The sequence below is a fragment of the Amphibalanus amphitrite genome, unplaced genomic scaffold, assembly GCF_019059575.1.
Source record: "Amphibalanus amphitrite isolate SeventyFive unplaced genomic scaffold, NRLGWU_Aamphi_draft 000886F_arrow, whole genome shotgun sequence".
Taxonomy (NCBI): domain Eukaryota; kingdom Metazoa; phylum Arthropoda; class Thecostraca; order Balanomorpha; family Balanidae; genus Amphibalanus; species Amphibalanus amphitrite.
The window spans coordinates 119,437-183,000 of record NW_024882380.1 but is presented as its reverse complement, the minus strand read 5'-3'; the positions used below and the strand labels follow the sequence as shown (position 1 = coordinate 183,000).

The following is a 63,564-nucleotide window of genomic DNA, read 5'->3' as shown; positions in this document are numbered from 1 at the left end:
TCACTGAAAAGCGTCGCAGGCAAGAAGATCAAAACGACGGTGTACATCGTGACGGGTCCAAAAGAATCGCTGCTTGGAAGACTGGACGCTGAAAGACTCGGCATACTCACCTTCAAGCCCGAGGGAGCACCGGAAGAAGACGTGGCCAGATTAACCCCTGTCAAGCTCTCTCCACCGTTCACAGAGGGAATTGCATCTGGCGGTGAAACTCAGCGAGAGGTCGACGTGAGAATGGACGCGTTAAAGGCCGACTTTCAGCCCATATTCCATGGCATAGGAAAGGCAGATCTTGACCCGATCCACATCCATGTCAAAGCGGGAGTGCAGCCAGTCGCGCAAAAACAACGCCCAGTAGCGCAGCACTTCATGGAACCTCTAAGGCGGCACTTGGACGAGTTGCTGGACGCAGATGTCATCGAAGGCCCACTGGGATCAGAGCATGCCACGGGCTGGGTGTCAAACATTGTTATCACTGCGAAGAAATATACCCCAGACAACAAGCTCAGTGACATACGAATGACCCTCGATACACGAAGCATGCAAGGTGCTGTAAAAATGGTGCATTTTCCGATACCTACTGTCGAGCAGCTACGTCACCAGCTGAAGGGAAGTGATCGGTTCTCGGTTGTCGATATGACGCACTCGTTCCACCAGCTGGAGATTGATGAGGAAAGCCGGAAGCTATTCGTTTTCACTACTCCGTTCGGCCTATACCGATTCAAAAGGCTGGTGATGGGAACACCTCCGGCATCCGGCGAGTGTCACGCAAAGTTCGCTGCGGCACTAGCAGGACTTGATGGTATTGTGCAGATCAAAGATGATATCATCATCCACGGAAGAGGCGAGGAGCACGACAAAAGATTGAGGGCATTCTTCGAGAGGGTCTCCAGTCTCAACATCACGCTAAGAGAAGAGAAATGCAAACTCGGACAGCCGCAGGTTCTCTGGTTCGGTAATGTCTTCAACAAGCATGGTATGAGCCCAGATCCTGAGAAGGTGAAGACCATCCAGAACTGGCGGCGACCTGAAGACAAGGCGGCTGTGAAGTCCTTCTTGCAGACGGTCCAGTTCTCCAGCGCCTTTATGAGACCAGACAATGGTGAGTCGTACGCGGATGTCACCGCGCCGCTCCGAGAGCTGACCAGACATAACGTACGGTTCGTCTGGAGCGCCCAATGCGAACAGAGCTTCAACAGGCTAAAGAACATGCTCACCAGTGACTCTGTGCTGATGCAGTACGACACAAAGCGTGCAACACGTCTGTATGTAGATCATGGTCCCGTCGGTGTTGGCGCGACAGTAGCTCAGAGGTACGACATTCCCGGAGACGCCAGACCACAGTGGAGACCCGTAACCTACAACAGCAGGACGCTTAAGTCAGCAGAGCTTGGTTACAGTAAGGTGGAAGGTGAAAGTCTGGCCGTCCTGTCTGGTATAATGGCCAACAAGCAATACCTTTACGGCACGAAGTTCGAAGTCGTAGTCGACCATAAGCCGTTAGTGCCGCTGTATAACAACGATCGGAAGAATGGCCCAGTTCGCGTTCAGCGGCACAAATCGAAGTTGTTGGGTTTCAACTTCACGGTTGTCTACGAGCCGGGTAGTCAGAATCCATCTGACTTTTCCAGTCGCCATCCAGCCCCAGATCGCGAGTACAGCCGGCAAGAGCGACAGGACCTTGGGGTGGAAGAGACTGAGGAAGATGAAGAGTTCTCAGTGAATCGAATCGTACAAAGAAGTCTGCCAGCGGCGGTAACAATCCCGATGATTCACCATGCGATTCAGGAAGACGAGGTGTTGAAACAGGTCCTGGAGGACGTCCTGGCTGGACATATGAGCAAGACATCACTAACATCGCCCTATAAGCCGGTGTTCGCGGAGCTGACCGCTGCCAGTGGCCTCTTGCTCAGAGGGGAGCAGCTGGTGGTGCCACCAAGTCTGCAACGTGATGTCATTTCTCTCGCCCATGAAGGACATCAGGGCGAGGCGAAAACCATCAGAACGCTGAGAGAACGAGTGTGGTTTCCCAGACTTGGGCGGCTCACAAAAGAATACGTTCGGTCATGTTTGGGGTGCACTGCAGCTGGCAAGGAAAATCGGCCGGCGCCTATGGTCGGAAGACCACTTCCTCCGAGACCATGGCACACCGTCGCCACCGACTTCAAGGGGCCCATCGGTGGCCCGAGAGGTTATTACTACTTGGTGGTAGTAGATGTCTACAGTCGCTTCCCTGAGGTCACGAGAGTCCGCTCCACAAGTGCTGACGTGGTGACACCTCAGCTGGATGGAATCTGGGCAAGACACGGCGTACCTGAAGTGGTCATTCACGATGGTGGCCCACCATTCAATTCATATGAATGGAAACGGTACGCAACGGAGACAGGATTCGCGTCCGAAACGATAACTCCCGGCCACCCTCAAGCGAATGGGTTGGCCGAGAAGATGATGTCCTCACTAACCAAGGTCATCCATGCAGCGCGCGCAGAAGGATCGGATGAAAAAAGGGAACTCAACGCATGGCTCATGGCCTATCGCAACACGCCTCATGCAAGTACAGACCGGTGCCCATCAGAACTCCTTATGGGAAGGAAGATACGGGTAAAGCTGCCATGCCTTATACCCGAATCCAGCGGCACGTTACATGCCGAGATAAAGCAACGGCAGGAAGCCGCCCAGACAAAGCAGAAAGCATACGCAGATAAACGACGAAGGGCGCGGGAGATGAATATCAGGATCGGAGACAAGGTACTTCTTCGGCAGCCATCATCCTCTGTCTCACCGCCATGGGATCCAAACCCATATACGGTCGTCGCCACAAGCAACACGAGGATAACCGCAAGACGGGGAGCGAAAACACTGTCGCGGAACTGTGAGAAGTTTAAGAAACTTAAACTCCGACAGGAGTCAGGGCCACCGGGAAATGTCTGTCAGGAGATCGACAGGGATGACGACTGGATCACAGACTTTCCTCTGAGCAGTTCAAAGGCGGACACAGCAGTCGAAGTGCGATCCGGACCTCAGCGGCACAACAGCGCCGACATAGCAGGGGATGCCGCGCCACCTGTGTCGCTGCAGCGGCCTAAAAGAAACAGACGGAAACCCGACAGATACAGTCCGTCATGAGAAACGGACACCAGAAGATCCCTAGATACATTGTGCCTCTGTCATTCTGCATGTCATCTTGTCCATGACAAGTTTGAAACTAATGAGGAGGATAGATGTAGTGATGCAGTCACATTTAAATTTATGCATAGGAGTACACATACTCTGACGTCACGTGAATCGTCAGGACAACTTAAAATCTCTGTGACCGAGTTGGGAACGTGCGGGTTTTGGGATGATGCTGGACCTTGAAATTGTAACTACAGCAGTGTCTCTGGCCTTAATAAACATGTGACTTGTTACAGGCGCCATGTGAGCAGTGATGTGGGGCAAAACGACAAGGAGGAGCGCCTTCGATACTTAAAGAAGAAACGCCAACATTACTCGGGGGGGGGGGGGGGGCGGGCAACATTACTTTTATTTTGAGGACGCCACCCACATTGTAAGGGGCGGCACTAACTTTAAAGGTAGACTGCCACCTTTTTTCCACAAAACGGTTTTCACTAGAGCTGAGCCACCTATGTCCCAGACTGAAGTCGGTTTTCCGAAATTCGAACCCGTTTGCGAGAAATCGGAGACCAAAGTTCAGTTTGATGCCATTTTTTTAGTCCAAGAAAACCGACATCTCTACTGTTTATCGATAACTTTGAAACATGAATTTTCTTATCTTTTGGTAAATATATGTCAAAACTTTGATTGTTTCGAGATCAGAGAAGAATTTTGTAGTGTCAAAATAAAAGTTAAACTTATATATTCAGTAGTTCATTTTTTCCAAAAAAGTGTGGGAAATGGGGTTTAACATGGGCCAGACCCATTCCAAATGAGCCATGATTTTTAAATGTTTTACGAACTTAAATGCAAAATAAATTAAACATGGCCAATTTCTTATGAAATCATATATAAGTGAATCATAAAATACCTTACTTTTTCAAATAAAATGTAATAATCTTATGACCTTGAAGTCTAGTGATGTGTAAACATTGTCGCTAGACATTAACCGATTGATAATTGTATGATAATCGACAATTTTTTTCGCGATTCACGTGATGATACTTTGTCAGGTGAATTCTAAAATTTTGTTTTGTCCAGGGAATAAATCATAGGCCGATCTGAGAAAACTTTTTGAAGGTGGCAGTCTTCCTTTAACACGCGCAGTGGAAGGGTTGCGAGTACTACGCCCAGTGGAAGGGGGGGGGGCGGATGTCGCCCCCCCCTAAGATCTCAGCTCCCACTGGAGCTAGAAAGACGAAATTTGGAGGGTAGGTGAAGGCCATGGGGAACTCTGTTGTATGTGAATTTCATGACCCTAGGTCAATATCTTCAAGGTCAAATGAGGTCAAATGTAGTCAAATCTGCCATATTTGCGACTTTTTTGCGTTTACACGCCGATAACTCAAAAAGTTAACGGCCGATGTTCTTTTTTCTTTCACTGTACGAAAGACCAAACATTTGTGAGTATGTATGGTGAATTTCAAGTTAATCCAACAATGAATATGGCAGTTTAGAGGGCTTCTAAGGGTAAGATGTCGCCGGCTGAAGCGGGATCGGCCGACGCGGGAAACGCGGCAATCACAATTTTGTGTTTACACACACATAACTCAAGTTGTTACCGGCCGATTTTCAAAATTCTTTGACCAAATGATTGCCTGTACATTTCCCAGTCTTCTTACCAAATTTGACGCGAATCTAATGTAATCAGCGGTAAGGAGCGCGATGGAAAGACGGAACCGTCCCGCCCCGGCACAGTCTACAATTCAGGCGGCGCGTAACGGCTAGCGCCGGCCGCCGCGCCGCCGCGCCGCCGCCGCGACAGGTTGTTTGACTTTACACCGCTATTACTAGAAACGTTGTGAACCGATTTTCTTATTTCTTGCACGGGAAGATCCGCAATTCAATTCTGGACAGGTAGTCAAAGTTTCACATTAATATTATGTTTGCGGCGCGAGTTATTGGCGAAAAACAGGAGGGGTGGGCGAAATCCGCCCCCCCCCCTTCCACTGCGCGTGTTAAGGAACGCCGCGGATACTTTTTAACCCTATTAGTGGCAGGCTCCTGGCTACGGGGCGGCTCCATCATATGGAGGGGCGCTACAGATCGTTAATGGGCGGCAATAGGTATGATATTCAGGGACTCCGATACTTCGAAGGGCGCCACCGTTTGTTTGAGGGTGACATCATCACTTTGAGGGGCACCACCGATACTGTTAGGGGCGCCACCGACACTATAAGGGGCGCCACCGGCACTGCCAGGAGCACTTTGACCGGCGTTACTATCACATTTAACCCTATTCCTGGCGGGGGGGGGGGCCTCAGGAGCCCCCCCCCTGAGGTTTTTTGGTTATTTCTCCCAAACGCGTTGAGCTAGGAAGCTCAAATTTTCTGACTTTTCCTATAAGGCTTCTACGCAACATGTCTGAAAATTTTGAGTTGATCTGACCTCAGGTCAGGTCACCAGAGGCGGTTTGGTGACCCTACCTCAGAAAAGTTTGCAATCACGCCAGAGCTAGAGTTTTTGACCGATCAATTTGTTCTCTTCAGGCTTTAGTTAGGGTACCAGTGTGTGCAATTTGTATATCTCGGAATTTTGATATCGGTGACCTAAGGTCAGGTCAGTTTCGCGACCTCCCCATTATAAGTCAATGGGGGAAAAATCAACTCCCTGTTTTTACCACTAAAACGGGTCGGAATGGCCCCATATACCATACATGACTTCATATACGATCAACCTTCACTACCTTGAGGTCTGTTTTGCTGTTGGGCAGCTGTGAGGTCATGTGACGTCATCAAAGGTCACCAAAGGTTTTTGGCCAATAACTCCGTACAGGAACAAGATACAGACGCGTGGATGGTCTCATTGTGTTCAGCTCGTCAAGACGCATCAAATGATATACATGATGACCTCGAGGTCACGTGACCTGAGGTCAACCTTTGACCTTGACCTTTCGAGGTCAACATATATATCATTCGATGCGGATTGACGAGAGGATCACGATGATGCCCTTAGTTTGTTCCTATCTTGACTAATTCGAAAGTTATTCGAGAAAAACTCTCTCCATATCTAGCGCCGCCATTTTGACTTTTTCGACCCCTGTGACGTCATCTTTGACCTGACCTGAAAATGACCTTTGTAAAAATTGTAGACCTTGTCCATGCGTATCCGATGCCGTTTACCGCTTGTCGCTATCTTGGTTCGTTCTCGAGATCTCAGGGGGGGGGGCCGAATCGGCCCCCCCGCCAGTTTCTTGTCCCGGCGGAGCCCGCCAGGAATAGGGTTAAGGGCGCCGTGAGCATTTGGGGGGCGGCACCATGACGTGGAGGGGCGTTACGGAAGGTTTGAGGGGCGGCATTCGGCAACATCATTGAGGAGCGCCTCCGACACTTCGAGGGACACCAACATTTCTTTGAGAGGCGGCACCTTGACTTTTGAGGAGACACCACCGACACTGTAAGGGGCGGCACCATCACTTTGAGGGGCGCCACGGATGGTTTGAGAAGCGGCACCATTATGTATATGGAGGGGCGCTACAGAAAGTTAGAGGGCGGCAACATTGTACCTATTGATGACTGATGAGTTTCTCCAAAACTTTGAAGGGCGCCACAGACACTTTGAGGGGCGGCACCAGCACTTTTAGGGGCGGCAGCATCATTTTGAGGGGCGCTACCGACTCGTTGACAGGAGACACCATCACATTTAGGGGCGCCACTGGCACTTTGAGGGAGGCACCATCACGTTGAGGGGCGCCACCGATACTGAAAGGGGCGGCATCATCTGCTTGAGGGGCAGCTCCATCACAATGAGGGGCTATGTGGATACCTAGAGGGGCGGCACCATTACATTGGTGGGTTCCTCTGACACTTCGAAGAGCGTCACTGACGCTATAAGGGGCGGCACTAACACTTAAGGGGCGGCAGCATCATTTTGAGGGGCGCCATCGACTCGTTAGCGGACAGCACCATCACATTCAGGGGCGGCATCATCTTCTTGAGGGGCGGCATCATCTGCTTGAGGGACGGCTCCATCACAATGAGGGGCTATGTGGATATCTAGAGGGGCGGCACCATTATATTGGTGGGCTCCTCCGACACTTCAAAGGGCGTCACTGACACTATTAGGGGCGGCGCCAACACTTTGAGGGGCGGCAGCATCATTTTGAGGGGCGCCACTGACTCGTTGGCGGGCAGCACCATCACATTCAGGGGCGCCACCCGGGCACTTTGAGGGCGGCACTATCACATTGAGGGGCGCCACCGATACTGAAAGGGGCGGCATCATCTTCTTGACGGGCGGTATCATCACATTGAGGGGCTCCACAGATGCTTAGAAGGGCGGCACCATTACATTGAGTGGGGCTACTAACAGATGTAGGGGCGGCACTGTCACATTGAGTTGCGGGATCATCACTTTCTATAGACGGTTGGTTCACTTTAAGAGGCGGCATTATCATTTTGGAGGGCAGTAGCCTCACTATGAATGACGGCACCTAGCCTGCATGTGCGTGCTGCATCCTAGAGGGGGCGGCAACTGGGTCGGCAAACGGCTGTCACTGGGTCGGCATTCTCCGTGACTGGGTCGGCAATTGCCGACCCAGTTAACATGTTAAAATACGCCCTGCGCCCCAGCCGGGCGCGGGTTAATACGTCACTGCACACCGTTTGCACCTCCCAGCACACGTCCGACCGCTCTTTAGTTTGCGACTCGGAATAACGGAATAGCGGAGTGAATATAAGGATCGAGAAATGGTTCTTTTGTCGACATTACTTTTTGTTACTTGTTGACGCTAACTCTCGCCCTTGCTTCCTATTTTTCGCTGTTCTCCTCCCCCTCCCTCTCTCTCTTCCACTCTCCCTTCTCTATCTAACGCTCTTCGCCCTCTATCTCTCGTCCCTCTTTGTATATCTCCGTCTCTACTCTCTCTAAATACATTTGTATCGCTATCTCTCTTCCCCTTCCCCTATTTCTTTCTTTCTTTCTTTCTTTCTTTCTTTCTTTCTTTCTTTCTTTCTTTCTTTCTTTCTTTCTTTCTTTCTTTCTTTCTTTCTTTCTTTCTTTCTTTCTTTCTTTCTTTCTTTCTTTCTTTCTTTCTTTCTTTCGTTCTTTCTTTCTTTCTTTCTTTCTTTCTTTCTTTCTTTCTTTCTTTCTTTCTTTCTTTCTTTCTTTCTTTCTTTCTTCCTCCTTTTCTCTCTTTCACTCTCTCTCTCTCTCTCTCTCTCTCTCTCTCTCTCTCTCTCTCTCTCTCTCTCTCTCTCTCTCTTTCGCCGACACCCGACCCCGTTGATGTATCGTTCGGCAGCGGACAGGCATGTGGATGACGCCAGGAGCGCTTCGACTCATCCCGAGCACCTCAGGACGGTGGTGAACGGGTAGCGCCGATCGCAGCAGCGTCAAGTGCCGAACGATTTGGCGCTCAGCCAGCTCGCGCAGGTATTGCTCTCGGCACGGTACATTGAGGAAGGCGCTGCGATGGGATAGCATTGTTGCCGTGTCGGGAACGGTTTAGTGAGCGGTTGCCGTGTCAGTCGAGGCCGGGACACAGCGGGGACAGCACCGGGAGGCGGAGACCCAGCCGGCCAGGAGAACCATCACGGACGTAAGGAGACCACCGGACCACACCGGACCACAACGCCAGACAACGGACCACCCGTTGGCTGGGCCTCCCCGAGTTGAAGTCCGGCAGAGGCACAACTGAGTGCTTCCCCTGTGTCTGTGACGGGGACTGACTAAACCGATCGGATGTTAGAAAAGGAAAAGTTTGGTTCAGTTAGTGCATATTACAGGTCATGTCATCTTAAACTCTGACAATTGGATTTCAATCAAATCATGGGCGTAGGAACCAGTGGCGGCGCCACGAATTTTCGCCAGTGGGGGCAAGCTTGAGGTGACCCGACTGTTGTCTGATACGCCAATCTGCAAAATCCATGAGCACCTTGCCCCTAGATGCTGTCATTCAAAATCATTATGGTTCTCATGTGACCCCGAATGACCTTTGGTTGACTTTGACACATGAAAAGTCCTTTGTGATGATTTCGTAGCCGCTGATCACGATTCTGGCATCCATTTTGCTCTAAGCATTCATTTAAGAGCCTCAGGATGGGAAAACATGTCTTAATTACTAGATGCCGGCAGCGCTCTTGCGTTGCCTTGGGCCAGAATTGGATGAACGGAACTGAGGGCACACTCCGGGCAAAACCACCGAAACCCAAACTGAGCTCGGACTGAACCTGAAACCAACCGAAACATCCCAAAAATGCTTGAAAGCACGTGAGATTGGTGTGGATATCTACAGGGTGTCCCATAAGTTCGTTTTCACCTAAATTTTACGTTTATAGGCTCTCTTGCTTAAAGGCACGCTGAAATTGGTTCGTAACTGAGCTTACGTGGTTGCCATGGCTGGTAGCAATATGCTCCACAGTAACTAATTTCTGTAGACAAAATAGCTTTTGCTAGAGAGCCCGCTTCCTACAGAGACGGCTAACGCCGCAACATAGAGGTCTGCGCTACGGGTAGGTCTTGGTATTTAGTCAGCACGTGACCATTCTCGACGATTAAGGGTGATTGAGGCCTACCAGTCTGTAGCCAATGTCCATCGCTAACTGGACGCACAGCCACCAAGTGACGCCGATGATTTGTCGGGAGTCAATCACGGTGAATGAAGATGAGTAGGAGAATGAGTGGGAGTAGGAGATATGCGACAGACGGTCCGAGAACGAACGTTTTGCTGATGCACTTGATACGGGGACCGTCAAAAACAGGGGTACTATTACACCTTTTTGCATTTGAATTCAACCATTCGCCATAACTGTTTGAGGAGCCATTTCGACAATCGGCATTGAGCACAACTATTCCGGCGTGGTGTGTTTCATTTCAGCCATTCAGCAAAACAGATTGAACACTGAAATGAGCGATCTGCAAAACAGTTTAACAGTTCGCCAGACTTCGGCATAGAGGGAGTCAGCTCGGCATATGACGACTAGTTTCGACCATTGACGATTTGTTTTGCACAATGTTGAACCATTCGTTCAATGTCGAGTTCTAGAGGAAGATCGCCGAATAGTTTTGCACAATGGTGATTCTTTGTGACCAACTGCCCATTTGTAGCGCCACGGCGAATGTGTACAAACGTTTTGCCCAATGGTCAAAAGCTAACGCAAAAAGGTGTACAACCGCGTATCATGAATGTTGCACTGCTCTTCTGTTCCTTTTTAACATCAGCCAAATTTTGTGGGGGCAAAAACATAGTCTTGCCCCCACGGCCTCCTGCCAGTGGGGGCAGTCTGCCCCCACTGCCCCCACGGTGGCGCCGCCCTTGGTAGGAACCTCGCGAAAAGTGTGTGAGTTGGGGGGGGGGGGGCAGCGAAACTTCAATTTCACTTTGTTGGAGCCCCAATACCCCTATGAAGAAATTCTTTGCAGTTTTGTGGTCATCTCACTTTGCTGAACCATGTCCTGCTCTTAGTTTTGTATTTGAATAAAAATAAAGATTTTACTTAAAAAATGGCTGAAAAGTGGGGTCCATGCCCCCCAGCCCCCCTGTTCCTACGCCTATGAAGCAAATAATTGACTTTTCTAGGACAGCGCATGTGAAAACACGACGGGCGCTAGCGACAAGCTATATAGTAACACTCCATGGCTCTGGTGAAGCAGACATCTTTTTTATGTTTTATTTTGCAATCTACCTTGATCGTCGGATACAAGTTATCGGTTGCTCTTGTGTAGGAGGCTGACGGAGTAAGCCATTATCAATGAATGAGACGTATTTTGTGTTTCAGTAAGGTTCCCGATCAGCCGCAGCCATGCCATCCACCAAGAAAGGGGTGAGTGTTCCGTTTGTGTCCTGATACTCTAGGCGTGTATTGGCGCAAAAATGCATGCATACATACATACATAGGCGAGCTGTAAAGACTCGCAGGAATCCGGGAAGATACTGCTCCGCTATACGTGGCTGATGTGCGGTACAGCCTAAGTAGAGCATTATAAGAGGGAGCCATGCACTGCTAACTAGTATGCCGCACACATTGCTCACAACAGGTAAAATCAACGCTCTGAAAATGCATCTATCAAACATCCTCCTTTCTCCGCCTCAAACGTTACGCGCGTTTGACATCCTGTTGTGATCAGTGGTCTGATATGACAGCCGATGACATGTACCGCATTGTTGGGATGACTCAGACATAGTAAAAATGGCAGCCCGTGCAGTCTATCGTCCCAGGGAGAAAACATGATGGACATAAAAGATGACCAGTACGCACAAATTTTAGTGGAGATGAAAGAAAGGGTAAAATGAGAGAAGAGCCCCCAAAGACGTTTGAATATTTTCTTATCATAAAAAACTGAAGATGACACTCCAATATTGGCATTACTTTGCTGGAAAGAAACAACACGCTGATGTCTACCTTTATATAAATATATGCTTATTGTTTATTAATATTCCAGTTGACTGATTTGACTCACCCCCGTCATTAACCCTCCCCAGGCGAGGGCCTTTTTCATAACACGAACGGCGAGGGGGGGGGGGGTTGGTACGACCCCCTATTGCCATTGGCTCCTACGGCACTTAGAATAGAAACGCCAAATTTACAGGATAGGCGGGCCCATAGGAGTTGTCGTCCTCGTAAAAATTTGGTGACTCTAAGCCAATATTAGGGGGGTTCAGGGGGGGGGGGGTATAAGTGCGCGAAATTCGCTAAGACATGCCAACAGTTTTTAGTTTATAACTTTTTAGCTAGTAAAGATAGAGCAAAAATAAAAGCACCAGTGAACTTCATCAAATCAAATATCATCAAATATCATCAAATATCAGTGAAATATTTTTTGTTGCGCACGTCTGTGCGCAACAAATGATATGCTTTGTTATCAATTTAAGCGAACTTAAAATTTTCTTAAAAATTAAGTGAACTTAAACTAATCAATTAAGTTTAAGTCAATCAAAATGCATCACATTGCATATAATTCGAATCACCTGATCACAAGGAACACAAGGGCAACACTTTTGAAGCTCTAGCCTCATTGTGTGCCAAATTATTAGCAAAAGCGCAGTTTGACCTTAGTTGACCTCAGTTGACCCGACCCAGGCGTTCTTGCAGCCTGCAAACACCAACTAGATGTAAATCGAGGTAGCACAATACCAAAACGTTAAAATAGAGCACAAATCTCTGATCTTTACACATTCGGGCAAATTTCATTAAAATTTGTGATGACCTCTAAATGACCTCAGGTCAACCGAATTTGAAAAAAAAAACTGGGATGCATATGATTGGCACTTGGTGAGCTTAGTATGTCCTGTACGTTTGAATCAATTCAATGAAGAACTCTAGTTTTATGAACGAAATTGTGCATTCTTAGTGCTATTCTGACAATGTACCGGTTTTTGTGACATTGTGACCTGACCTCAGGTCGCCTAAAACTTCTAGATCAAGTGACAAATAGATGCCCCAAGTCATGTCTGAAATTTGGTAGTGCTACGTGCCATAACACTCACGCTATGAACGAAAAACTCTGGCATTCAGTTGCCGCTAAGCTAGTCTAATTTTCCCCTGAACTTGTACCGGTTTTTGCGACCTGGTGACCTGACCTGAAAAGACTGAGACCTGAAGTTTTCAGGATAGGTACCAAAAGGCTGCCCCAGAGGGAACGCCAAATTTGACGGCGCCAGCGCCGCCGTTTTTACGTTATTTGTGAAAAACCTTAGAGGGGTTGCATCAACCCCTCAAGGAGGAGGGCCCCCCCTCCTCGCCGGGCGAGGGTTAATTACACCGGAAATGCACTGAAGTCGTGCCGCTGAGACGCAAGGTGATGTTCCCTCCAAAGAACGGAGGTCGTGACAGTCGAGGATATGCTCTACTTAAGGCAATGCTGTTTCGACTCTTCCTCGGACTAACGATGACAGCTGCCCAGTCAGACCTTAGTCAGCAAACGTCTATTGACAGTTTGCTTACACGTAAAATCTAAAACGGCGCACCGGCATAAAGTGACTTGGCTGCTGTATTTTACACACAAAAAAAATATCGTGATTCGTGTGCAATATTCTTTGGAGTAAAACTTATATGCTGGGTCAAGTATGAGACCTCACATACTCTGCCACCAGCGACAGGGATGATATTCCCGCAATTTTTCTATTTATGTCGATGGTCCTATGTGGATGATCCATAGAAGTGAGAACGCCGAAAAAGAGATTGCAAGATCTTTCAAGAATATAAGTGCAATGAAAGACTAGGATGGTTGGAAAGGAGCGTGGCCTCATACTCAAGACTAAGATAGAAGTTAACCAAAATACCTACTGAGGGCGTTCTAAGACAATGTAATTCTTGTACATAAGTCATCACATAAAATGTCCTTTTATTTTTAAGACTCCTTTTATTTTCAAACACCCTCTGTATCACACCAAAACGAAAAACTATTTACCTATTGAATCCCACATAGCAGTGAGCGATGGCAAGCGCTGATTATGGCACAATGCACAAAGCAGCATCGAGTGGCATCGACCGCCAGTGAGGCCCTGTGTAACATCATTCGAACATTGCCGTCCCCGATACCCTCCTTAGCCTTAGCTTTAACTTAGCCTTAGCCTTAGCCGAGCCGGCCTGACAGGGCCCCGGCCGCGCGGCGACCGTCCCGTTGCGTCAGCCGTCGTCTGAGCGGCCGAGGGAGCTGTTTGGTTTGGACCGGAGCGACGAAACGGTCTCAGCGGGACGCCAAAGAGAGCTGCTCCTTGGGGACCGCGCCTTGAAAACGACGCTGAATCACTGCGGCCGGGGTCAAATCTGGCCAGGTCGCCAGTCCGACTGCAGAGGCACGTATTTCGGTGTCAGCCAGGCGCCGTCACTGCCAGCTAGGTGTCACTTGGAAGGTGCCAGAACGAGTGTCATGAAGTGTTGGGTTTCTTCCAGGAATAACGATTTTATAAAGACTTATATACGATTTATATGTATAGACTGCTGGTCACCCGGCTGATCACATTTTCAATAAGCAACTAAACCGGATACTTTATTTTAAAACCCTCGCCGGACCTATTGGTTTTCTACATACGCGCCGGCCGAGGGGGGGGGGGGGGGGGTACGACCCCCCTCGCCGTTTCGCCCCTGGTGGAGCTAGCGCGTCGCAGAAAAAACGAGCGTGTGCGCCGTTACGAGACGCAGAGATTGGTACCCGATTTTAAGGTCCTAGGTCAACCGGTGACCTCTGAGGTCAGGTCAAGTGCCCCAAGGTACGGTTCAGTTTTTGGTGAATAACTTCGCCAAAAACGGCCGCAGAGCGCCGATTTTGGCAGCATCGTGTTCATCTCGCTCAGGCGCGTCGAATGATATACTTTTTGTCCGGGTCAGGTCAACTTGGGGTGTTGACCTCAGGTCAAGGTCAGGTCAGCACCCCCAGGTCACGAAGTTGGTCGAAAGAGGTCATGTCGCATATCATTCGATTCGTCAGGTCTTCCTGAGTCCATTGGTGGCTTTCCCGACTCGCTAGCTCAATTTGATCAAGAGTTATTGACGAAAAACTAATATGACCTTGATGACGTCATAAATGACGTCACGCAAGGTCAACATTGCAAAAGTGACGCATCTAACCTTGCAAGGAGTGCATCAAATCACGATTCTGTGTGCTTGAGATAGTTGGAGATCGTTCCCGGCGCCAGAATAGCAGTTTTCATTTTTCCCCATTGACTTATAATGGTGAGGTCACGAAAATGACCTGACCTCATATGACCTTTAGGAAAAATCTGAGATATACAAGTTGTGGGACTTATAATGGATACTAGATCCTGCAAGTTTCATTTCCCTGTGACATCTCCTCTGGCAGTGAGGGCGTTGCGAAGTTGCGACATCTGAAGACCGTGCAGAGGTTCACTTATGACGTCATAGGTCAGTGACCTGACCTGATCCAAAAATGCGGTTGGTGTCAAAAGATCCGGCTTGGATCAAAGGTCAGGTATGCCAAGTTTCAGCTCTCTATCGCCAGCGTGTTCGGAGCTATCGCGAAAAAACCCTATGGGGGGCGGCACCCGCCCCCCCCCCTCGGCCGGCGAGGGTTAAAACTAACTTAAAGCCATGAACCTATAGAGAGAGAATGCAGCTGCTTGCCCTTTAAATGAACAATATTTACAAATAAACGGTGGGGCGATAGAACAGCAAACCATCGAAGTACTTGTTTCTCTGGGCTAAAGGTGCTGGTGCATGCTTAAGAGAGCGTTTTTTGGAATTCATGTTTCTAAGTTCCTCGTCACCATTATGATGTTGCTTTTGACAAATGCACCAACCTTTAGTGCCCTGGCACCAACTAATCGTAAACGATCAATTTTCCTCTAATATACCTACCGCTTATCCTAGTCAAAGCAATGAGAAAATATAACTGATTAAGCGAACGGCTAGTAAGGCGCGTGTTAAATTTACCTCAGCAATGTGATAACTGATTACATCGAGAGTTACGTTGACCATCAGATTGTTAAACAGCATTTTATCGTATCTGAGTTTATTAATATCATTTCAGCAAATGTGCCCTTACTATCTCAGTGCCTTTACCTGCCTGCCAGAGAGCCCATCATCAACGCGATATTCCCACAATGCACGTACACTTGTCTGGAAACGACGTGACTATTTAGCCTTTGTGTAGTTACGTTACTACGCTTGTGTAATACACTAATATGCAAAGAAAATAATCCCGTTCCATTGCTAATTTACACGCACACATGGATGATGGAATATCCTTTACACGAACAATATCCACGAAGCTTGCACCGTGTTGACACGCTTTCCCATTCTCCACAGTCAAAGAAGTCCTCCAAGAAGCAGGGAAGCAGCGTCTTCTCCTCGTTCACGCAGCAGCAGGTAACCGAGTTCAAGGAGGGCTTCTCCATCATGGACGCCGACCGCGACGGCCTGCTGAACAAGTCGGACGTCCGAAACGCCTTCGACATCATCGGCAAGATCGTCTCCGAGAAGGACCTGGACGACATGTTGAACGACGCTCCGGGCCCCATCAGCTTCACCATGTTCGTCAACATGTTCGCCGAGCGTCAGTCGGGCCCCACCGACGACGACGAGACGATCTTGAAGGCCTTCAAGGCGTTCGACAACGGCGACGGCAAGGTCGACTCTGAGCAGTTCCGCGGCCAGCTGATGTCGTTTGGCGACAAGATGACTGGCAAGGAGGTGGACGAGGTGTTTGCCGAGATGGAGTTTGACGACGACAACAACATCGAGCTGGAGCCGCTGATCGAGATGATTGTCGGAAAGACGGAAGAGGAAGCGGCGGCCACGCAGGAGGCCGCGCCAGCCGAGTAGACCAGTGAGTTCCCGTCGGATGGGGGGCTCTTTTGTGGTTGGGAACGGGTTTATCAGGGAGACATTGATTTCATGAATGGAAATCTGTACTGTTCACGGCAAACTCTTTACAATTTGAATATAAAATGGAGATCAATAAGCTATGTGTAAAGGCATCATTCACTTCAACGTACATACTAACTAGTTCAAAGCGTTATTGCAGAAATTTGCATACACACGGCACCATTTCGGCAATCAAGTATACAATCGTTACACTCGGTCCTTTGAAGGAGCATCTCATTACAATCCCAACAAAGTCACGTAATTTATTCCAGAGTGGACCGTTCGGCTGTCACTTCAGCTCCAATCGCCGCTGGGCGGCTGTGGCGACTCTTCATGCCGGCCGGGACATCTTCAATTCTCCGCTCCTCGGGACGGTTCGGGTCGGAGCAGCGGCGGGCCCGAGGTGCTCCGGGTCCTGCTCTGTGACTCCGTACCCCCGAACCGTACCGCACCGTACCGCTGAGGTACCTCCGAGGAGCGGAGTGCTCGCGTTAGGAGAGGCAGCGTACCCCGCCGGCTCTCACCGGGTCGCCAGTTCCATTTCGCCGCCCTCTCCGCCCTGTCATGACCGACTCTCGCCAAATAAACTGTAATGACGATGTGATCTATTCCTGTGGGCCGACCGTTTACCGCTGGGAGTGAGACGCAGCCGCGGCGACCGGCTGCGCTGCCGGGGAGGAAGGCGAGCCAACAGAGATGGAGCCTCTAACCGGCCGAGCGGTGCAGCTCTGACAGTCGCTGGGAGGGAGGTCTGCAGTGGCAGACTCCCAGCGGGGGGGGGGGGGGAGAGATATTAGCGGTGAACCGGCCTGCCGCAGGGGGAGGGGCGGGGATGGTGGTCTGCAGACTGCAGTAGACATACCTGGCAGGGAGACGCTGTCAGAGCCGCCGGCCACAGAGGGAGCCATCAGTGGGGCCCGAGTGAGGCGGGATTATAGGGGCCCGGTGATGGTGTAATTGGGAGGGCAGAGAGCGAACGGGAGGTGAAGAGATGGTCGGAGAACGGGAGGAGATGGCGAACGGGATACAATGCTGAATTTATGTGACGTCCATGGAAAGCAAATGTAGGAAATCTTAGAATAATTGAGTAAAATTAAAATAGCGAAAGATGTACGCGTTTCATGATTGCGGAGACAGTAAAATTACACACATTTGCGGGAGACTTTCGTCTCAAACGCAGCGCTTTACACCCGCTGCGGAGCACCAATTCATGGCCGACTCATTCCAACGCTTCCACTTTATCATCTCAAGTCTCAACTAGCGACGCCGAAATAATTCCAATAGAAAGAAAGATTCTAAACCAACAAAACCAACAACAAAAAATCCTTGCTGTCCTTGGCTGAGTGTGATTCGAACCTACTTTTAGGTAATACCTACCAATGTGTTTATACTAATTTAGAAACTTGTGGTCGTAGAGTTTATCAAAAGATCAACTAAACGTGTCGATGAGTGCTTTACTCGATATGATTAACAATGAATGTTATCAGGTGACCAAAGTCGAAAACAAGCACTTACTCTATCTTGCCTCTATCACCTTTCATCACATTTCCTCTCCTTGGTCCGCACAATTGAACAGTGTTTCAGTTATCAGCGACACGCTCTTAATCGGACCATATGCGCCTGTTTTGCTATCCGGAGCCGCTCGAATATCCCGGCTGGGTCAGACCAGGCTCGAGTGGCCTCCTCTTGACATGACAGAACGCCGCCCACCCACTGCCGGGTCCCAGGGAGCGATACGGATATGTCAAGGGCACCGCAGAGCACGCAAAGTGGCCACGAACTACAGAAGTGATGCGGTGAAGACGTCTGATACGGGTGTCGGAAGGGACCAGACGTGTCTCTGGTGGGTGGCGCAGCTTTCGGAAGAGCTGCTTACTGCTATTGTGAATCGAGAGGAGCTAGTTGGTGCTAATGTGAGTCGTGATGCATGAACTGAGCGCCGACCACTGTGGAACGTCACAGAAAAACTAATTGGTGCTGCTGTCAATTCGAGTGAGTTGTCGTGGGTCGCCAGCTTGTATAACGGTCACTTCGAGACAGCGATAGCATCTGAGAAACGATGGAGGGGAGCAGCGGCGATGCTGCGACTTCCAGCAGTCTCAGAAACCAGGTTCTGGCCAGCATATGCGGTAAGTTATCACCTGGGAGGTGTCCTTCGATAAAGCGTAGCAACAGCATGCAAAAATGCATTTCCAAACGTAAAAATAGATTAAATAAAAAAAACTCAATGTGCCTCTTCGTTATCATGGACGTCACAAAGTCCCATTGCGTAGACTCCAATCACACTGCCACCTGTTTGGTCTGATGACTGATCTCGCGCCCTCTCTCGACCAGCCACGTACGGCGGTCTGGCCAACGGCCTGTCGGTGGGCTACTCGAGTCCGGCCGGCCCGGACCTGCAGCGCTCCCAGCTGCAGCTGGACGACCCTCAGGTGGCGCTGATCGGCTCCATGATGCCGCTGGGCGCCCTGTTCGGCGGCCTGGCGTGCGGCTGGTGCATGGAGCGACTCGGCCGGCGCACCACCATGCTGCTCGTCAGCGTGCCCAACGTGCTCGGCTGGCTGCTCATCACGTACGCGGCCAGCTTCGGGCCGATCGTGGCCGGCCGACTGCTGGCCGGCTTTGCCACCGGCTGCTGCACGGTGGTGGTGCCCGCCTATGTGGGAGAGGTTTGTGAGCCGCGCGTACGAGGCACCATGGGGGCTGGATTTCAGTTTCAGGCCACGCTCGGCGTGCTTATCGCCTACATAATCGGCAAGTATGTCCACTGGAACTCTCTGGCGATAGCGTGTGCAATCATGGTGGCCGTGTGGGCACCGCTCGCCTGCCTGATCTGCGAGACACCTGTGTGGCTGCTGGAGCACGGCCGTGACGCACAGGCGCTCGAGGCGCTCCAGTGGCTGCGAGGTCCGGACGCCGATGTCGGCGCAGAGCTGAAGTCACTTCGTGAACAGACGGAGCACGGCGCCAGCAACAAGGCGACGGTGATGGACCTCTTCAGCCGCGACAACCGGCGGCCGTTCGTCATGGGCATGATGCTGATGCTGCTGCAGCAGCTCAGTGGCGTCAACGCCGTCATTTTCTACACGGTGAACATTTTCGAGGACGCCGGCTCGTCGATCGACTCCGACCTGGCCACCATCATCGTGGGCCTGGTGCAGTCGGTGTCGACGTTCGCCGCCGTGGTGCTGGTGGACCGGCTGGGCAGGAAGGTGCTGCTGCTGCTCTCCGACGGCGTCATGGCCGTCTGCCTGCTGGCGCTCGGCGTCTACTTCTACATGGAGAGCGCCGGCACCGCCGACGATCTCGGCTGGCTGCCGCTCGTCTCGCTCATGCTCTACATCTTTGCATTCTCGATTGGACTCGGACCCATTCCGTGGCTGATGATGAGTAAGTACCAGCATCATACAATACTTGTTACTTAATTGTAATCATATTCATTCCTGTTTGAAGAGGAATATCTATTTCCTGTCATTTGGCGAAGCTGTTTCTTTTTTCTCGTATATCTATATCTTAATCTTTCTTAAGTAAATATTTAAAATGAGTTAAGGTGTGCTAAAAGTATTGGCACAACTTAGGTACAGGATATCCATTACAGCTCACTAGGCGTTGCTAGGAGTCACTATGTATAGGTGAAATCACTAGGTGTCGGTACGAGTCCCCATAAGCATTCACATATTCCGATCCTCACCAATTTTCCCTTAGTATAAATATACGCCAGTGTCCACACTGTTTGCCCCGTGCCACAGGTGAGCTGTTTGCGCCGGAGGTGAAGGGGGCCGCAGGAGGGATCGCCACCGCCTTCAACTGGACCTTGGCCTTCATCGTCACCCTCACGTTCGAGCCGCTCGTCGAGGGCATCACCGAGGCCGGCGTGTTCTGGCTCTTCGCCGCCATCTGCTTCGGAGGCGTCTGCTACGTCACCGTCTTCGCCTACGAGACCAAGGGCAAGACGTTGCAGGAGATTCAGGAACATTTTAGATCCTAGTGACAGACGCGCCTCGATCGTTTACTTTTTCTGATTAAGAATCTTGCGTATCCGATTACTATATTTCTGAATAAATGAATACCATATTGGTACCAAAAGAGCTATTTCAATGTTGTTGCTGCATTTGTCATTGAGATGCTGAGCGATAATACATATAATTATGCAAGCGCCCAGCAGTGAAAGGAAATAAACGTCTTTCGACTTTCATCACAGTGAAACGTTTCCTGCACAGCATTGCGAGGTCTACGTGTTTTTCTTCTAGTGTATCTAAAAGGTAGTCTTCGATTTATAAGCTGTAGGTACCTACTTATATAGTTTCACTGTCTCCTCTATCATCCAACCAGAGACTCACGCGGTTCGCTGTTCGAACACTCGTCCCTAGGCCGATTGGGCTTTTTCAGCGTCTAACGCAACGCCACCCGCAGTCCCAGTCAGTGAAACGGTCACCCCGGAGGGACTGGAAGATCCGTGAGTAGCACTATCACTGCTCCTTTGGGGGCTGCCCTGACCTCCGCCGATTATCTGGTGGGGCGATCGTTAGTCCGGGCAGGTTAGTCAGCTCAGCTCACTTCCTCTCTAGGTGGCAGCACAAACACGAACACCGGTGGAGTTGTACGAGTAGGTGACGCTAGCTAAGGCCTACTCTCCTATCAAGCCAAGAGTCCTCCCGATGCTGAGGCATTCGTATTCTCTAACCTGCTGCATGAAATAGCAATGGCAAAATAAGCCTAACCTCACTTCCAACATATCCTTATTATCAATTGAGAATAACTGAACACCCTTTAGCTTTATGCCACGCGGAAACAACACTTCAAAGTAAAGCCCAGTCTCTTTGGTTGAAGTTAGGTCGTACAAGGTACTGATGGAAAGTACTTATATTTTTGACGCTAGATGGCAGGATCATCAAACGCCTGAAAGTAGACTGTGCCGCAAGGTCTGGCCAGACCGAACGCCTGAAGGTTAGACTGTACCGCAAGGTTTGTCAATGCCAGCCCCCACGGCGCGTGGGCGACGCGAGCGTTTCTTCATCCCGGATACGGGCTTCAGCACATCGCATACATGATACACAAGACCGTGTCTGACCTTGTCTTGTGCACCAAGATCAACTCAGTGGCAGATCAAATTGAATCCTCCGGGGGTTGATAGGGAAACGGGCAGTCAACTTCACACGCTGCGATCAATGTTGGTGCCGGCCAGACTGGACCTATCGTAAGGTCCTATGTCGTATGGTAGCGTTAGACTCACTCTCACCATCAGCTTTTCGTCACTGCCAACGGTAGTTGGCTACACTACACATGGCGTGATGAAAGTCAATGAGCTAGAATTCACACGCGGCACACGGCGCGCGATTTTCTCAGAGGAAGCATTGCACGGAGTAACAGTTGATTGTAGACTGTAGTTGGTGCTAATTTCTTTCAAATATTGTAGATAGACGGCAGCACATTAATTGAACTTATGACCATTGCCTAACGATCTGTTTAATTCGATCGCTCAAGCCAAACAATTAATGGAAGCCTGACAAGTCGATTCAGAGCGGAGGTGCGTCCCACATTTTACAATTTGCAGTCCGTTCGACGGAAGATCGAACTAACTAGCTCACAGTCACGCTATCCTTGGCGGCTTGCGCCGTCGTGTAATACGGCTGAGTTGTTTCCGGCGGCTCTGTCGTGGTGACGAGCTGGTCCTCCGTCTGGCAGACGAAGCGCAGGTAGCTGACGATGCAGTCGCCGTCCCTCCAGCCGTCCGTCCCGCCGCGCTGCAGGTAGGCGCAGCGCTCTCCGTCCCCGCGCGGCTGGCCGGCCGCCCAGTCGTGCCAGTCGTACGGCGTCCCGTCTGACCACTGCCAGCCGGCGCTCTCATTGGGCCGGCGCAGTCCCAGCCAGCCGCCGGTGCCGTTCAGCACCTGCTCGGCCACAAAGGCCGCCACCTGCAGGTCGTGCACGGAGACGTGCCGCGAGCCGGGCGCCTGCAGCTCGCACACACTGGCCACGGAGCGCCACTCGAGAGGGAACGGCGAGGCCCAGTAGCACTGGCCGCGGTACAGCAGCCACTCCGGGGAGGGGCAGACAGCGCCGGCGGCGGCCAGCACGGCGCTCAGGGTCACCACACGCAGAGCCATGGAGAGAGGACAGAGTGGGAGACGGTCAGGGAGTCAGCCTTCTGGCCTGGTCTGACCGACAGTCGAGTGATCAGTGGGCGTTAGCCTTCGGTGATTCGAAGTGGTCAAGATAATTGTGACCGGCGTCTATCAGCCCCCCTCCGAGCAGCGGGTACGACACACGCCGGTCACAGCCCGTGCACCGGCGCCCGACCGGCACCGGTCTATCGGCCATTAGGATCGGATCAACAGGCGAGCTTTGTGGGCTGCTCAAGAGCAATTTACGAACCTGCAGTATCGGTAAATGCAACAGACAAGCCATTCTACGAAGCCATTACCTCTGAGCTCTCGAAAAGCTGGATAAATGCCAGCTGTCAAGTACATTGAATTGGAGACGAGAACTGCAATTGCATCCCGTCGCTTCGACAAAAACATCCAATTACCTACACAAACAACAGCGCAGACGCTAAGGCGTCTGTACCGCAGTACTCTGCAATAATAGGTATACCGATATACCCTAATTGTGATATGCCTATTAGAGACAAGAATACAGACCTCCCATATCGGCTATCACATATAAGCATCATTGGCCGATATTACCAAGAGCTATTTCAGCACTCCTTTATTAGTCACGACGCACTGTATCTCGAGTGTTGGCGAGGTTTGTCTCCGTAGTTGTCGTAGTTAAAAGTAGCATAAAACTACACAGATATCAATGCTGACCACATCGGTCCATTTACTCCGTCAGTGGTCTCGGTGGGCTCGCAGTTGATAATACTTAATTAAACCCTAGCGCTCTCCAGCCACGCTAGCGGTCCCAGCATCCCCCGACCCTCATTATCAGCGGCCCGGCAGTGGCTGACCTCACCACTAACATCAGCGACCCCAGCGGCGCCCCGACTGATGAATGTGGTTCCAGCGGGCCAGGCCGGACTGACCGGGCGGTCCAGCATCGATCGTCGACCGACGTGGCACCCGGCGCCGCCCATCGATTCCCAGCGCCGCCGCCGCCGCCGCCGCCGCCGCCGCCGCCGCCGCCGCCGCCGCCGCCGCCGCCGCCGCCGCCGCCGCCGCCGCCGCCGCCGCCACTCTCCCAGCTGAGACGCCGGCGGCGGCGGCGGGTCACGGATAGAGAGCTCGGCTCGCTGGCGATACAGGGGCGTGGCGCGGGCACGCTGCACGGAAACGAAAGCGGTCGGTCAGCCGTGGACAGCCGTGAGCCGACGGTGCCAGTGAGAAGGGACGGACGAGGGTGGAACGAGTGTCGGCGGGTGGTGAGAAGCGGCAGTGTGGTGTGGCGTGCTGACGGCGAGGGAGGAGACTCACGGTAAGAGGAGGGTTATAGAGATTGTCGTGCCTGGAGACAATCGTCTAGTGAGACGGAGGTTCTGCTGGTGAGGACGGTTCGAGGAAGACAGACTGAGGACCGGCCGGCGGCGATTTTCGATTGCAGTTTCGCACTGGGCGGGCGCGGGTTGGCCAAGCATTCAGCTCCTGATCTAGCTCTCAGCAGGTGTCTGGCCCTGTTTCGCGCAGCAGGGGCAGCCACTCGGCTCGACCATGAGCTCGGCCGAGGGCCCGCGGATCAGCGTGAGCGGCTCGGCGCCGGCCCGCTCGCCGAGCCGCGAGTCGCTGCGAACCGACACCAGCCTGGCCACCGTGCTCTCCGGCGAGATGGTGCGGCTCGGCCTGCGGATGCCGGGCGCCTCACGTGGCCCGTCTCCGGGCCCCGGCGCGCGGCTGCGGGTGCCCGGCGGCGGGCCGGGCCGCGCGCCGGGCGCCGACGCCTGGTGTGAGGACGAGGCCGACCTGCTGCGCTCCTGCGGCCTGCTCAGCCGCATGCTGGGCATGTCCAAGAGTTTCAGCACGGGCGACATCGCGCGCCTGGAGGAGCCGGAGCCGGTGAGGAGGGCGGTCAGCCAGGCGGCGCTGCTCGGACTGCGCACAGAGCTGGCCGCCGGCCGGCTCGACCAGGCCAGCCGCTCGTGCAGCACCTGGGTGGCCGTCGGGGACCTGGCCTCCACCTCCCAGCTGCCCTCGCCGCAGGGGCGCCAGCAGACGGCCGCCGGCGGGGCCGGACAGTCGCCCTTCTCCGCCGCCGACCTCATACGGGCCGTCAACAAAAAGGTGCGTGTTTACGTGAACGATAATAATTTACCAATAGAAAGAAAACACGGCCCACGTGCCGTCCATGTAACAATGATGCTCTCATGCAAACATATACGGAAAGTGCCAAAGACACGCAATCAACTGACTAGGCACAATTGAGTGTAGCAACGCGGGTCATTTGCGGGCTTTTCACGCACGACACTGGTAGCACGCAGTAAGACGGTTTATCGTCACCAAAAACTGAATTTCTTCCCACACTGCACTTTCGGTGGTACAAACAAAAGGCATGTTCTCATGCCTCCTATTCGATTAAACGTAACACCTGACATTATTTATGCTAACCATGACCATTTTAAACATTCACGGTCACTAAATCGTAAGAAACACACGGTCATTGCGATGAACGGCGCTATGCTGGTCGTTTTCTCCCCTCGGTAGCGCACAGGGCAGGTCCATTTCGCCAGCGTATTTGCTCAGCGGCTCCGCCAACAATCGGGTCCATCCGCTACTGGTGCGGGGCACGCACGTCAACAGTGGCCCTCCCGACTGTGATTCAGAGAGCGGTCACACGCGCAGTGGATATCACACGGGCGTCTGACGGTGATTGATCAGACAATCACTGTCAGTAGTCTGTACTGGCTGCCGGGGCGGGATCAGTCGAGCGAGGAGGAAAGCTCAGAGGTGAAATGTGGCGACCGTGCCATGTATAAATCCTAGACTACGGACAGTTATCACTCACCGCCCACGGTCCACCTATAGTCGTAACTACAGCTAACACTGGGATTCATCTATATAAAAGACATCAGACGGCATTGTAAGTCACTAACTAAGGTTGAGACTAGAAACGGTCAGGCGGACTCAGATTCAAATAAATAGAATTCAAAAGTTGGCTCAGACCGATTTCTCACCCACACTGCCGTCTCACTAAAGGCATAGTGCTCCAAAGGTAAAGATGGCTGCATCTCTGTCGGTACGCTTACTTACAGTTACGCTTAATAACAGGCAGAGACGGTATCTAGTATCTGTATCTACTACCTTATGCTTTTCATCGAGAATGAGACTTTCAACATTTTCATTCTTCCAGGCTGTAACGTTGTTCGTTTTAATTTGGTTTCGCTGGGGAGCCTGCTCGGTCTAAATATATGACCATTGTAAGACCATAAAACTGGATTAACAGTAAGCCGAGTTAGGCCCTGGAGACCCACACGACGCTGAAAGCGCCCGACCTCATGGGCAAGCTCCCGAGACCAGTCACCAGGGCGGCAACTCCATGGGTTCACCAAATAAAAGAAAGGGCGTTTCAGACAAAAAAGTGTTGTCGGAAGCAGATGCTAGTTCGGGTAGCGGATTGAATCTGAGGCGATTATATGCCACGGAACTGGAGCCCAAACTGTCAAACCCATGAGTTGCCACTTGCCACAGTAATAGATGGTGCAGTATTTTATCTGATACTCTCCGTAACCGATCCGCCATCCTCGACAGAGGCCAAACCAGCTGAAACATTCCGAATTGACTGCTCCTGACTGGACCAGTAACAACTATTACCTAATCGGTCTATTTACTGTCGTCGTTGACAGGTCCTACACGCCTACCGCGACCGGTCTGACTGAGAGTGACAATCCGTCATAGGTGACCGAACACTTGAACAGTCTCAAGTAGCCGCTCTGGCTGCCTTAGATCAGTGACCAGTTCGGCTGCCTCAGAGACCAATCTGGCTCAGCCTGTTTGCTGTCTGTGACCTGTCAGATTGCAGCTAATCCCTTTAACCAGCCCATCACCCCTAGCAACCGGTGTGGCCGCCCTCAATGCCAACGACAGGCCCCCCGGCCACAGATGGTCATTGACGTCATCGCTGTCCGAGCTGTCGACCGTTCGGGGTCTCATATCGGCGGCGCGGCGACGGCGGCCACGCCCGGGCCGGCTGCACCTATTCCTGGCGCTCGGGGAGGGCGCGCGCCGCGCGGGCGGGTCTGCAGCTGCTCTGTACGGCGAACTGTGGCCACCGCACCAAGTCACCGGCACTGGACAGTATTTCTGTCGGACCCGGGCCGGGCCGCGACCACCTACCAGGCGCTGCACTGGTGGCAGGGGCACGCCCGAACTTAAACTTGGACAACGATCGACATCAGTTAATCGAAATCTGTCCACCAGCGGAAGGATCCTGCTCAAAGGTGGTCGTTGTTTGTCTATGTTTGGCCTGGAGCGGAAACTGGGGCGATATTGTTGGGGTCAGACAATAATGCGATTATTTGCACGGCAATTGACTAATTGACTATTGCCAAATTCCATCAGTGTAACTAGCGGCTGACGGTGTCGCTGCGCCATGCATTTAGGGAATTATCAAGGTTCTGGCAATAATAGACAATGTCATTGATGTTGTTTTTGTTGGGTTATGCTCTTTCGGTCTAGCGAGACCATTTCAGTGCTGGAAGGATAATAGGAATGAGCGGGAGACCTGGGTCTGAGCGGGCACCCCAATGAGTCGTCAGAGCTAAGCCCATCCAGTCGACAGGCCGCCCAGCGGCCCTTAGACACCGCACCCGGCCACCGGCGTGCTCCTAGGGGAGCTTCCCGCATGCGATAAAACTGCCCGTCTAGCTCAGAACAATGGGTTAAAGCATGGAGAAGGATTTGACTGTCCTGAGGATGGAACTGAAGGAACCTTGAATGTCATTGCCCCAGTCGGTTTGGTTGATGACTGGATGCCGTGACCCTTCTATCCTGCCAGTGCTGTTCGAGGACTCAAACTGACGCTCCACTACTAATCTCGACTGACTATCCTGTCAGCGCCGTGTGCTCGACTGACTATGAACCAACTGACGTCTCATCACCACTGTGTGCTGTCTGCTGGCCCCACTCGTCACAACCCTGCGCCGCCCCATATGGCGTCCCACCCCGCAATGTTCCGACTCCGACTGACGTACTGTCACTGCCGTGTCGCCAGGTGCGTCAGAACTACATCCGGCGCCGGCTGCACATCACATTCAACGCGCTGAACCGGCTCTCCCAGAGCGAGTTCAACCTGGAGCAGCTGTTCAGTACTGGAGTCCTGCCTGCCTTCGGCGTCCCGACGGTGACGACGGGAGACAGCGGCGCCGGTCGGCCGGCCGAGCCGCCGCCGCCGCCCACCGCCGTCCCGGCCGCCAAGACGGCGCCGAGAGCCGCCCAGGCAGGGGCGGGGGCGGGCGCGGGGGCGGCTGCGCAGCCGGGAGTCACTTTCCGAGATGTGGACCGACAGCGAGGTCGGCCACTGACCCGCTACCAGCGCAACATGATGGTCTTCAACTGGTTGCACACGCTGGACGAGAGCAGCCTGGAGGTCACGTAGTAGTGACACGTCCCCAGTCTGGGCAGGCGCTGATTCCCCTGGTCGGCAGGAAGCCAGAAAAGTGCTACTCCGAGGGAGGATAGCCAGCGTGGCGTCACCGCTGCCTCGGCGCGGACGGGGTACTCCCCGCTGGTTCAGGGGAGGGCGGAGTGCCTCTAACAGAGGTGGGAGCCTAGGGTGAGACTGACGCGTCCACCGGCCGGTCGGAAGGGTGCGCCGTCACCAGTTGTCGCGCCCCTCGCCTAGCTACATCCGACTCCTCCAAGGAGCCGTCCTTCAGTTGTGCTTTCTGAGTTGGGAATGGCGTGGTCCGGTTCTGTTTTGCTACATAATGTGCTTGGAAGATGATAATATTGATGGATATTATGTCGTGAAGTAAAAGCATATTGTTAATGCTTATCAAATGTTCTTTAGTAGTCAATTGAAAGTCAAAAGTATGGGTGTTATATATTGAAAATAGAAAACCTATAAAGTTTCATGAAATGAGAGAGACGCTAAGTAGTACTAGTTGGAATGGCATAACATTTGTTTTATGGCTTGATGCTATATGTCCAAGTCAATATGCACTCGACAGACAGCAAATGCAAGACGCTTTATACTCTATAACCCAGATAACGCAACGCAGGCATCGATTCACTACAGCAGACCTCGAGTCCTTCCAATGAATCGCCATCCAGCATTGAACCGGTTATCACAGATTTTCAGGTCACACGACAACTTGCTTCCATTGAAGCAAACGGGTCTACTCACACGGAACAAACTGCATTGCCATAGGACGCAAACACCAAGGATCACAACGAAGTTCAAACGCACCTTTGCGACAGACACCGGTCGGCGGTCTTTGGCAGCCCCGTCCACCTTGGTTCTCATAACAGTGTGGTCAATGGTCAGTGACTTCTCAGCCTCCCAATTTCACCCCCGTCCACCGTCATTCGATGATGATGAATTGGGGGTTTAGGGCGCCCAGACTGCGGTGGTCATAGGCGCCTATCCACTGCCATTCCATTTCCACGTATGCCTCATACGCGGTCATTCGGCTCCCCGTCCCTCACCGTTCTGTTCCCACGCATACCTCCTCCACTACCTTTCCGCTCCCTCGTTTGTCTCCTATCACTCCGATACCTCGGCCCACTAGCTAACGCCTCCTCTGACAGCTACCTGGCTCCGCCGGTGCCGAAGCGCCGGTTCCAGTCGACGTACATCTGCAGGTCCTCCTGCGACACACTGGCTCGGATGTTGGCCAGAGCAGCCACAAAGTCGTCGTAGATCAGCGGCCGGACCTGCCGCACGCACCAAATGGTCAGATGAAATGTGCATTTGACGTTGGAAATTAAAATACAGAGAGCAACCACAAATTTTAACGGGCGACAGCACGACACTCACTCTAATGACAAAATAGACGGAAATTAGAGCGTAGATTAAGAAAATATAAGAGAGAATAAACTTAAAAGAAAATATAAAATTATTTTGAGGAAAGCGTATGGTCAATTCAATTGACATACGGGCAGCTCGGTTACAGATCAGACGCCACACCGACTCCCTCGGCCCCGTGTGGCCTCATTGGTATACCAGTAGCGGAGTGGCGCTCCGACCCGGGATATCTAATAACGCGCGCGATCGGCGCATTCTGGCCGCGTCTCGCGGTGGATATCCGACCCATCAGTGGTGCGGTCGGCTCTGAATGGTCTGTATAATCTGACCGGCGACCGAGCCGTCTCCAAGGAGGCTACAATCAATAACAGTCGCGGCCGACCGAGTATAGGGGAGGTGCAAACCACAGCGGGGTACATCAGACAGCTTTCACCGCACCATCAGGCCTTGAGTCGCCCCATCGGTCCCTAACTCTCTACCGCCTCGATCGCGGCCGGGGTGCACTTGACAGTCTAATCTTTCTTAATTAGCGCCGGGGCATGCTAATGATGGTTCCTAATGCCACCCTCGAGGCAGAGACTCCAGAATGTCCCCCAGCGCTCCTCAGAATTAAATGACTCAAAACTAGACGGACCCCACAGCCCCGATGGAGACCGAGGCATGAAGACAACTCAGTCTCATATACCCTGCCTCCTCCTCCTGCCCATCAGCCGAGTCAGGCAGACGCCTCTCGCCACTGATTATCTGCGTCACGCCAGACGGCTCGCTCCCGGCCTGATTTACAATGCATATCTGGTAATGATGCAATCTAACTCAGCGCATATCTGGTAATGATGCAATCTAACTCAGCCAGCGGCGACCCAGAATATTCGCTGTGGACTCGGCCGCCTCCAAGTTCGGACCCATCCGAGACGACGGTCAAACGCTTCGGCAACTATAAAATTTAGAAACGGTCTCATATAGACGTCGAGACGGGCCCAACTCGGAAGCATAACTTGGGCTGTTGACGTTGTTCGGTCATGTTCCGAAGTTCGGTGTCTATTTTCGTATAACACAGGCACCGTCCGTCTCCACGCGACTCTCTCAGCAGTTCCTCCATCCACCCGACTTGCAGATCCTCTCTCCTGTTCCCTGAATCCTGACCTGTTCGGGGGTGATGTCGTGGATCTGATCGGGCCCGATGCAGCGGATGGGGCCCAGCGCCGCCTCTCGGCACAGGTTGGCCACGTCCGCCCCCGAGTAGCCGTCGGTGTCGGCGGCCACGGCGTCCAGCTGCTCTCCGCTCAGCTGGTGTCTCTGCGAGCTCAGCAGACGCTCCACAATCTGTCGGCGGGCGGCGGCGTCCGGCAGCGGCACGTACAGCCGCTTCACCAGCCGGCGCCGGGCCGCCTCGTCCAGCTCCTGAGGCCGGTTTGTGGCGCCGACAACCAGCAGACGGTCCTCGCCGCTGGTCCCCGCTCCGTCCTGCGAAATACACAGGGGCGTGAGAGACCGAAACAAAACAGAGAAATCCGTCTTTTCTAGTGCATACTATATTGTAATTTCCATATTAATCGATAAAAGTGCAAATTGATGCCAGAAAATCATAGTCAAAATTGTTCAGTTCGTTCGCATTTATTCGTATGACATATGAGTAAACGAATGTTAAGCTGAAACAAAATTAACGAAAGCCACCCAAAAGGTACAGCTCCAAATGGCTTGGCTTTAGAGCGGCTCCATTTCAACTATGTTGAACAACCGTCATTAAATATCAACCGGTGGTTCTGACATCCAGTCGTCTGTTATCCGCCAGCTACCAGTGTCACGAGCACGACTGCAGTGTCCTCCCCAAACTCCAGCCCTCCCCGGCTCAGAATCCAACCGAGGACCGCCCGTACCTAACAGCCCCTCCCTCAGGGAGGGCACCCCTAGTCCACCCACATAGCTAGCTCACTACACAGCAACCCAGCCCTCCACACCCACCCCAGCACACCTGAGGCTTCCGTGTCGCCACCTCTCGGGGCCCGGAAGCCGCGGCCGAGTGAAGACAGCGCCCGCCGAGCACGCGATGACACCCCCCTTCCGCCCCACCCTCCTACCCGCCCGTCACGTACCAACTGCACGAGGAACTCTGTCTTGATGCGCCGCGAGCTCTCGTGTTCCGTCTCGGAGCGTTGAGAGAGGAGAGAGTCGATCTCGTCGATAAACACCACCGCCGGCTGGTGGCATCTGCAGGGACAAGAGCGATGAGATGAAGATAAATCGGGATACGCTCATGATATAGGTCGTTGACGACGAGACGAGGTTGTGCGAAAATGGATGCTTTACCATAGAAAACGATTTGCAATACACTGTTCGTACATGAACTAGGGATCAATTCATTGGTATTGTATAACAACAGCGAAGAGTTAGCCTAGCTAAGAGTCAAATGGCATGCAACCAGAGCTTACATAATATACGGCAATAATAGGATGTCGGCGAGCCTGCGAGGGACGAAGTTCTAAAACTTACAAAATACCGTTTTGATGTAGTCAGTAAGAACTCATTACCGAGAGTGAGTGTCATGATCAGCAGATAAATTAACCCTCGCCCGTAAACGGCGATCTGCCACCTTCGCCCATGCAGGGGGGGGGGGTTGGTGCGACCCCCCCCTTGGCGTTTGAAAACGGAGCGTCGTAGAGCTTAGCGGAAAAGACCAACGGATTGCTCTCGCCGAGATCTCGCGATTGGTGGTATATTTTTTGGTCCAAGGTCAACATTTCACCTACTTTTGACCGGTCAAAGGTCAAATTTTCGAAAAAATAGACTTTTTTCAACTTTCCGCGGCGATTGCGGCAAAACGGTGGGAGATATCGACTTGAAACCTTCACTATCGTGTTCCTTGATCAATTCTCTATCGTTTGGTATGGATTTCGTTTCCCTAGCTCTAAAAATGACGCGTTGGGAGCGCCGGAAGTCGGCAAGGTCACAGTCGGCGGCAGAAATTCGAAAAATCAAAATTTAAATTTTTGAAATCTGATTGTATTTTTGGATTTGGAAGGTCCATTTGCTCCCTATAGAAGCTAATATTGCTGCATATTCCCATTGAGGTGACAAGAATTAGCAAAATAGTGGTTCGGGCGCTTTTCAAAAATAGTACCGGACGCTGTTCCTCTTGTGACGTCATAGCTCCGTGACCTGACCTGACCCGGTCAAGTTTCTTATACCATATGATAGCCAATACTTGCCCCAACATGCATGGGAAGTTTCATCACGATCCATCAACCGATGTCCGTACCACCGGCAGGAAACCTCGGGCGTTGGCACTCAGTTTGTGAAAATCCGGCCGGAGGCTGTTCCCTTTGTGACGTCATAACTCCGTGACCGGACATGACCCGGTCAAATTTTTTTATCAAAAGATGCGCAAGGTTTGCCCCATAAGGTACCCAAAATTTGGCGGCGCTGCGCGCCGCCGTTTTTGCACTATTTCCGAAATACCTCAGGGGGGGGGGGGGGGGGGTTGCACCAACCCCCCCTACATGGGCGAGGGTTAATACCCTCAAATCCGGCTTACCGGTCACACTAAGGTCGTTACAATCACGCGAACAAAATCGATACAAGTGGCGGATCTACGCTCCCTCAGTCATAGTTCATACCGGTTACCCGTCGTATCTAGGTGACGAGTAACGACCGTATCGTACACGATCGACTTACAACTATAAGTTACGGTGTGGACCGTGTGACTCGAGCCGACCGCACTGAGCCGTACCAATCACACTGGCGGCGAGCCTGAGCGCAAACAGGGCTGACCGGTACAAACAGTCGACGGCGGCCGTCCAGCACACAGCTCGCTCGGCAACAGCCCTGTTCTGCCCAACAAAGTCCGTGCTGAGCTTTAGCCCACAACCCTTCTAACCGTTGACTACCGTTGGTAGACACAGCCCCCAAGTCCATATAGCCCTCCGACGAAGCCCATGCAACCTATATATAGCAGCCCTCACTGCAGCCCATCAGTCCGGACAGTCCATTCAATACACAGCCGGACAGCGCCCACAATACACAATCAGACAGCCCGCCCAATACACAGCCAGACAGCACCAATCCAGCACATACAGCCCAACAGTGACCGCACCCACTGACCGACAGCTCATTTTGACACGCCGAGCGGCATCCACGGCGTCCCCCCGGCTCACCTGGCGACAGCGAACAGCGCTCGGACCATCTTCTCCCCCTCGCCCACCCACTTTGAGGTGAGCGACGAGGCGCTGATGCTGAAGAATGTCGACCGAGACTGACTGGCGATACATTTACCTGGTGACATCGGTAAACAATGAGGTAGTTGGGAAATGGCATGAAGAACATTTACAGTGCGCGGTAAAAAAAAATGACATGAGAGTGAGACATAGTCTAATTGAGAGAGCACAATTTTAATGGCATGCATGTCAACATCCTATTCAGGAGAATCCCATAGGAGATTGGAGAGTCGCCCCCAAATAGCTTACACTCAGCGGAGACTCACCGATCAGCGTTTTCCCGGTACCGGGCGGGCCGAACAGCAGCAAGCCCTTGGGCAGGCCGCGCAGCCCGGTGAAAATGTCGGGCCGCAGTAGAGGCCAGATCACCATCTCCTGCGGAAGGGGAGAGGAAGGGAAGGGGAGAAGTGAGGGCCGTTCCAGAAGGGTATACCAACGACGGAAAAGACGAATAGCGTCAGGTCACAAACGGGACATCGGGAGTTAGCACTGAACGGTCATTGCTATACGGAATCGACGCGACAGCCTATTATGTTTCCGAACTAGAAATCGATTTTGTGTCTTGTCGCACACTTACCAAAATCTGCCACTAAGTTCCGTGTGTAAGCACTTTGGACATCATGCCACTGCATAAATCACCGCATCCCAAACAGACTACTCACTACAAACCCAGTGCGTACGGAAGCCAAACAAGCCCACACCCAACCTCCCTGTCATTCTGCACTCGCCCACGTAGCCTCATCCACCACCACGAACCTTGATGGTGTTTTTGGCAAACTCCAGTCCCGCAATGTCGTCCCAGGTGACGGGCGGACCGCGGTCCATGATTTCTGAGGTTATGAGTTCTACCATACGCGGCTCGATGTTCTTGAGCCGCTCGTCCAGGAGGACCTCAGCGCCCGCCGCGCCGCCCCCGCCTCCGTGATCAGCCGCTGATGACGCCATGCCGGCTGATGGACGACTGTAGGGAGAGAGGCGGGAGTTCGTCATTTGGGCTGACGATGGGTGGGACGGTGTCTGGCATTACGGGACTCACACGGAGGAAATACGGCGTCTGAGTTAGGCGCTGCTCGGCGATATTTTACCCATGAATTAATATCTACAACCGAAGTTCCCGACAAGCAGTGCTGAACTATATAAGCAGCTTAAAAAAATACGACCGTCAACCTCTCTTTCGCTTTTATTTCGCCATATCACGTGACAGACCATCCCAACATCACCCTCATGCCTCGTATCGCTCTCCTCGCTGACTAAACCACTGCCGTCAGCCCTCATCCCTCCCTCACGCCATCCCGATTCCCAAACTCACTTGTCCTCGTCAGCGTCCCTGACGGGCGGCACGAAGCGTCCGGCCGGGCCGCGGCGGGTGCCCAGACTGCCGCGCCGCTGTCCCCCGTACAGAGAGCTGGTGACGCGCTTCTCCGCCTGCTCAGCCGTGTAGCCGCGGCTCTTCAGCTGGTTCAGCAGCTGCCGGTGGCGGTAGTGGAGTGGAGGCGTTACGACAAACAGAAATGACCGCGGTACGACAATGATACTACGTCAACTAGCAACGGCAACTGTGCGACTTGCGACAGTCAAGAACTGCGGCGACACGGCAGCAGCCTTTAGGAATAACGCCACGCAGCCTGAGCCGTAGCATGCCACAAACTCATTATCAATTGAGGCACTGGATGCTTGGCCATAAATCTTACATCTCATGTTAAAAAGACATTTATATGACGTTAACATGATACCAACTGCACTGCAGCGAGTGAGCGATTCCCCAACTCTGCCAAAGTGCTTACATGCTCTTCCTTGGCTGTTCTGAAGGAGGACGCTGGCGGCGGCGCCGGATCCTGGTTCTCCTCTGCTTCATCATCGCCCCAGCCGCCGCGTGCTCTTTTACCGTAACCTGAACAAAACACCACAAACAACGTCGAAGGAAATACATCGGCTGATCTAATAAAACTGATTCAATAGCGTTGATACGATAGTGTCAGTTCTTTTTTGGTATGACAATAAAATATAAATAACGTAAAGAAACGGCACACACTATTAACCGACAAAAGGCAATTAAACCGACAATTAAACTACAATGTGACAAAAGAGATAAGAGTGAAACAGATGGTGACCGCTCACCTCTGCCCCTGGCGGCTCGCCCGCGCGGGTAGCGGTCAGCGTCGGTCGGCGGCTCCACTCTGCCCTGCCGCGAGCCGGGAGCCATCATGGACCTGACCTGGGCCGCCACATTGTACCCGGCTGACCCGCCGCCAGCCGCCGGGAACAGCGGAGCCGAGGGTCGCACTGGCTGGAACCGGTACCTACCGGCCCCCGGGGCGGGGGCTGGGGCCGGGACCGGGACAGCCGGCTCGGCAGGGGCAGCTGCGCGGAACAGAGGTGCGGGCCGCGGCAGACTGGCCGGTCCGGTAGCGGCGGCAGAGACTCCCGCTGACCGCAGAGGACCGAAGTCGGTACTCCGGGCCGCCGCTGGAGCAGCAGATGGTGTGGTGTTCAGCCTCTCGGCCACCGCCTCCCGGAGCTGGCCCAGATCAGATGGCTCCGGGGCTGAACTGGCTGGTAGCAGCTCACACAGAAAATCCTCAGTGATGCCTGCTGTCCAAGTGGAGCTTTCTGGTGGATACATAATGGTGGTGTTGTTAAGTAGCACACTCAGCCTTATTCATTGAAAGTATACCAGATTCTTCAAATGATGCTTGTAGCTGTTGTAAATGTGGAGATGCTATTACATGTTAATCGATCTACAGTTGGGCTAAAGCATTTCAATGGCTGACTTAATATGCAATTTAAGAAAAGTGACTAAGTGATTGGATCTTATGCAGTGTAAGAAAGCAATTCAGCCTACAATAAGTTGACAAGCCAATAGAAAAAAAATACAAAATGGCCCCCACCAGCTGTTTAACTAATATAAAATCCACAAATTTTCACAATGAGCTAGAACACTCACCATTCTTGGCTGACTTGCAAAGAGCAAGACAGTCATCTGCATAATTATTGATACCATCAATATCATCTACAATTGATGCATACTTTGACAGGTGTTCTGCCAGAATCAGGCCACTGATTTCATCCCTCCTGAAAAAAATGGATACATTAGTGTTCCCGCCGTTACGGGTTGTTCAGGTTTTGTTATGGAAGAGCCTGAGTGAGGGCTGCTTTGTCTAAACGACTGCATTTGCTATTTTCAGGTGACCGCCCCAGACGATTTGTCATGATATGTGACGCATGTTGAACGGCATCAGAGCTGTCCTGATCGGGGCGCAGTGAAATACGGTTTGCTGAACAGTGATTGCCACTTGGACCGATACTGAAGCCGAAATATTATTGCCGGTTATACTGACGGTGCAGTTGGCTGTATCACCATACTGAGTCACTGACATTTGTACTAAAGTCGCCTATCGTCCCGGACGAAGTGAGTAGCCATACACTGACACAAATCGTGTAATGCTTATTCGCTCTGTTATAAATGCATATTCGTTTGTCTCACAGTGCCAGCTGGCTACCTATCTGAAATTGTCTCTTGCGGACTGATTAAGAAATAATTTTCGTTGTTAAATTGTCAGTTTATTGGGTATTTGCAGCTCACGTGTTGTTGTGGCTGTTCCCCCCAGTGACCTTGGGCGAATCGTAAGCTACATTGAGTTAATTGTCTTTTGTATGTGTTTTCACAGTTTTCTACGGTCATCACGGTCCACACTGATCGCTGCAAGGTGTCACTACTGAATGATCCCAATACATACTGACCGACTAACACTTTGTAGTAAAAACCGGTGGCCAGATCAGTAGAAAATTCCATTAGGACGATTGGCCACAGTAGATAAGTTTCTCAGGTTTTTCATGGGACAGTATAGACCCTACTGATACACTTTTTCTTCAAGGAGACTAACAATATTAACTGAGATATCCTGTATTATAGAATGTCATAATTTCCTACAGTTGACAAACCTTGACAACTTCATGTCATCTGGTCTTACAAGTAGTGCAGCTTTGTTGTTATCTCTGTCACTCTTTTCTGTCGGAGGCTTCCTGTGCCGGAGTCAGAAGATGGACATGTCAGGCAACAAGTCGATGTCAGGCAGGACCATCACTCCAACTGAAGCTGGGAGAGAGTACCAGACCAGCTTGAAAACAAAGGCGTTCAAACGGGAGCTGCAGGACCTGATGAAGCTCGGCTCGCAGCTTGTGCGGCATGATGATACTTCAGTCGAGACACTCCCGGGCATCATGGAAGAAGATGTTGCTAAGTGGATTCACACCTACATTTCTCTGGGACAGGTGGAACAAGATCTTCAGCATCTTCTCTCCCCAGAAGACTTTCAGAGACACACTGAGACACATAAGAAAACCATGGAGACTGTGAACCAGATTAAGACTGCTCTTGAAGAGTACCAGAGCACACTGAAGAAAACAAGTGTCAAACCACTCTCACGCGCTGGTGTGTCAACAAAATCTGGTTCCTCTAAGTCAGTCAAGTCTGGTCTCCAGCTGATGCGCATCCAGGCGGAACACAACAAGGCCGAGATTCAAGCAAAGCTGAAGATGTTGAACAGAAAACAGGATCTGGATAGACAGCGCCAAGAGCTCGAGTGGAAACAGGAATCATTGGAGCTGGAGACTCAAATGGCCGTTCAAGAAATGCAAGAGGAAGTCGTGGAAAGGTTTGAAAGAGAACTGGATGACAGCGCTGCAGAAGACGGCCCACCAAATGAACCACAAGCACAGCAAGCAGTGTTGGAAGAACAGAGGATGCTGTCTCAGGAGGGTAATGAACAGAGACCCTCAAGTGGAGCAAGACCGATGTTAACCTCACCTGGCATGCCTCCCAGTGAGTCGCACGCAGCAGCAGCGACTGGACCTGCTGGAGGTAGCTTGAATGTGGAGGCACCAAGTTTTCAGCCACGCGGCCAGCCTCCCGATCATGACCAACAAGATCAAGACGACAACACAACAAATGTGTTGAAAGGTCTCTCCGAGCTGCTGGTGGAGCAGAGCAAGCGCGCCCGTCTACCAGCTATCGAGCCAGATGTGTTTTCTGGAGAAGAGGAGAGGTATCATCTGTGGATGAACAGCTTTGAAACATACATCGAGAACAGGACAGCCTGCCCGCAGGAGCGTCTACACTTTCTGTCCAGATACACAAGAGGAGAAGCCAGATCGATGATTGAAAGCCTGCTGCACCTGAATACTACAGATGCATACGACAATGCCAAGAAGAAACTCCATGATAGGTACGGTAACACCTTCATAACTGCCAATGCCTTCCGCAAGCGCATCCATGAGTGGCCTGCAGTTCGACCCGGCGACGGGAAAGCATTGAGACAACTAGTTGACTACCTCGAGAGCTGTAAGACAGCATCAAGACATGTGAGTGGACTGGCCTCACTGGACTCAGTGGATGAGAACAACGTGATCCTCAAAAAACTGCCACGATACATCGTCGACAGGTGGAGACGCGTGGTTGACGTCAGGTTGTACGAGCCACAAGAAGGTTGTTCTCCCGGCTATCCGTCGTTTGCAGAGTTCGCGGACTTCCTCAGTAAGGAAGCAAGAGTGGCGTGCGGCCCGGTATTGGACAGGTCCGACGAAGCTGGTGGAACAAGACGAACGACCAATGCTGGCCAACGCAGGAAGGAGAACGCGCGCACGTTCTTCTCGTCCGTTTCGTCCGATGGGAGGACATCAGCACCACGTCAAGAGTCAGATAATGCACGACAGACAGACAGAACTGCCAGACTCTGCAGGATCTGTTCGTCACTGCATCCTGTAGAATCCTGCCAGACATTCAAGAACATGTCAGTGTCCGAGCGACATGACGCTGTAACACGACTTGGGCTGTGCAGAGGGTGTTTGTGCAGAGGGCACATCTGGAGAGACTGCCGAAGTCGGCGAAGCTGTGACAGATGTGGACGCTCTCATCCGACGTTGCTTCATGACGACGCAAGGGCAGGAACGCGAGGCGCGTCGACAGGACAGAGGACAGCAGCAGCAGTAGGTGACAACAGAAGACAATACAAGTCACACACGAACAGATGTACTCAGACCCAAGCTACGTCCCTGAAGGTTGCGGTTGAAGGTGAAGGAGCTGAACGCAACGCCTCGTTCGTGCCACCATGCTCTCACACCATGATCGTGCCGGTCATTCTGCGCAACGAGCTGGAACCGTCACAACAGCTGACAGTCTATGCTGTGCTAGATCCTCAATCGGATGCCTGTTTCATTCAAGAATCAACGCTCAGACAGGTCTCTGGACAAGGAGAAGACGTGACTCTTCAGCTCAGCACCATAGCGGGCAAGACCAGAGTTGTGACCAAGAGAGTGACAAACCTGTCAGTTCAGGGACTGAATGCACCGGAGCGTATCATGCTACCTGCGACGTATTCTCGTGATGAGATACCGGCAGAAAGGTGGCTGATACCGGAGCGAGAAACAGCTCGAAACTGGAGGCATCTGGCTCATCTGGAGGAAGAACTGCCCCCATACTTCCCTGAAGCTGAAATTGGCCTGCTCATAGGCGTGAACTGCGCACGCGCATTGAAGCCGAAAGAGGTGGTTTCAGTTGACAGTGACGATCCCTGGGCAATGAGAACGGAGCTGGGGTGGACCATCGTGGGTATTACGCACGGGCCCAACATCACTTCGACGTGTCACTGTGCGCGCGTAGGGCCAGATGAAGTGTCGGTATGCCACTTTGCGTTCAAGACGCGTGTGCAGGAAGTGAGCCCGATGCAAGTGGCACGCATGCTGGAAGCGGACTTTCTGGATGAAGGCGCTCACAAGAAGGTCTCTCAGGACGACCGGAAGTTCCAGAAGGTGATGAAGGAACAGTTCCACCAGCGGGAGGATGGTCATGTTGAGGGACCACTGCCTCTGAAGGATCCAGAAGTGACATTTCCAGACAACAGGTACCTGGCCATAAAACGTCTACACAGTCTGAAGAGAAGGTTTGCCCGAGATCCTGGTCTGAAGGACGCCTACGAGGACTCCATGAACGAGTCGCTCGCAGCAGGATACACTGAATGTGTCCCAGACGACGACGACGTCAAAGAGGGAAAGACCTGGTACGTTCCCCATCACGCTGTCGTTCATCCGAGAAAGGACAAGATACGTGTAGTTTATGACTGCAGCGCGGAATATCAAGGTGCTTCATTGAACAACGAGCTGCTCCAGGGCCCGGACTACGTGAACAGTCTGGCAGGAATCCTGGTGAGATTTCGGAAAGAAAGAGTGGCTCTGAGCTGCGACATCAAGGCGATGTTTAACCAGGTTGGTGTCAGCAAGGAGCACAGGAATCTGTTGAGATTTCTGTGGTGGGAACAGGGCGACACGAGTCGAGAGCCGGCTGAGTTCAGGGTCACCACTCATCTGTTTGGTGCGGTGTCATCGCCTGCGTGCGCGATGTACGCGCTGAACATGATAGCAGAAAAGTATGAACCGACACACGGAAGAGAAGCGTCCGAGTTTGTACGTAGAAACTTCTACGTTGATGACGGCGTCACAAGCGTGGAAAGCTCGGATGCTGCTATACGGCTGGCCCGTGACACTGTCCAGCTGTGTGCAGAAGGCGGTTTCACGCTTCACAAGTTTGTGTCGAACGAACCGTCTGTGCTAAAAGCACTGTCGCCTGGTGCCACTGGGTGCGACCCATCGGTGGAAGTCGGTCGCCAGCACTCAGGTCAGTTCGAGCAAGCCCTGGGTATCAAGTGGGATACGGTGGAAGACACGCTGAGCTTTCACGCTGTGATTCCGGACAAGCCGATGACGAGAAGAGGGATTTTATCATCAGTTTCTTCGCTGTATGATCCACTGGGTCTCGTCTCCCCAGTGATCTTGGAGGGCAAGAGAATCATCAAGCAGTTGTGCTGCGACGGATACAGCTGGGATGAAGCTGTCCCAGAAGAGACGGTGGCCCGTTGGTTGGATTGGAAGAGAGACGTGCTCCTTCTCTCAGAGACACCGATACCAAGATGCTACAAACCTGGCGGCGGCAAGATGAAGCTGTACGAACTGCATCATTTTTCTGACGCCAGTACCGTCGGATACGGGCAGTGCTCCTATCTCCGTATGAAAGACGAACACGACCTGATTTCGACGTGTCTTGTGATGAGCAAGTCAAAGGTGACTCCCAAGCGATCGACTACAATTCCTCGACTGGAGCTGATGGCGGCCGCTCTCTCCGTGAGAGTTGGATGCTTTCTGCAAGAGGAGCTCGACATCACAGGCATCGAGCACTACTACTGGACGGACAGTCAGGTCGTTCTAGGATATATACACAACGAAACCCGGCGATTTCACGTGTTTGTCGCGAACCGCGTGCAGCAGATCCGACAACACACCACTCCCGATCAGTGGAGATATGTACAGTCAGATGAAAACCCAGCAGATCTGGCCTCCCGTGGACTGCAGGCAGCGGCCATCAAGGACTGTGATCTCTGGTGGCGTGGACCGAAGTTTCTTCAAGCAGGAGAACTTCCGAATGAAGCAGCTCAGACTGAACTCCAAGATGACGACCCGGAGGTCAAGAAGAAAACAGTTCTGACTACGCGCTCCAAACAGGTCGAAGGCTTTCCAAACATGTCTGACCGGCTAGTCGTGTTCTCTAGCTGGTTCAGGGCAAGACGAGCGATCGCGATCTGTATCAGATACGGGAGACGTTTGCTGGAGCGAGTGAGACAAAAACGTCAAAGCAGTGACGCTGAACTTGTTCCATCGTTGACAGAATCACCAGTTGGAGCAGAAGAGATGAAGAGAGCTGAGCTCGTCATACTGAAGAGTGTGCAGCAGCAGGTGTTTGGGGACGAAGTTGCGACTCTGACGATACCTCAGCCCTCAACTGAAGTTCGAGTGAAGAAACGGAGTCATCTGTACCGACTGGATCCCTTCGTTGCAGATGACGGACTCCTGCGCGTCGGAGGCAGGCTGAAGAGGAGTGGACAGCCCTTCGACGTGGTACATCCAGTGATCTTGCCAAAGGTTCATCACGTGACTCGTCTTGTCGTTGCAGCCTACCACGAGAGGACGTGTCACTCAGGAAGGGAGCTGACGCTGAGCGAAATCCGGATGTCTGGATACTGGATTGTGAAAGGAAGATCGGCTGTGGGTCGTCACATCAAGAACTGCATCAAGTGCAGGAGGCTGAGAGGAACGCCTTGCAGTCAGAAAATGGCAGATCTTCCCAGCGAGCGTGTAGACGAAGCGGAGCCATTCACCCACTCAGGTGTTGACTGCTTCGGACCGTTCTTCGTCAGAGAACGGCGCAGTGAAGTCAAACGATGGGGGATCCTATTCACATGTCTAAGTTCACGGGCTATTCATCTAGAGACCCTCAACTCAATGACGGCGGATGCTTTTATCAATGCCTACCGCCGATTCACCTGCCGAAGAGGAAAGGTTCGAGCTCTGTATCACGACCGAGGTACGAACTTCATCGGAGGAAGAGGACATCTAGAAGCTGCTTTGTCTGAGATGGACCACGACAACATCCGACGCACTCTGTTAAAGGACAACTGTGATTGGGTACAGTTCAACCCCATCACACCCAAGGCCAGCCACATGGGAGGTGCGTGGGAGCGGCAGATACGCACCGTCCGCTCTGCGCTGAGCAGTCTCCTTCAAGATCTCGGTCAGCAGCTGGATGACGAGCTGCTCAGAACTCTACTGACGGAAGCGGAAGCAGTAGTCAATAGTCGCCCTCTCTCTTGTGTCAGTATGAATGACACTAGTGTAGTTGAGCCGATCACTCCCGACCAGCTGCTCACCTTAAAGTCAAAGGTAGTGCTCCCTCTCCCTGGGAAGTTCTGCCGGCCTGACATCTACGGGAGACAGCGCTGGCGCCGGGTCCAGTACCTCGCCAATCAGTTTTGGCAGCGCTGGCGGAGAGAGTTCCTTCCGTCTCTCCAGGAGCGACGAAAGTGGCATCATCCAGAGCCGAACATCAGTCAGGACGACATCGTCATTGTCGTCGACGAGGACACTCCACGCAACAGGTGGCCGCTCGCACGAGTGGTCGACGCGCACACAGGTGCCGACGGTCTAGTGAGGAGTGTGCGTGTGCGCATTGGCAACAGTGAATATGACAGACCCGTCCACAAACTGATTCTCCTCGTGAAGAGCGGGGATGGAGATTCCGCGACGGGGAGCCGTTGTGCTGAGTAGCGTGATTTGGTCGGAGCGCGACCGATGAGACCGAGACGCTTGTGAGCGCTGATACCCGGTCTGAACTTTGGTGCATTGTGCTCCGCTGTGCGGATGGCAGTACGACGGCGCCCGTGTTTCATATTGCTATGTCAGAAGTGATATTTCGTTACTTTCTCGCTCGACGTGTACGGCGTTACGTGGGCTCGCCTGTGTCTACTGACGAGCATGCGGTTGTTCGCGCGTCCCGTCGCAATGTGACGTTGCCGCGCGACGGCGGCCCATAGCCGCCTCAGTGCGTAAGGAAAATTAGGAGAGCTGTGCCTAATTTTGGGGAGCCATGTTCCCGCCGTTACGGGTTGTTCAGGTTTTGTTATGGAAGAGCCTGAGTGAGGGCTGCTTTGTCTAAACGACTGCATTTGCTATTTTCAGGTGACCGCCCCAGACGATTTGTCATGATATGTGACGCATGTTGAACGGCATCAGAGCTGTCCTGATCGGGGCGCAGTGAAATACGGTTTGCTGAACAGTGATTGCCACTTGGACCGATACTGAAGCCGAAATATTATTGCCGGTTATACTGACGGTGCAGTTGGCTGTATCACCATACTGAGTCACTGACATTTGTACTAAAGTCGCCTATCGTCCCGGACGAAGTGAGTAGCCATACACTGACACAAATCGTGTAATGCTTATTCGCTCTGTTATAAATGCATATTCGTTTGTCTCACAGTGCCAGCTGGCTACCTATCTGAAATTGTCTCTTGCGGACTGATTAAGAAATAATTTTCGTTGTTAAATTGTCAGTTTATTGGGTATTTGCAGCTCACGTGTTGTTGTGGCTGTTCCCCCCAGTGACCTTGGGCGAATCGTAAGCTACATTGAGTTAATTGTCTTTTGTATGTGTTTTCACAGTTTTCTACGGTCATCACGGTCCACACTGATCGCTGCAAGGTGTCACTACTGAATGATCCCAATACATACTGACCGACTAACACTTTGTAGTAAAAACCGGTGGCCAGATCAATTAGACATCATTAAATTTATGTTCAGCTTAAAAAACAACATTGCTTTTAACCATTTGTCATTGGAATACCTTACCCTTCCATTGAGGCCATGTTGATTCCTGAGGTTGCAATAATACTTCTCATTATGTCAGCTTTGTCAAATTGGTCATCAGTTTTTGATAATTCATTCACCAATATTGCTCTGATCTCCATCCAATCTTCAGCTTCCATGACATTCAGCTTTGTATTCCTGTTCTGTAAAAAAGAGCATTTTGTTGATAAGATAAATTGTCAATGGTGATCAAGGCAAGACTGCAAAGGCAGGAAGATACATTTGGAACTTGGAAGGCAACAGTAATCTACCAGTATGAGTAAGGTAGGCATTTAACTCAATGATTGTAGGTGTTAGATAGGTGCAAGGTTAATAAGTAACATGACGTGGCATCAGCATACCTTGCTGGCAGATAACTGCCAACTGCAGGTAATCTTCCAGCAAGTCTGTCTCTGACTCTCTATGCATGTATCTATGCATGTCATGACTCATGCAAGTCTCTAAGTCTCTATGCATGTCAGTCAGCCAGTTTCCAGGAAAAGAAATAGAAAAAGCATAACCTGATGAGTGAAATGAACCAATTTGAATTTCATACTTTTCAAAAAAAAAATCACATTGTTGATTGTAATACAAAAATGACAGTGCATTGGCAAATACCTATACCTACTGTGAAATTGTCCTGCACCATAGCCCAGCAGGGTTGGAATTTCACTTTTTTGTTCTGGTAGTGGAGTACAAAAATTTTGGGCCAGTGGAGTACAACTGTACAGCGTTGGGGTGGTCAACTGCGTCTGCATAGTGTTTTTTGTGCAGTGTTTTTCTTTGTACTTATGTATGTAGAATTGTAAGCATGTGAATAAACAATACAGTGTGGAAAACAATGTTTATCGAGTGACGCAGCAAGACGATCGACTAGAACTTTTTTGTTGAGAGTGGCAAGCATTATGTGATTGTGTAATTGAGTGGTTAGTGGTCATAGCAAGGATTAGGTTAGCAGCTAGAAGTAGGGACGAGTCGATCCAAAAATTGGTGCTCTCGTATGCACCAGGAAGCACTACTTAGTCATGCAATATTATGTAATGCAAGCTATAACTGAAAGCAAGATTATCTGAATTTGTTAGACTTCAACTTATGTATAGGACTTCACTTTGTTGGATCATGCCTATGATTTAAAATAAGAATGAATATTCAGGGTCAGAGAAATGATAGTACCTAGATCAGCAAAGACAATTGGGAGGTTAATGATAGTGATATTGACTCCACTCCAGGTAACAGTCATGAGTCAAATTATCAATTAATCATCATACTCCTATTTACTATCATGAAAGGAACCAGACCAAAACCAAAGTGGAACGTTCACTTACCGCACGGCCACGCACGGCTAATGCCCACTGCCCGTATGCTTGATTACAATTATAAAAGACAAAACCTGTTAGGTTGTTTTTACAACTATACTCATAGCATGGAAAACAGGCAACACGGTCAGGTTTATGCCGTTGTGAACCCGGCTAATGGAAAACAAACGAAAATATACAGCCAGCTTCGAAAATTTGGAAAACGCCGCGGCACAAATATCGGCGCGGCGAAATAAAGCGGCCCGTAGAGTTGGCACAGCACACACCACGGAGTCGCGACTACGCTGCGGCGACAGGATCCGGAGACAGAGGTCGGAGTACAGCCTTTGAACACCAATTTCACAATAACCATAGGTCATCTGGCCAAAAACTGCCTACCATCAGAAAGCAGGCTCAATTTTGTATCTGTCATAGCCGGGCCATGAGAAACGGAGCTGTGTGGAGCATACAATTGGCAAAGGAGTACAGGGTCTGCACTTCAAGTTTTATCATCGAGTTTCCAGTTCAGAATATTTCCAATATTAACAGTGACGGCGTTTCATTTGAGAAAAGTTGGTCATTTTTTGAAAGGTTGTATTTTTCTCCTTTTTTTAAACCCCAAACAATCATTATTTGAGCATAAGTTACGATGCAAGTGTCGAAAGATTCCAAGTCGTCTCCCGATCAAAAACCATTTAAAATTCCATCCTTAGGAGAACTGAATCGCGACTCCACAGAAGCTGTGCACAACTTGAACATCTCTAACAAAAAGACAATCATTGCGCACTTATTTGTGCGATTTGTGCTGTGGTAGGTAGCGGCATGTGTAAGCGTATACCTTGCGACGTATATTCATTCATTTTGTGGCCGGCTTGTGAGTTTTACTTGTAATATCCCATGTTTCATTTTAATTGCATGACAATGATGAAGGTTACAGCTAAATTATTAACCTCATTCGCAGCTGGCAGATACTTGTCTAGCTTGATAAAATTAATGTGTTAATCAAGGTGTCTGCTTCCTTGATATCCCTATGATCGATCCTTATTACGATAGGTACACATGCAGCTTTTAGTCCAGACCAAGGCCCTATATACTGTCCAGACCAATAGGTACTCCATGGCGTTTTTGATAACTTTGTACCCCATTATCATCATGGATTTGGACTTGGCACAAATGCAAGTCATTCTAAGTTATTAAGCTCACAAAATACAACATTTTACATGTATGTTTATTTCATGTACGTTGTCTACAGGACCACGTAAGCACATAATTTGTTGAGCATAACACAGCAATGTACCAGTACAAGTATCAGTCCTGGTAGTTGTTCATCACGGCTGGTGGATGTTATGCAGGATATTTGGCTCTTCGATCCTCATTTTGCTGTGCATTGTACTTGTAGTTTTTGCCCTGACTTGGGTTGGGCCCCTGGGCTGGGATGCAGTTATTGCAGAAGCTGTGTTTCCACTGGGTACCTGTAACACAAGGGAGTATGGACAGTTCATTGTCAAATTTCACACCCTTTTATTTGTGTGGGACGCGTAGTCATTGGAGTACAAAAATTGTCATTTTCCAGTGGAGTACAAAATTCCTGGCGCATCTGATACCAGAAAACGGCAACTTTTCCAACACTGTAGCCCAGGGCGCATTTCGGTCTAGGGGTAGGTGATAGGTCCATGCCTTTAGATTCAGCCATCCTGGTTCAATTCCCGAAAAATGCACATCACACGTGGGACGTGGCAATGCCGCTATACCTACCTTGCTGCTCAGAACAGGGCGAGTTCTGGTAGACTGGTTCCAGTTAGCATCTGCACTTGATCCACTGGATATGGTGCTTAACCCAAAACTAACCAACCAACCACCCTAGGCTAAAAACTGAACAAAAACCATCATATATTTACTTAGTCACAAACTATGCGTCGATATCAACCTAGAAAATTGGGTATTAGTACCTATATATTAGGTCCGAGTGGACAATTGTGATGCTGTTGATACAAATATGTAACAGCAAAAAATTCAGGTTTTAGGTTAGGTTAGGTTGAAGGTTTGTAGGTTTTAGGTTTTAGGTTGGTAGGTTTGTAGGTTTTAGGTTGTAGGTTTGTAGGTTGTAGGTTGTAGGTTGTAGGGAAATAGGTAAGGTTAGGTGAGGTTTGATTATGTTTTTCTTTTATTTCCAAGAAATATAAGTATCATTTTTGGATTCAGGATGTCAAATAATGTAAGAATATGAAAACTTTATCTTTTAACAGTCACTCGGACTTCATGTTTTACCGAAAATTGTTGAAGATCAAGTTGAAGTCATGCCCCCCCCCCCCCCTATCACTATAGGTTGTCAGTTGTCACACGTTTAGGGCCTTGGTCCAAGGCTATATAAACCAGGTAGAACGCTCCCGAAGAAAAAGTGGTGACAAGCAATATTTAGTTGCCGCGACCCTCACTTGTTCAAGACTATATCCGCAAGCAGCATTTACAAGCTAGCGGAAATCGACCAATCGGCGTTCGGCAATACTCGACGCTGATTGGCCCGATGCTCGTGACGAAATTGCGGGGGACTGCAGCTATTCCCCTATGGCGTTTCATTGACTTATGACTTTTGAAGGGGATTTGTATAAGTTTTTGTTGGGTTTGAGGCCATTTTTGAGCTTGGATATTCTTTCCGTGACCTTTGACTATATAATAACGACATTTAATCATGACATTTCTATATACTACCGGTGTACATCGGCCAAAAAGACCGTAAGTACATGGGATAGACGGACAACTGCTGATGGGGCCACACATGCCGGAGTGTGGTCATCGGAGGCCCATGAGGGCTCGATATGGGCCCTTTATGGGCCGGTATAGGCCCAATGGGTCCAGTGCAGGCCTACCAGGGGCCGGTGGCATATAATGTAAGGCTGTCTAGGGACGTTGAGGGCTCGTGGGGGCCATATAGGACCATTAGGGACCACATCCCAGCCAACAATAATATGCGGGGCCCACGCTGGCAAACCTCGGGCAAGCCCACAGAAACACCTTGGGCTAGCCCAACCTCTAAGTACGTTTCTGCTCGGCGTATGACACAAAAACGCCAACCAAAAACGTACTTCAGCCACCACGGGGCCCTAGCTGGCATGCCCGCATTCAGCCCACGTTCTGACGCACTGTGTGGGCTATGCCCGCGTTGCGCCATGCCACTTCAAGCCACCGCAAGTGTGGCCCCACGCGGGCTCTCGCGTCTCAATTGCGCGGGCTGCCCGCATTGCGCCCGCCATCCACCGACGTGTGCGGGCTAAGGTGGGTTATGCCCGCGCTGCACCTTGCTCTTTTGAGCCACCGCAGGTGTGGCCCCATGCGGGCACCGGCAGCCGGGTAACGCGGGCTGCCCATGCTCAGCCCTAGTAGCGTCAACCTTCGTACCGCATTGAATAACTGTGGGCCCAATGTGGCAGAGCCCGCATTTTTGTGCGGGCATGCCCGGATGTTGCCCTTATTGCCTATAGGAATTCATAATGGCTCTCAACTGTGGCCCCATGCGGGCATGCCCACGTGGGCTAGCCCACCCTAAAACGTACCGGGCCCCATATGGGCTGCACGTCGCTAAGCCCAACCTGGCAGTGGCGGTTCCAGCCACCTCCCCCCCCCCCCACCCCCGATCAGTGGCGGTCGTTTGACCGCGAGCTTGCGCCTCGAATCATTTGCTCAAACAGTTCGTTCTGACATTGTAATGTATTGCTCAACACTTGACTATACGTATATACACCGCCGCGCTGGTATCCTCCATCTACCATTGCTCCATGGGGAGTTCAGCCTCTTCGGCTTCAGCCTCTTCGGCTTCAGCCTCTTCGGCTTCAGCCTGGCGGGTTTCGAAGTCAGGCTGCCGGACCTCCAGCGTCTCGAGGTTCTCCACCGGCTGCAGTGGAGGTCGGTCGGTCGGGGCCTGGCCTGCCACTGACGGGCCAGCTGCCTCCTTGGTTTTTGAGAGCCTTCGGAGACGTTTGCCGTTCCGATCCCGGCTGCCGGAGAGCCAGAGGCCCACGCACCTCCCGACGGCGTCTCGGTTGGCGCCACCGCAGCGTCTCAGTGTCTCTGCCAGAAAAGCCACCCAAACTGCGTCATTATTTTGTGTGAACAAGGGAGGGATATGGGAGGGTGTACAAAGCACACCGATACATCAGAAAAGAATATACTGCATTTAAGAGACACGTGAAAAAAGAAAAAAAGCGCTCCGATGAATGGCAAACGAAAAGCAAAACATCGATAGCAAAAGCAAACATGCACGCAAATACACGCACACACAAGCATCACTCACCGCAGATAACGTCGAAGAGGACGGTTTCCGCTATAGCCCTCTTCCCATTCTTCCCTTTCAGGGAAAGGTGCTCGGACAGATCGGCCGACACAGTGCCGCGCATTACAGAACGGACGTTCCGCTCCAGGTCCGATCGGGCCATGGTGCAACACGCGCTGAGTTGCTCCACCTGGAAATGAACGCCAAATGATTAAGAAGTAAAATAACGCATTGGCAAAAACCCGTGACCTGATTCACGATCGAGTTATACCCCTACCGTGCCCCTATAATTTTTTTACGCGATTCACGTGATGATAGCTTGCCAGGTGAATTCTAAAATTTTGTTTTATCCAGGGAATAAATCATGGGCCAATCTGAGAAAACTTTTTGAAGGTGGTAGTCTTCCTTTAAGGGCACGTTTACTCCGGAATCATGTTGCTATAAATATTGACTTTTCCCCAAAATGGAACACTACAGCACTACTAAAAAAGGTATAAAATACTTACCACCTCGTTAAAGAAGGCCCTCTGCGAGTGCAGCTGCTTGTCCAGCTCATCCAGCTCCGCAAGGGTTTGGAGTGGCGCCATCCTCCGGGGTCTTGTCTGGGAATTGGAGATCTCCGCCCGCAGCGCTTCGATGTTGGCTCCGTTCTGTTTGACGACGTTTAGTATGCCTTCGACCGTCTTCAATATCTTCCCCAGAATGACAGTTTGACGAGCATCTAAAAGGAAAGTCACGATAAACTGAGCAGCACAAACGACCAGACTGGAGTTTTGGTCTTATATGTTATCTATGATCTTATCGATAATAAAAGTAGGCAAACAAATATCATTAAAAAATTACTACCAGTACAATACATACAACTATTCATTGTTTTTGGTACATGCTTAAAATTATTGTTGCACTATTTCCGGGATCAGTTATGTCGCAGGTTCTTTTACAATGCATGCAGGTGTACGTACCTGACGGCTGTCTGGGAGCACTCGTTGGCGTACTCGCTGGAACGCTGGCGGTCTGGACACTTGGTGATGAATTCGCAGGCCTACTCAGGGAAGTGCCTTGCCCCCCAGAACCTGTGAATGAATAACGAAAATAATAACAGTTTATTGTAAATTCCATCAGTGATGCCAACAAAACTACATTCAATCTGGAGCCAGACGTGAGTTAAGGTCAGGCTTACATTAGATCCCAAATTAAAAATATTGAAAGCTTATAGCACGCGAACCTGACCAGCTATTCGATGACGCAGAAACACATTACGCACTAACAACAACCGAGGCAACCACACTGCTCTCTTTCTCCTGATTGCAAAAGTCAAGTAGTCTTTCGATGTTGAAATATATGCTTACCGTCTAAGCCAAAGGTTCGTGGAGCGGGTGGTGGACGAGAAAGTCCAGTTGGCTCCCTTCGAGCACGGGTTCCGGTTTCTTCATCTGAATCGTCATCAAAACGTGGATTCCTCCTGTAAAAGTCACATTGAACATGAATGTCAGTAAAATAGGGGAATCATTTTAACACTACCCACTGCCAGTACCCCCCCCCCCACACACACACACACACAGCTATACACAATCAAGTTTATCTGTTGTCTGCCTTATCACAGCTATAAAGCAAAATGCTCGAAGGTACGAAATGAATCCGCCCGAGGGCACGGCATAAGTATGCTCTTGATAACCAGGGAAAAACGCCACCTTCGTTCTTTAATATGCCATTTCAATTGCCATTCACTGGTGTCATTCCTGGATTTTACCTCCTTATACGGGTAGTTGCTTCGACAGCTTCAGCCTCGCTGGTGAGATCGCTCTCCTCTTCGGCCTTCTGCGCCTTCCTTCTTGCCAGAAGTAAATCATCTGCAAATTATTTGTGTATCGTTAATACAAAACTCAATGCGGTGAACTTGTGGAAAGCATTTGATAACTTTGCGTGGTTGGACAACGTAAATGTAAGACAACAAATGCACTTGCGTTAGACAGCCAAAAAATGATTTCATTAAAGCCGACCTGGTTGTGTCTCACACTTCGCTCGTATTCCAATATTCAACCATGTTGCGAGAAATCCCAAACCAGCATTTGGCGAGATGCAATCAAGTGTTCGGAAAGGGATATTTTCAACTTTGCCATGTGGAAAATTGCTTCTAACGATAATCACTAACCTGTAGCGAACAGTGAAGTTGCCGGGTGCCTGGTCCACTGCCCGGTCCCCGTTCTGACAGGCTCCGCGTGAGCCTTCAGGAGGCGGTCGACGGCCCCACTCGTCTTGCAAGGGGGCCAGAATACGAAGCCTCGCGGTTTTCGAGTCGCCTCATCTTCTTCACCTGACCACCATTTCTTACTAACGACGGCTACTTCGGGCGCGTCGGAAAACGCGACGACCCGAAACATGTTACACCTAAACGAAGGGATTGGAACATAACATTTTACAGTGTCACTCAATGGCACTGCAGGAACTCTTATAGGTCAGCGTGTTCCATCAAGGACATACACCATCAGATACTCACAGCACATACCATGATCACACACAGTGCTAAGTTGAGGCAGTATAATCAAAATGGTCATGGATGACTGGTACACACACATGATACGTGGCATCGAGACTACCGTTGGCTAGAACGCATTTCTGAACTACATTCATTGTGTCAATCGATACTGTTTCACAACACTGCGAGAGGGTGTGCACTTTGTAAATACCCAACTTTGATGAATCAAAAGGGTAAGTGTAGAATGGTTCGTGCGATCGGAAACGCTGTATGACGAGCACAGTATCGTCAGTAGTTTTCAGTATGTTTCGGATAAGTGCTACACAATTACCATTGACCAGAACACAGTTATCACCCACAGATGTCGACAGTGTCAGATTGCCTACAAGCTTATGGTACTGATTCTGGACACGAGCAGTGCCGTGTGGAACTGGACCATCCGCGTGTGCCTTTGTCAACCTGTGTGCTTTTTTCAGGACATGCCTACTGCCATACACATCCCTTTCAGCTATACGCTTCATTAGCTGGATGGCGGGGGAATTCGGGCGACGCACAGCTCGTTTGAGTTGGTACAAGTAGCTTTCATATGGAAAGCAAGAAACAGAATCCAAACCTCCATAAGTAACAGCGTCATCTGCTAAATGCACAAGGCCGTGTACATTGTAACCAACATATGCGTTCCCGAACAATATGCCGAAATTTTTCACAAATGTCACAAGAAGCTCTCCAGCATAACTAGCATGTTCCTTAGCCAACTTGTCCGATAACAATATAGTCATTGCACTAGAGTACAGCAAGAATAGGTCATACATTTCCCCGGGGACGGCTCCCCTGAGAACAATGATGCCTGTGTACAGCATAAACTGTCGGAGCTCTGTAGCTTTCCAAATTCGAAACTCATAGAGACTGCGAGGTTTACGGGCAAACTCGACAGGAATTTGCGAACGAAGGGCACACAGTCTATCAGATATAAGTTCTACAGTACGAGCTGGAAAGCGTGCTACTAAAGGGCCACATAGCCAAAGTCGTATCATAAGTTTCATCACACCTAAGCAGCACAGATGCATGTAGTCCAGAGGTATATTTCGGACCATGTCCAACGGCAATGCCAGAAGTGGAGAGGGCTCATGATGATGAGGCTCATTATTCATAGACTCAAATGATTGATGAGTTCTTCTGGCTGCATTCACTTCAGGGAATGTCAGGCGTCCAGAAACGTACAATCCTCTCGTCTCACATCGTTCACAAGAATAATAACCGGAGTGTCCTTTAATACACTTCAGAAATGCCCTTGCTGGTGCATCACACATTACACTGTCTAGTACAACTGTAAAAGTTTTTTGACCATATGCGAGTCCGTGTTCACATAGAGTCTTGCAGTCCAGGATAAAATCTTTCAAGTAGGCATGAAGAGGTGGTTTTTGTTTGCCACAGAACAGTGCTATTGTGAACACATCTTTGGAAACATTTTTTATCTTTCCTAAAATAGGCCACACCACCACTTGTGAGCTACGAAAAAGAGGTAAACCATCAATATTGACTTGAAGTTGAAGCGTGCTCACAGTTGGCAGATTCGGTAGCTTTTTCAACAGACCTCTTATCGTGTTTGATAGGCCAAAGAAATGATATTCTCCTCCACCCATGACAAGAGGCTTTTCAAGCTGATGCGTTGCCAGCAGGGTTGCCACATGTTTGGGTAAATTTAGAGCGGAGTGAGCACTTAGAATCAGTAGCAATGCAGTCAGGGCTGCATGTGATATACCATAATCAATCGCCCATGTAGCAATCTTGCGCCTCAGTCCAGGGCCACTAAGGTCACCATCAGAGTCTGCACACTCTTCATTGCCCTGACAGTCTTCAAAGACATCAGGTTCTGAATCACCATCAGAGATGGAACAGTCGCTCAAAACCAGGTCATTATCAAAGGCATCATCAACAATCTGATCCAATTCCTCATCTCCTCCAGCAAGCTCACACATCAACATGTCAGCTGGGACAGATTGAATTTCTGCTGTAGCCATGTTTGCTGCACCATTGGTGGCGACAGGTTGAAACTCCATCTTTCCATCTTCCTCGCCCTGCTCAGCCCGCATGTTTGTTGCATACTGACTTATACTCTGCTTATAATACCTGTACCGTGTGCTTCGGCTAGCTTGCTCCATCGGATCCGAGCTTGATTTATACACCTGCACAATAGAGGCAGGTGGATAATGAAATCATCTACGCACATTAGGCCCGTTCAAATTTTATAAAGTTTTTAGAAACCCAGCTCCCCTGTTTTCTGATTGCTATATGGACCAATAAATTACTTGCACGTGATTGCAGGACAGTAATAACAGCACTAACCATTTTAAATTGTTGCTGGATAATATAAATCTATATTATATAAGAGCGCCCTCATCTAAATTCAGATTTTTTTTGCAGTTGCAGGACCAATTTTTCAGAGGTGACCTCTCCCCTCTCCAGCCATAGCAGGCAAGGTATGTTTCAGTGCCCCCAAATTGGGCATTTTGGGAATAGATAACAACCAATGGATGGTCATTTTTTCACTGTCATTAATAATGACAATTTTTAATCTGCTGCTGCATATTTGCACAACAAATGCTTCTAAAAACACAAACAGGATGCAACAATCAACCAACTCAAAAAATAGATTGTGAGAGATTGTTACAGGCAACTTTCACCGGCTGACATTTGTTCTCTACAAAGTTGTTTGAAGCAGTGACATGAATAGACCTGTCATTCACTTAGCATTAGGGTGTGGCAAGACCCGGGGGCATCTTAGCATACCCGTAATGCAAGACGCCCCACTTGCAAGGGTCTAGGAGAATCTCTCTACCTCGCTATCAGTCGGGCGCACTGTGGTATATTCGTCCATTTATAGAAACGTTGCAATATTTGGAAATGATGACCCATATATAGAAACGCTTGTTCCAAATATGGAAACGCTACGTTTCTATATTTGGAAACGGTAGGTGCACGCTCACCTGTTTGACAATTAGCGCAAGCCCCTGCAAAAAAAGCTCAGTAAGTGGTTACCACCAATGGAAAGCCAGCATTCTGTTCTATAAATTCAACAATGGTTATGTTGATTCAATGTTGGTCCTGGAAATGCGACAAAGTTTTCTGTATAATTGGTGAAGAGGATGGACTGAAACAGTCTATATAATTGGAGAGAATGAAGAGAAAAAACTTCCATTAAGGTTCCCTTCAAATATGACGGCCAAAACTTGATTTTTGGCAGAATATTGGCTAATTTGGGCTAAATAGATGTTTTGTTTTGGCAAAATTGATGTGTCATTTTCACCTGAGTGCTTCCTTGATGCCACTAGATGGCATTCCACTATCTAGAAAGTTAAATACGCAAGGCAAGTGTTACGTCACTTTCGCTGTGGAGACCGCAATCAGCTGCTGGGCACAACCGCCTAAAAATTATATAGCAAAACCCATAGTCAAATATTTATATTTCGATTCGCCGCCAAACTGTTACAAACTTTATCTGCAAATTATATGTTCACTGTTAAACAAAATATTTTTTTCATATGAGCCCATAAAAACATTCTGATATATCCTAAAAGAAAAGTTATTTCATAAAGAAATTCGAATATTTGACGTCAGTTCGTCTCAATTCGTCAGCTGTTGCTGAGTTTGTAAGCTGATTAAAAATAAACAAACTTTTCAACTGGTAAGTTAGTAACAATTTTTGCTTTATAAAATGTGTAGAGGTATTTTATTATTATTTACATTTAATTTTATTGTTTTTCCATTAAAACATTTGTGACTATTATGTCACACCTATTTGAAACAACTGCGCCATAACCGTAAGCAAAATCTTTTGACGAGATAACATTTCTTACACAAAGTGGCTGAATAATTCTTTAGCTAATTGTGAAGGCAAAAATTAGGTTTATTGCAACTGGTAAGTTTCCAGACAAAGTTTGTAGCATCAAACTGGCAAATCGACGATGTGATTCAGCCCCATTGGCTTTAACACAGGGCCGTCAGCCAAGTGTGCCCAGCAGCTGACGACGATTGTATTTGACGTCACGACTTGCCTTGCGTATAACACATCTTGCTTTAAAATAAATCGTCCGGAATGATCAGCGCTTCTGAGCGTGTCCATTTATGGAACACAGTGTTTCTATATTTGGAAACGTTTGCAAATATAGCAACATTTTTATAAATGGAACGGAATTACCACAGCACACCGACTGATATTGCGTCAGCCGAAAATGATTATTTTGATGTTTTTTGATAGACAAAAGATCAGGCTATCAAACAAAAGCAAAAAATGGGTGCCGGGTGGAAACATGATCATTGTGCTGGTGGTGTGGAATCAAACCTTAACCGGGGTGCGCTAGACGACTCTCCCCTACCCTGACCCACCCTGAATCCCACCAGTGGATTGTGATCAAAATTGATCAAATCATCTTAAGCATTAGACATAGATGGAACCTTACCTTGTCTAAATACAACCAAGCTTCAACCCACGGTATATATAGCACTATCAAACCCAACCTTCCCTAACGAAGTTCGCGTGCTCCGCCCGCTACGCTGATCCTCAATGAAAAATGGCGGAAATGGCGGACCGGTAGTGGCTTGGGTAGTGGTGCATTGGTGGCGACGGCGTCTGTTCGCAAAATAATATTGTAAATGTAATAAAATAATTAAATAATAATGAATTGATTGAAACTGACTATATAAATTCATGATGAAGATTTTTGATGTCAATTTTCAATATTTTTTTATAAATTTTATACAAAAATGAAAAACAAATATTTCAGCTATGAATAAAAACAATTCACTAAAATAAAAACAACGCACTGCTCGGTGACATAATATCATTTTAAGGGAGAATTCAGCTAATTATTCTTGAAACCAACATTTCACATCTTATTTTTTTAATTCCACCACTATACCCGCGCGGGATGCTTTGTCCGGCTTGTCCGACGAACCCGCAGTCAGCCCACACAACGCCCGTGACGGAACTTTCATCGGGCAGCCCGCGCATTGCCCGTAAAAAAACTGCATGGGCTGAGCCCACCCTCTGCCCACGTTCGTCATGCCCATACGGGGCCCTCGTGGGCACAGCCCGCAGTCAGTCCATGTTCGCCATGCCCACACAAAGCCCTTGCTATGTCTGACGAAAAAAACTCCTAACTGGGGCTAAGTTGGGCTGCGCCCGACTCCTGCCCACTTTGCCCGCACTGTGCCCACGAAAAATGTTGGCTGGGATAAGTCAATCAGGGGCCCATTTAGGCTAATAAAGGCGCTTCAGGGACTTGAAGAGGCCATTCAAGAGCCGTGGTGGGCCCATGAAGGGACGGCATTGGTCCATCAGGTTCAGTCAGGGGATGTTTTACGGGTTTCTCAGTGGTCCATTTGGGCATATCAGTGACCAATTTAGACCCAGCAGGGGGCTTTGTAGACCTATCAGGGGCTGGTGATGGTTTATCAGGGGCCAGCGTTAGTCCATCGGGGCACGGCATATGCCCATCAGAGGTAATTGCGGGCCCACGCTGAACAATGATGGCCCTTCAACGGCCCCTAATGGATCTAGATTGACCCATGTTCCATGATGTGTCATGTAATGCCCCTATGGCAGGCCTACTCAAACCCCTGATGGACGTTCCCGGCCTCTGATGACCCTATACTGAATCCTGGTGGGGCTCTAAGAGTCTCCAACAACCCTTCGTCAGCCCATTATTACCATACGCTGGCACTAGAGGCCCCACATCAGCCGCAGGGCAGTCCGTGCCAAGACAGCATGCCTTTTCGGCCGATATTACATCGGTAATATTAATTAAAATCATGATTTTATGGTGCCATTATATAGCTAACAGTCATAAGAAATATATTTCAACTCGAAAACAGCTCGAAACAGCATATAATCTTAAAGAAACCCCTCCGAAATCCAAAAGCCTATTCGGGTCCATAGAGAATAACTGCGGTCCCCCGCAATTTCGTCACGAGCGTCGGGCCAATCAGCGTCGAGCACTGCCGAGCGCTGATTGGTGGATTTTCCGCTAGCGCGTGAGTGCTGCTCGCGGAACAAGAGTTCGTCGACAATCCTCCACAAACGTCTGTCACCACTTTTCGTAATGCTAAACAGCCGGAGCGTACCCCCCTGCCTTGGTCAAACGATTTCCAAGTTGAAGTGCATGTACAATCAGATGTACAGTCTGCATACAGATATACAAAAATTGATGCAGTATATACCTAAAAAAAAAAACACTGAACATAAATCGAAGACATGCTGTTTTCAAAACAACCGCCGGTGGCGCCACCAGTGCGGCGCCAGTGCCCAGGGCTATATATTCCCAGTGCCTACCTGCCACTGCCTGAAATTGAAAAAGTATTGCTTTCAAATTTCTTTTATGTTTTTTTATTCCTTCAGAAGCTCTACAAATTTTTACTTTGAAAAAAGTAATTTTTGGTCTTGCAATTTGTTTATAAGCTCGATGTGTTTCAAACACAACGCAGCGATTTCAAATGAAATTTGTTCTCTTTTTCAAACAACACCTGCCAGCAGCTGCAATTTCAGCTTTTGTGTCACGTTCTCTTTGCTGATTCGTCACTTAGAAAGGAACTGCTGCCATTATTCTTTGGCGAATACAGCTACAAAATACCGGAAGTACTCAGCGGTGAGAAGAAAAAGGCTGGCCCTGGGTCCAGCAGGCAGTAAGGGGGATACTGGGTGGAAGGAACAAAGTGGAGAAGGCCAGTTTCATGAACGATGGAAGGCTTCTGGTCAAAACCCAGGATCAGTCCCAGGCCGAAAAGCTCATCAATGCCAGGCTTTTTGGGGGTGAGGAATGTGAGATCCAGAGAGATCAAAAACTGAACCAAAGCCGAGGAACTATCCATGCTTTTGACCTTCTAGACCTGTCTGACGATGACATCCTGGGATGGTTGGCAGAGTTTGGGGTGGTAGCTGCCAAGCGATTTATGAGAAAAACAGGTAACCATCTAGAAAAGACACCAACGATTCTTCTGACTTTCAACAAACCATCTTGCCCTACAAAGCTCCAGTTTGACTACGTGGAGTACAAAGTCAAAAAGCATGTGCCCAATCCTCTCATCTGCCACAACTGTGGAAAGTATGGGCACACAAAGGAGAGATGCCGGTCGACGGGAGTGTGCCTAACATGCGGGGAAAACAAACATGATGGACCATGTGCCAAAAAGTGCATAAACTGTGACCAAGCTGACCATGACTGCCTTTCGAGACAGTGTCCCATTTGGAAAAGAGAAAAAGAGATCTGCGAGTTGAAGGTTGACAGGGACGTGTCCTACCCACATGCTCGTAGACTCTATGAAAAAGAACACCAGGTCCCAACCACACGCCTTTATGCAACTGCCGCGAGGGTTCAAGCTGAGGCTCCCCGAAATGACTCCTCAAAAACCCGAATGGACCACATGGAGGAGAAAATGGACAAAATACTGACACTACTCGAACAGTTCCTGCAGCAGAACACAAGTGTCCAGAAAGCTCAACTGGGGGTGCCCAAACACTATCAGCAAGGAGTGAGAGTTCAGGTCTCAGGAGATGGAGTTGATACGGACACCCCGCAACAGACCCAGACACAACAGAGTCAGCACAGCGCAGACACAGATGGAGAGAGAGACACCATGGACCTGCACGGCACCCCATCAGAAAGCACACAGCTGTCCACTCTCTCTGACTCAGAGCAGAATATGTATGACCTGGCATGTGCTGAGCAGGAGTCAGCAACACACGACAGCCACTCCCAGGGAGTAGAACAAAGTCAGGACATGATACATGTCTCACCCTCAGAGATGAAAGTCCCCACTCAGAGCCCCCATGGCCTCGGAGGAAGCCCCATTGGGACCAGAGGTGGAAGCATGACAAAGCCTGGTGGCGCTGCTCCATTGAACCCCCTAGCCTCCCCCCACGGAGCCCACATGGATTTTCAGCACACCCAACCACCGAAAGGAAAAAAGGTGACAAACCAGGCTGGGGTGGCATCCCGCCCTCCCACCTAATCTCCCAACTTCTCACGGTTTTGTAGAAGGTAGTTTTATTTCTTTCAAGTCCAGCAGAGTCTAAGTCTAGTGTAAGACTAGATCATATTTTTGTTTTTCTTTCCTGGAAGAGTACTCTAATAGTCTGAGAAGACATTCAGTAGAGTCATTGTTTAGTTCCAGAAGATGTTCTTTATTTCGTTTTTCGTTTTGGATCAGTTTTGTCGTCCCATGAAAAGGACGGCTCTTCATCCCAGGATGACGAAGGGCTTGTGTGCGTACATTAATTCCACACTCCTTGTTGTACTGTTTGGCATATGCTCACTCAGTTTAAATGATCTCGCATTGAACCTAATGGAAAAGCTTGCCAAAGTTCAGGAGAGCTTCCTGAATTCCAACCTGACCAGTCCCTGGATATCCTACAGTGGAATTGTAGAGGACTGATAGGAAAATGGGCAGAAACCAAACAGATGCTGACAGAGGGTTCTTATCATGCAATTTGCCTCCAGGAAACACATTTCATTGTAAATGACAAATACTCTTTCAACCTCCCTCATTACACTTTATTCAATGCGTACTCAGACCAGGGGGGCAGGAGAGGAGGTGTATCCATCTACGTTTCGAATAGATTGCCACATCACCGACTGCCACTGCAAACAACACTACAGGCGCTCGCTTGTGCTATCCGGACCCAAAATAGACGAATCACATTGTGTTCATTGTATTTGCCACCCACAGAACAATTTTCATGTACTGATCTGGCACAGCTGATTGCACAGCTTCCTAAACCGTTCATTCTGTGCACAGACGCGAATAGCAAGCATGTGATGTGGGGTTCACAGTGTTGTGACCAAAGAGGAATGATGTGGATGACAGTTATTAATCAATATGACCTACTTGTACTTAATGATGGTCAACCTACCAGGTTTGATGAGTCTACAGGTACCGAATCACACATCGATCTGACTCTAGCCTCCAGTGACATAGGACATCTGCTCGTATGGGACACAGACAAGGATCTGCATTCCAGTGACCACTATCCCATACGGATCCAGTTTAGACCTGCGGTACCTGTTCCAGACCTACCATTCGTCTTTTCTGGGTGGAGTACCAGGAGAGCGGACTGGCCGGCCTTTCGATCTGCATGCACTTTTCGTTTCAAAGACGACATGGGAGTGAATAATTGTGCAGCTCTAACTGAAGAGATTATCAATGTGGCCAAACAATTCATTCCTATGAGAAATGCTAACACCAAATACCAGTGCCCTTGGTGGTCACATAAATGTCGGGAGGCAATACAAAATCGCCGACGGGCACAAAATAGGATGCGTCGCGATCCTCACTCTCAGTTCTTGCGGGTAGAATATCGCAGAATCAAAGCACAGACCCGACGGATCCTCAGAGAGGCTCAACAAGCTTCTTGGAGAGAACTTCTATCTCAGTTCAATCATAGAACACCTATGAATCGTTTGTGGGATATTATACGTAAGTTTTCAACTAAGCACAGAGTAGCGAAACCTTTCCCAGTCCTACTCCACAACGGCATTACTGTCGACGATCCTTACGTTGTGGCGAACACCTTTGGGAAATACTTTGAGGAACTCAGCTCTCAATCTAACTATTCTAGGCTCTTCCTGGACAAAGAGCAAGAGATGATGGCGCGGCTCCCAGACTTTGGAAGCGATAATCGAGACCTCTACAACAGACCAATTACTATTGAAGAGCTAAGTGAGGCAATAAAGAGCTCGGGTTCCTCATCTGTAGGCCCAGATAAAGTGCATTATGACTTTGTAAGACACATGGATGCTACCCAACTTCACGAGCTACTAAAGGTATTCAATCACATATGGCTGAAAGACACATTCCCGGAGTCGTGGTGCCACTCGTACATTGTGCCAATTGTTAAACCAGGTAAAGACCCTACATTGGTTACATCGTACCGACCGATCCAACTGACATCGTGTCTGTGTAAACTAATGGAGAGGGTTATTGGAAAACGACTGAGTTGGTGTATTGAAAAATATGAGCTGTTGAACAAACATCAGTGCGCATTCCGTACTGGGCGGTCTACTGTAGATCATTTGGTTCGATTGGACTCTCATGTTAGAGACGGCTTTCTTCACCATTCGAGCACCTTGGCGGTATTCCTCGACATTAAGTCTGCTTACAATTTGGTATCACCTACTCTTCTCCTACACCAAATGCACCGCACCGGCTTCCGGGGCCACATGATGCACTTTATTCGTGGCTTTCTGAGCAACAGGACTTTTCAGGTGAGGTGTGGTGTCTTGTCTGATGTATTTACTCAGGAGCATGGCATAGTGCAAGGTGGGGTCATCTCGCCGATACTTTTCAACCTGGCAATTGATTCCTTGATGGATGACATTCCTCAGGGTATATATTATGCTGTATACGCCGACGATGTGACCATCTGGACGCAGGGTAGACGTATCCCAACATTGTTCCACAAAATACAGAGAGCACTGGATCGGATTGGAAACTGGGCTTCCACACACGGATTCACATTTTCACCTACCAAGTCGAAAGCTATATTGTTTCGACGTAGCCTTACACGTCTTAACCCGGAAGTTCTTCCTGACCTACACATTGGAGGCGATGCTATCTCCCTGGTCGATCAGGTGAAATACTTGGGAGTTATCCTGGACTCAAAGCTGAACTTGCATGCCCACGTGGAATATACGAAAGGCAGAGCTCAGCAGCGTATTTCCGTGTTGAAATGTGTTGCCGGAAAACGTTACGGTGCGGACCGCATAGTCCTACTGCGCATGTACAA

At 50.1% G+C, this 63,564-nt stretch overlaps 7 protein-coding genes and 1 long non-coding RNA gene across 18 annotated transcripts; 4 read left to right on the top strand and 4 right to left on the bottom strand.

The window, feature by feature from the left end:
- Positions 1-8,382: 8,382 nt before the first annotated feature.
- LOC122367655 (myosin regulatory light chain 2-like) lies at positions 8,383-17,014 on the top strand. 2 transcript variants are annotated; one of them, XM_043340968.1, is made up of 4 exons: positions 8,383-8,523; positions 10,869-10,913; positions 15,858-16,377; positions 16,688-17,014. In XM_043340968.1, exons 2-3 carry the CDS (start codon positions 10,893-10,895, stop codon positions 16,371-16,373), a joined length of 537 nt encoding a protein of 178 aa, XP_043196903.1. In that variant the 5' UTR covers positions 8,383-8,523; positions 10,869-10,892; the 3' UTR covers positions 16,374-16,377; positions 16,688-17,014. The 2 variants fall into 2 exon arrangements, with proteins under 2 accessions (XP_043196903.1, XP_043196902.1); XM_043340967.1 differs by lacking the exon at positions 8,383-8,523 and adding an exon at positions 8,573-8,689.
- A 975-nt stretch (positions 17,015-17,989) lies between these two features.
- Positions 17,990-20,610, top strand: LOC122367654 (facilitated trehalose transporter Tret1-like). The gene is made up of 3 exons (XM_043340966.1): positions 17,990-18,544; positions 18,750-19,805; positions 20,165-20,610. Exons 1-3 carry the CDS (start codon positions 18,475-18,477, stop codon positions 20,401-20,403), a joined length of 1,365 nt encoding a protein of 454 aa, XP_043196901.1. The 5' UTR covers positions 17,990-18,474; the 3' UTR covers positions 20,404-20,610.
- Positions 20,611-21,994: 1,384 nt separating this feature from the next.
- On the bottom strand, positions 21,995-22,522 carry LOC122367663 (C-type lectin lectoxin-Thr1-like). The gene has a single exon (XM_043340979.1). The coding sequence runs from the start codon at positions 22,520-22,522 to the stop codon at positions 21,995-21,997; it is 528 nt and encodes a 175-aa protein (XP_043196914.1).
- Positions 22,523-24,006: 1,484 nt separating this feature from the next.
- On the top strand, positions 24,007-28,376 carry LOC122367653. Its single transcript, XM_043340965.1, has 2 exons — positions 24,007-24,628; positions 27,555-28,376. Exons 1-2 carry the CDS (start codon positions 24,062-24,064, stop codon positions 27,936-27,938), a joined length of 951 nt encoding a protein of 316 aa, XP_043196900.1. The 5' UTR covers positions 24,007-24,061; the 3' UTR covers positions 27,939-28,376.
- LOC122367651 (fidgetin-like protein 1) lies at positions 28,370-46,828 on the bottom strand. Of its 2 annotated transcripts, XM_043340963.1 has the most exons (13): positions 46,220-46,323; positions 46,072-46,177; positions 44,750-44,910; positions 36,465-36,592; positions 35,639-36,130; positions 35,305-35,411; positions 34,830-34,987; positions 34,277-34,481; positions 33,787-33,895; positions 33,461-33,578; positions 31,403-31,517; positions 30,453-30,773; positions 28,370-29,218 (listed from the first exon to the last, which is right to left on the bottom strand). In XM_043340963.1, exons 3-13 carry the CDS (start codon positions 44,884-44,886, stop codon positions 29,093-29,095), a joined length of 2,016 nt encoding a protein of 671 aa, XP_043196898.1. In that variant the 5' UTR covers positions 44,887-44,910; positions 46,072-46,177; positions 46,220-46,323; the 3' UTR covers positions 28,370-29,092. The 2 variants fall into 2 exon arrangements, with proteins under 2 accessions (XP_043196898.1, XP_043196897.1); XM_043340962.1 differs by having other exon boundaries at positions 35,639-35,986; positions 46,072-46,828.
- Positions 36,634-44,643, top strand: LOC122367652. Of its 2 annotated transcripts, XR_006254100.1 has the most exons (3): positions 36,634-36,929; positions 44,081-44,304; positions 44,564-44,643. XR_006254100.1 is itself a non-coding variant. In XM_043340964.1 (2 exons), exon 1 carries the CDS (start codon positions 42,575-42,577, stop codon positions 43,667-43,669), a length of 1,095 nt encoding a protein of 364 aa, XP_043196899.1. In that variant the 5' UTR covers positions 42,434-42,574; the 3' UTR covers positions 43,670-44,304; positions 44,564-44,643. The 2 variants fall into 2 exon arrangements, 1 of the variants encoding a protein (XP_043196899.1); XM_043340964.1 differs by lacking the exon at positions 36,634-36,929 and having other exon boundaries at positions 42,434-44,304.
- A 427-nt stretch (positions 46,829-47,255) lies between the features above and the next one.
- Positions 47,256-48,397, bottom strand: LOC122367650. 2 transcript variants are annotated; one of them, XR_006254098.1, is made up of 3 exons: positions 48,384-48,397; positions 47,797-47,968; positions 47,256-47,513 (listed from the first exon to the last, which is right to left on the bottom strand). It is a non-coding gene; the product is annotated as an uncharacterized LOC122367650 (long non-coding RNA). The 2 variants fall into 2 exon arrangements; XR_006254097.1 differs by lacking the exon at positions 48,384-48,397 and adding an exon at positions 48,310-48,379.
- Positions 48,398-49,731: 1,334 nt separating this feature from the next.
- Positions 49,732-57,416, bottom strand: LOC122367648. 7 transcript variants are annotated; one of them, XR_006254094.1, is made up of 8 exons: positions 57,245-57,336; positions 52,461-54,970; positions 52,059-52,158; positions 51,658-51,770; positions 51,271-51,381; positions 50,815-51,029; positions 50,330-50,498; positions 49,732-50,106 (listed from the first exon to the last, which is right to left on the bottom strand). XR_006254094.1 is itself a non-coding variant. In XM_043340961.1 (8 exons), the coding sequence occupies exons 2-8, from the start codon at positions 52,687-52,689 to the stop codon at positions 49,802-49,804; spliced, it is 1,242 nt and encodes a 413-aa protein (XP_043196896.1). In that variant the 5' UTR covers positions 52,690-54,970; positions 57,245-57,416; the 3' UTR covers positions 49,732-49,801. The 7 variants fall into 7 exon arrangements, 4 of the variants coding, with proteins under 4 accessions (XP_043196896.1, XP_043196895.1, XP_043196894.1 ...); XM_043340961.1 differs by having other exon boundaries at positions 57,245-57,416; XR_006254096.1 differs by having other exon boundaries at positions 49,740-50,127.
- Positions 57,417-63,564: the final 6,148 nt, after the last annotated feature.

Excerpts from the sequence above, each read along its gene's own strand:
- LOC122367652 (XM_043340964.1), top strand. The coding sequence starts at position 42,575 with ATGTCTGGATACTGGATTGTGAAAGGAAGATCGGCTGTGGGTCGTCAC.
- LOC122367663 (XM_043340979.1), bottom strand. The coding sequence starts at position 22,522 with ATGGCTCTGCGTGTGGTGACCCTGAGCGCCGTGCTGGCCGCCGCCGGC.
- LOC122367651 (XM_043340963.1), bottom strand. The coding sequence starts at position 44,886 with ATGGAAGCTGAAGATTGGATGGAGATCAGAGCAATATTGGTGAATGAA. Across the intron at positions 34,482-34,829 it reads AGGGACGCTGACGAGGACAA|TCGTCCATCAGCCGGCATGG; the intron begins GTGAGTTTGGGA and ends CTCTCCCTACAG. Across the intron at positions 31,518-33,460 it reads GCGCTGTTCGCTGTCGCCAG|ATGCCACCAGCCGGCGGTGG; the intron begins GTGAGCCGGGGG and ends TTGTCCCTGCAG.
- LOC122367648 (XM_043340959.1), bottom strand. The coding sequence starts at position 52,689 with ATGTTTCGGGTCGTCGCGTTTTCCGACGCGCCCGAAGTAGCCGTCGTT. Across the intron at positions 52,159-52,460 it reads AACTTCACTGTTCGCTACAG|ATGATTTACTTCTGGCAAGA; the intron begins GTTAGTGATTAT and ends AATAATTTGCAG. Across the intron at positions 51,771-52,058 it reads GCAACTACCCGTATAAGGAG|GAGGAATCCACGTTTTGATG; the intron begins GTAAAATCCAGG and ends TGACTTTTACAG.
- LOC122367653 (XM_043340965.1), top strand. The coding sequence starts at position 24,062 with ATGAGCTCGGCCGAGGGCCCGCGGATCAGCGTGAGCGGCTCGGCGCCG. Across the intron at positions 24,629-27,554 it reads TACGGGCCGTCAACAAAAAG|GTGCGTCAGAACTACATCCG; the intron begins GTGCGTGTTTAC and ends CCGTGTCGCCAG.
- LOC122367654 (XM_043340966.1), top strand. The coding sequence starts at position 18,475 with ATGGAGGGGAGCAGCGGCGATGCTGCGACTTCCAGCAGTCTCAGAAAC. Across the intron at positions 18,545-18,749 it reads GGTTCTGGCCAGCATATGCG|CCACGTACGGCGGTCTGGCC; the intron begins GTAAGTTATCAC and ends TCTCTCGACCAG. Across the intron at positions 19,806-20,164 it reads CATTCCGTGGCTGATGATGA|GTGAGCTGTTTGCGCCGGAG; the intron begins GTAAGTACCAGC and ends CCCGTGCCACAG.
- LOC122367655 (XM_043340968.1), top strand. The coding sequence starts at position 10,893 with ATGCCATCCACCAAGAAAGGG. Across the intron at positions 10,914-15,857 it reads TGCCATCCACCAAGAAAGGG|TCAAAGAAGTCCTCCAAGAA; the intron begins GTGAGTGTTCCG and ends CATTCTCCACAG.